This window comes from Pongo abelii, chromosome 6 (genome assembly GCF_028885655.2).
Source record: "Pongo abelii isolate AG06213 chromosome 6, NHGRI_mPonAbe1-v2.0_pri, whole genome shotgun sequence".
In the NCBI taxonomy this organism is placed as follows: domain Eukaryota; kingdom Metazoa; phylum Chordata; class Mammalia; order Primates; family Hominidae; genus Pongo; species Pongo abelii.
Window position 1 is genome coordinate 148,220,126 of NC_071991.2, and position 72,089 is coordinate 148,292,214.

Below are 72,089 nucleotides of genomic sequence, written 5' to 3' on the forward strand. Positions count from 1 at the left end.
GTAATGAACCTGCACATGTACCTCCTGTATCTAAAATAAAAGTTGAAAAAATTAATAAACCTCAAAGAAAAGGTTTATCAAGATAAACATCTCTCCAAAGAAGATATTTAAATGACCAATAAGCACATGAAAGATATTCAATATCACTAGCTATTAACAAAATGCAAATCAAAACCACAATGAAATATCACTTCACACCAATTAGGTTGGCTATTATCAACACACATGCACACACACAAAAAATAACAAGTGTCGGCAAGGATGTGAGAGAAACTGGAGCTCTTGTGCATTGCTGGTGGGAGTATAAAATGGTGCAGCTGCTGTGGAAATGGTATGATGGTTCCTCAAAAAAATTAAACATAATTACCTGTGATCCATCACTTCCACTTCTAGGTATACACCCAAAAGAAGTGAAAGCAGAGACTTGAACATATATTTGTACACTGTGTCCATAGCTGCATTATTCACAACAGCCAAAAGGTGGGAGCAACCCAAGTGACCATTGACATATGAGTGAATAAACAAACATGATATATGCATACAATGGAATATTATTCAGCCTTTAAAAATAAGGAAATTCTGACTCATGCTATCACTTTCAATGGCAAAAACCCTGATTACTTTTGCACCAAAAATACACTTCTTTAAGGAGTCCTGGTTCCTTTCATGGGGGAATGGCAGTATAGCAGTTTCTTATACATAGAAAACAGTTTTGCAATTTCTTATAAAGTTAAATATGCACTTACCATGTGACCCAACAATCCCACTCCAAGGTATTGACCTAAGTTAACTGAAACTTTACGCTGACAGAAAAACCCGTACCTGATTTTTTTTTTTTTTTTTTTGAGATGGAGTCTCACAGGCTGGAGTGCAGTGATGCTATTTCAGCTCACTGCAACCTCTGCCTCCTGGGTTCAAGTGATTCTCCTGCCTCAGCCTACTGAGTAGCTGAGATTACAGGAATGCACCACCACGCCAGGCTAATTTTTGTATGTTTAGTGGAGAAAGGATTTTGCCATGTTTGCCAGGCTGGTCTCGAATCCCTGACCTCAGTTGATCCTCCTGCCTCAGCCTCCCAAAGTACTGGGATTACAGGCGTGAGCCACCGTGCCTGGCCCTGAATATTTATAGCAGCTTCATCCATAATCAAAAGCTAGAAATAGTTCAGCTGTCTTTCACAGATGAAAGGGTAAGTAAGTCTGTGTATATCCAGACAATGGGATACCATTCAGCAATAAAAAGTATCAACCCACAACACATGAATGAATCTGAAATTCTTTTTGCTAAATGAGAGAAAATCCAAAATGTTACATACTGAATGATTCTATTTATATGGCATTCTGGAAAAGGCAAAATTTTAAAAATAGAAAACAAATCCGTGGTTGCCTGGAGCTGGGGGAGTCCTATGAAATGATGCCCCACTAAAGGGCCTCATTAGGAAACTTTTGGGCGGTGCAATTGTTCTGAGTTAAACTGTCTTGTTGTACACGTGACTCTATGCCTTTCTCAATCCCATAAACCTATACACCACAAAGGGTAACCTTTGCTGTATACAAATTTTTAAAAAATCAACTGAGATCTTGGGGAAATCCAAGATGAAAAGCAGACTGCTAAAATGAATCTAACTGTATTACAAATAAAAAAACATAACCATACAGAAGTTAGGGGGGAAGAAAGGAGCTGACCTAAGTGACTTTGTAAAGCAATGTTTTGACTGGACAGTGTCAGGCCAAAGACAAAAAGAACAGTACAGAAGCAACAAACTCTCATTGGTAAATTGGTTTTTCACAAACAACCCTAAACCTATGGTATACTTGGGCTCAAAAATAATTAAATATATTGTAAGCTATGGGATCCGCTTTTCTCATTGTCAGAAAGAAGTTACAAATAAGCAGAGATGATGCTAGAATAAATCCTGGTGCTGGACTGGAGTTAGAAATATCAGTATGAACTCATGGTTGATTTATTTTTAGTAGATACAAAAATATAATATGTGTGCATATATGGGTCAGTTATACATATATGAATTACCTAGCTCTGCCCACTGAGAGAGAGGAAACTATGAGCAGTGACAGCAGTAGCAATGAGCACAGCCAGCACTCAGATCTTGATTTTGAAATGCCATTCCCCAATGAAAGGAACCAGGACTCCTTGAAGAAGTGTAGAAGTGGCTGATTCCAGGGCTAGGACGAGAAAATAAATACAAGATGGGCCTGGAACACCTTATAGTGCCAGAAAGTAAAGAAGTGAAAACAGGATAGAGCATGTGAAAAATACAGAAGAGGAGGCAAAAATTTGCCCCTCCTCTCTTACGGTTTTGTTGTTGTTGTTGGGGATTTTTTGTTTTTGTTTTGTTTTCTTGTTTGTTTGCTTGTTTGTTGCCTGGGCCTGGAGAATTAAACAGACATAAGACAAATCAACAGGAGAAAAGCATATAAATTATTTAATGCAAGTTTTTTAATGGCAGGAGAGCCTTCATAAGGAAATGAAGACACAAAGCAGCAGCTAGAGTCAAACATTTATGCCCTGAATTGTGAAAATGTAACAAGGCAAAGGGGCTTATGCTAGAGTAAATAACTGGGTAAATAAGTAATTAGGAAGATAAGGGATGCTTGTATAGATTCCTATCAGCCTCAACTTCCTATCCTTCGTGATAAGAATGTCACTTTCTTCTTGGTTTAGGGAGGACACCTTTCACATGGGAATTTCATCTCTGGCTTTTAAAGAACAGTGAAGGTCAGAGTGATCTTCTTGCATCTCCTGTTTTTATGTGCCTTTAGTTTAAAATAATTCTGATGCCAAAGTGGCATATTTGGAGATGATGTGTTCTGAGTGACATGTTTTGGGGTAGTGTATTCTGAGCCTCTTCAGTCCCCATTTGAAACTTTACTTTTAGAAAGTTTCATATGTTAAAAGCCAAGTTAGTAGCTGTGAGCAGATTTGGATTGGAAGTTGTGAAACAAGAGATCAACGAAGGGAAAGAAAAACACGGATTGGAACACACAGAAGAACAAATATTCCCCGTATCTTATTGACACAGCCTTTTAGTCCTGAGAATAGTTCAGTTCAGTTGAACAGTTGCGTCTCATTTTAGGAGGCCGTGTTGCAGTTGGGCTTCCATCCAAGTTGAGACTTCACAGTGTAAACAATAAGAGGCATTTCTATGGAAACAAAAGAAAAATAAAGGTTAATGTTTAGGGCAAGTTATAAGCCCAGCTTTTGAGTCCAGAAGTCAGTCAGTTGGTAAGGGTACTATAGGTTGGGCTCAAAGCATCTTTAGATAGAGAGTGAAGATAAGCAGTGGTAATTCTGATCAGTTTCCTGATTTGCAGTTTGAATGTCTCTGGTGAGGTCACTGTGTGTTCCAGTGGACTTTCGGAGTGGCCTACACAGCAAGAGGCACAAAGGTTGCTTATATATTAGCTGTGGTGGTGAGTTCTCTGAAGTTTATATCAAGTCATCCAGTTTCAGCTTGCAAAGTTTCAGGAAAAGGGCAGCTTCAGTTTTCAGTGATGTCAAGTCAAGAGAGTAGGAGAAAAACCTGAAACATTAACTTGAAGATTTGATGCCGGATATGGGAGGAAATTAGAGTTTAATATCTAATCCATTCTACATATAGATAGCAAAACCTCAAAGACAATGAACAGTACTAGAATCCAATAACGGGCACGCTATAGTTTTTTTTAATATAATTTTTCTCTCCACAGTCACTCCCATTTTTACCAAACATAATCACAGTAAGACTAATTTTTTCATAAAATAAGTCTAGTCACATTAAACTTCTCTTGATTATTTACATAATGCAGCAAGAATAGTGATTGATCATATAGGCTGTTTTTAAGTCTGCTTTGCTGGAACTGCTAATAAGGAATCTAAAAGCCTCTCAAGTCTAGGAAGCCAAGCCAAGAGCTTGTCATTAGATTTCGCCTGTAACACCTCTAATTTGGGTGAGTTCCTCTCTTCTCGAGGTCTCCAAAATATTTTTAAGGCTCCTGGGCCTGCGAGAAAGTTACCTTCTTTACTCAACTGTAAGACTAGGAACTCTGTGAGCAAGGTACCAGGCTGGGGGTTTTTTAAGGGGCCTTATTCACCCCACAAAGTCGACCTTAGTTTCTTAAAACTGTGTAGTCATATCTGATTCTATGACATTCTAAAAATTACATTCCAAAGCTTTGGTAATATAACCAAAGTTTTCCATCGTGTCCTGTTACAAACAGATAGATTCTTATTGGACCTATACAAACAACTATTGTCATGAATATAAGAATACTCACTCATCATTTTCAAATTCTGGAGGCATTAGGTAGGGAGAAAACTAAATGCTTTATTTCTGTTTACAAATGCATAATCTACCAGATTGTGGTCAACTACAGATAGCTTAGGATAAAAGAGAAAACATTTCCACAGATCTGGAAAACAAAATATTAAAGAACGAGCAACGTTTTGAAAAAACGTAATTTTTTAAAGCATCATTTTTCTTCATCAATTCATTTAGTCCCACCCAATTAATTTTTGTTTTGCCCAACATTGGGTTAACAGTTTTACAAACCAATCAGTTTCTTCATTAGAGTTCTGGAAATTCTTACCCAGGCCAATGGTGTGATCTTAAAGTTATCAAAAACCTGTACTTGTTGGAGTCTTTTCCATGAATCTCTTTGAAGACAAATTTTGGCCATAGTTGCTTGCAAAAGCTTTTAGGAAAATATCAAAGTAAAATAACATGTAAATGATAAAAGATTTTTAAGTAGTCACATTTAAATATCTAATGAGAGTTTCTTACAATCTAATTGATGAGGAAATTTGGTTATTTCTGTGACATACAACATTGTAAAATAAGATGTAGAATTCTGATTGATAACATTATATCAGACATATCATGCATAGCTAAGGGTATTGACAAATTTTAATGAATTTTATTTCTGAAACACTCTTATTAGTAACATGTGCCCATATAAATATAAAGAAAGCTAAACATCACTTTTACTTGACAATGCTTCCCACATAATTTAACATATCAAATAAACCAATTAATGTCCCTCTTTTACAAGGTGAGAGATAAACTCTTTCACATTTTCCAGGAGCCCATCTCAAAAATCCCAAAGTTAGTTCAAGATCAATTAAAAAAAGGCTTAATTTAGAAATTAATCTTGGGAAGTTTGTCAGAAACGTCAAAAGGGGCTGAGTATGGTGGCTCACACCTTTAATCTCCACATTTTGGGAGGCCAAGGCAGGAGGATGGCTTCAGCCTGGGAGTTAAGACCAGCCTGGGCAACACAGACCTATCTCTACAAAATATTTTTTAAAACATTAGCGGAAGGTGATAGCATGCACCACTAGTCCCAGCTACTCAGGAGGCTGAAGTAGGAAGATCCATTGAGACCAGGGGTCAAGGCCACAGTGAGCTGTGATCATGCCACTGCATCGTAACCTGGGTAACAGAATAAGACCCTATTTCAAAAAATAAAAACAATGATAAAAACTAGGAGTAGAAAGGATAGGGGTTTAGATGAAACAAGATTGCCCATGTATAACTGTTGATGCCTAATGATAGATACATTCAGTTCAGTACACTATTTTTTCTACTTCTATGTATTTAGAATTTTCCACTTAAAAAGCTTTTTAACTTGGCGATGCGGGCTCTTTTTTGGTTCCATATGAACTTTAAAGTAGTTTTTTCCAATTCTGTGAAGAAAGTCATTGGTAACTTGATGGGGATGGCATTGAATCTGTAAATTACCTTGGGAAGGATGGCCATTTTCATGATATTGATTATTCCTACCCATGAGCATGGAATGTTCTTCCATTTGTTTGTATCCTCTTTTATTTCCTTGAGCAGTGGTTTGTAGTTCTCCTTGAAGAGGTCCTTCACATCCCTTGTAAGTTGGATTCCTAGGTATTTTATTCTCTTTGAAGCAATTGTGACTGGGAGTTCACTCATGATTTGGCTCTCTGTTTGTCTGTTATTGATGTATAAGAATGCTTGTGATTTTTGTACATTGATTTTGTATCCTGAGACTTTGCTGAAGTTGCTTATCAGCTTAAGGAGATTTTGGGCTGAGACAATGGGGTTTTCTAGATATACTATCATGTCATCTGCAAACAGGGACAATTTGACTTCCTCTTTTCATCACACTACCTGACTTCAAACTATACTACAAGGCTACAGTAACCAAAACAGCATGGTACTGGTACCAAAACAGAGATATAGATCAATGGAACAGAACAGAGCCGTCAGAAATAATGCCACATATCTACAACTATCTGATCTTTGACAAACCTGACAAAAACAAGAAATGGGGAAAGGATTCCCTATTTAATAAATGGTGCTGGGAAAACTGGCTAGCCATATGTAGAAAGCTGAAACTGGATCCCTTCCTTACACCTTACACAAAAATCAATTCAAGATGGATTAAAGACTTAAATGTTAGACCTAAAACCATAAAAACCCTAGAAGAAAACCTAGGCATTACCATTCAGGACATAGGCATGGGCAAGGACTTCATGTCAAAAACACCAAAAGCAATGGCAACAAAAGCCAAAATTGACAAATGGGATCTAATTAAGCTCAAGAGCTTCTGCACAGCAAAGGAAACTACCATCAGAGTGAACAGGCAACCTACAGAATGGGAGAAAATTTTCGCAACCTACTCATCTGACAAAGGGCTAATATCCAGAATCTACAATGAACTCCAACAAATTTACAAGAAAAAAACAAACAACCCCATCAAAAAGTGGGCGAAGGACATGAACAGACACTTCTCAAAAGAAGACATTTATGCAGCCAAAAAACACATGAAAAAATGCTCACCATCACTGGCCATCAGAGAAATGCAAATCAAAACCACAATGAGATACCATCTCACACCAGTTAGAATGGCAATCATTAAAAAGTCAGGAAACAACAGGTGCTGGAGAGGATGTGGAGAAATAGGAACACTTTTACACTGTTGGTGGGACTGTAAACTAGTTCAACCATTGTGGAAGTCAGTGTGGCGATTCCTCAGGGATCTAGAACTAGAAATTCCATTTGACCCAGCCATCCCATTACTGGGTATATACCCAAAGGACTATAAATCATGCTGCTATAAAGACACATGCACACGTATGTTTATTGCAGCATTATTCACAATAGCAAAGACTTGGAACCAACCCAAATGTCCAACAATGATAGACTGGATTAAGAAAATGTGGCCCATATACACCATGGAATACTATGCAGCCATAAAAAATGATGAGTTCATGTCCTTTGTAGGGACATGGATGAAATTGGAAATCATCATTCTCAGTAAACTATCGCAAGAACAAAAAACCAAACACCGCATATTCTCACTCATAGGTGGGAATTGAACAATGAGATCACATGGACACAGGAAGGGGAACATCACACTTCGGGGACTGTTGTGGGGTGGGGGGAGGGGGGAGGGATAGCATTGGGAGATATACCTAATGCTAGATGACGAGTTGGTGGGTGCAGCGCACCAGCATGGCACATGTATACATATGTAACTTACCTGCACGTTGCACACATGTACCATAGAGCCTAAAGTATAATAATAATCATCATCATCATCATCATAATTTTAAAAAGTCAAAAAAAAGCTTTTTAAATAGATTGACAAAGGTTTATCAAAGTTCATAATATTTCAATTTTTCCAAATATTTTAGATATAATAGGTTAAATGGGATACTTTTCAACCTTTCTGTGAAAGAGTAAGACATACAATTTATAGTCATTTGACATGTCTTGATAAAGCTTTTTTGGTATACTTCCCAGATATTGAGAAATCAAGTGATTCTAATGACTGGCCATTAAATCCTTTTGCAAGTCAAGAAGTTTCCACTATTTTGTTTTCAACAAAAAGGAAGACAGATATATCCATCAATAGACAATTAAAAATTAATGAGGAACCACTATGTGGTTTTGGCATCTATTTTGGAAGGAGTACAAAGAATTGAGTGGCATTATCATAACAGAATGATTACATTTCTATTGATTCATTTATATGAACAAGGCTTCTCAATTTTTGCACTGATGAAAACAAAAAATAGGGAAAGAATTGATGCTGAACATTGTCTCATTCTGGCAAAGAATGATGTCATAGTGCATGCATGAAATAAATTAAAAGAAGCCTCATTCATCCCACTGAGAGATGCATTTTCAAAATTAAAAAGGTAGTGATAAATTATTTTACTAATGTTGTGATGTATTTATGTACTTTGATCAATTGTGTACTGATAATTTATTTTATTTTTTACTGACCCCCCAAATGCTTTAATAATAACTAAACATGAAAGAAAATGTTCACACTAAATATCTGTGGCCACAGAATTTTTTTCAAATTCTATATTTATTTTTGTGATAGAAAAAGATGCCAAGGTGACCAAGATTTTTCAAGCATAAAAATTGATCACAAGATACAATTCTGTGGGGAAATAAATGGACAGCCAAGGAGAAAAAGCAACAGGTAAAATTTCTGACTGTTAGAAAAAGGCTTGCTCATGTATTTTTTAAATAGCTGAAGACTGGTGTCCAATTGCTTTGTTATTTGTATTATATTGAAAATAATTTTAAAAGAAGAAGTAATTTCATTTAAAAATGTTGATATCTACAATGTGCTAGAAATTACATCCTTTGCAAATATTCATGATGAAAAAATTTTAGAAGTTCAGCTTAAAATCCTCAAGAGAAGACCTAGATTTTTAAAAATCCCTTTAGTGAATACAGAAGTAAAAAAGTTTGAAGACCATTGCCTTAAAGAAAACCTTACATCAATGCATAAGGATATTTTGTAAGAAGACTCATGATAGTAAAAAGCTAGAAACAACCCAAATATTCATCAATAGTGCATTGGATAAGCAAATTATAGAATACCCACACAGTGGAATGATATTCAGCAGGAAAAATGAACAAAATACAATTACCTGCATCAACATGAATAAATATCATATACATAACGTTTAATCAAAGAAGAACCGTTCTTTTCCCAGAAGAATACAGAATCTGATTCCATTTTTGACAAGGTTAGTCGTGGAAAAAAACTAAAAATATATATTGTTTAGAGCAACAGACACAGGTGATACAAAACTATAAAGAAAAGCAAGGAAAGGCTGGGCACAGTGACTCACGCCTGTAATCTCAACCCTTTGGGAGGCCAGAGCAGAAGGATTCCTGAGGACAGGAGTTCAAGACCAGCCTGGGCAAAACAGTGAGGCCCTGTCTCTACAAAAAAAAAAAAAAAAAAAAAGCCAGGTGAGGTGGTGCACAAGGTGATCTTGCTACTCAACAGTCCAAAGTGGGAGGATCGTTTGAGCCCAGGAAGTTAAGGCCGCAGTGAGCTATGATTGCACCACTGCACTCCAGCCTAGGCAATGGAGCAACACCCTATCTCAAAAAAAAGAAAAAGAAAGAAACTGAATGATTAACACAAAGGAGAGGATAGTAATAATACCCTAGTGAGAGGGAGAGGAACTCATGGAGGTGGGATGGGAAGCTTCAAAGGGCAATGCTCTACTTCTTAAACTGGGTATGGTTATATTGAGCTTTATGCTGTACATATACTCTTATATATATATTCATGATATACTTAACTATAAATATAACTCAACCATATTGAAAAACGTGAAACAAGATCTGAACAAACAGAAAAACAGGCCGTGTTCTTGTATGAAAATACTTACCACTATGAAAATATACATTCTTCCAAAATGGATACATACATAATTAAATTCCAATTGAAATCTGTTCTTGTTGTGTGTGGAATTAGATATGCTTTCTTAAGGCTCCCTTGTGGGGAAAAAAAAAATGCCTGAACATAAGGTAGTCTGGCATCAGCATAAAACACACAAATAAATCAGTAGGACAATATACATAGTACATAATGAACCCTAGTTAATAATGGGAATAAATGTATGACAAAGCAGAGGAAAATTGGTTATTTAGTTGAGTGGTGAGGAAAAAACAGCTTTCCAATTAGAAGAAAGTAAAGCTGGGCTGCTACCTCACACTACGTAAAAATCCAAGAGGCCAGGCACGGTGACTCACACTGTAATCCCAACACTTTGGGAAGCCGAGGCAGGTGGATCACGAAGTCAAGAGATCGAGACCATCCTGGCCAACATGGTCAGAGGTGAGTCGGGGGCGGTCGGAGAAACCCCATCTCTACTAAAAACACAAAAATTAGCTGACCGTGGTGGTGCCCGCCTGTAGTCCCAGCTACTTGGGAGGCTGAGTCAGGAGAATCACTTTAACCCGGGAGACAGATGTTGTAGTGAGCCGAGATCGCGCCACTGCACTCCAGCCTGGCAACAGAACGAGACTCCATCTAAAAAAATAAAAAATAAAATAAAATCCAAGAAGGATTGAATTTGTGTCTGTAAAAAAATAAGAACATGAAAATCTTAAGATAAAATACAGGAGATTATATGTACAAGCCAAGAGTTGAATGTACTTTCTTAACCAAGATATGAAGCCAGAAGTTATAAAAGAAAAGATGGCTTTAAAGTGTTTAATATGGCAAAGATGCCATAAACAAATTTAAAGATAAAAAAATAAATTTTTCTCTTGAGCCCAGGAGTTGTAGGCTGCAGTGAGATCTGATTGCACCACTGAAATCCAGCTTGGGCAACAGAGTGAGTCCTCATCTCTAAGGAAAAAAAAAAAAATTTAAGATGAAATTTTAAAATCTATGTTACCAAAAAAACTCACAAAAATAAAAATGTGCAACATCCTTAGACTGTTCACAGATGAACAATCAATGGCCAATACACATGTGAAAAAATATTCAACTTCATAATGAAGGAAATGAAAATCAAAACAACTTGAAAACATTGTAAAAAGTTATGTACTATTGACAAAAATTAGTGGTGAGCTGAGGTCTGGAGTTCGAGATCAGCCTGACCAACATGGAGAAACCCCATCTCTACTAAAAATACAAAATGCTGGGCGTGGTGGCACGTGCCTGTAATCCCAGCTACCCTGGAGGCTGAGGCAGGAGAATCGCTTGAATCCGGGAGGCAGAGGTTGCGGTGAGCCGAGATGGCGCCATTGCACTCCAGCCTGGGCAACAAGAGCAAAACTCCATCTCAAAAAAAAAAAAAAAAAAAAAAAGAATTAGTGGTGAGGTTGGGAAGAAACGCAGAAGATGCTTTAATGCATTGCCGGTAAATGTAAATTATTACAGCCTTTTAAGAAAGCTCTCAATAGGATTTATTTTATTTTAAAATATTTATACACTTCAATGCATCAACCCTATTCCAAAGACTCCATCTCATGGCAATAAAAGCTCCAGTTAGTATAGTCTGGTTTTGCAGAATTGTTTCTAGAGGCAAAAACATAGGAAGAGAGGTAAAAGTGCATCAGTAGGGATACTCATATTGGTATGCTCATATCATGGAAATATTATGCAGCACTAAAAAGGATTATTAGAATGGCTAAAATTAAATACACTGACCACACTGAGTGTTGGTGAAGATGTGGAGGGACTGGTGGTATATAAAATGGTGCAATTGGCCGGGCTCAATGGCTCACACCTGTAATCCCAGCACTTTGGGAGGCCAAGACAGGCAGATCACCTGAGGCCAGGAGTTCAAGACCAGCCTGGCCAACATGGCGAAACCCTGTCTCCACTAAAAATACAAAAAAAAAAATTAGCCAGGTGTGGTGGCAGGCGCCTATAATCCCAGCTTCTCAGGAGACGGAGGCAGGAGAATCGCTTGAACCCGGGAGGCGGAGGTTGCAGTGAGCTGAGATCGCCCCATTGCACTCCAGCCTAGGCAACAAGAGCGAAACTGCGTCTCAAAAAAAAAAAAAAAAAAAAAGTGGTGCAATGACTTTGGAAAACAATTGGTCAGTTTCTTAAAAAGTAATCTTACACACCCATAATATGACTCAAGCATTCCACTCCTAGGTATATTCCTAAGAGAAAAGAAATCATGTGTTCATAAATGACTTATATCTGATCATTCATAAAAGCTTTATCTGCAATAGGCAAAATTTGGGAATAAACAAAATATATATCAAAAGGTGAATGGATAAACTAACTATAGCATATCTATACAATGAAATATGACTTCTCAATAAAAAGAAATGAGCTACTGATTCACACAACATAGGTGAACCTCAAAATTATTATGCTCAGTGGAAAAAGTCAAACAAACAAAAGGAGTGCATATAGTATATATGGTGTGATTCCACTTACTCTAGAAAATGCTCACTATTCTATAGTGACAAAAAGCAAGTCAGTGGCTGCCCGGGGATGGGGGTGAGAAGTCTTGGGAGGAAGGACTGACAAGGGTCATGAAGATATTTTGGGGGGGGCCAATGGATATGTGTCAAAACTTATTAAATTGTACACTTTAAATACATGTATATAGTTCATTGTATGTCAATTATACCTCAATAAAGACACATACACACATGAAGTATAATTAAATTAGTACAGAGAAGACTCTAAACAGACATAAGTTGTTAAGACAAATTACTTGAAAATTGGGAGGTGAGTGTGGGGTGAGGTTGGTGGAAGGAAAGACAAAGTTAGAAAGGATGAAGAGAAGTGGGTTAAACGGTACAAATATGCACTTAGGCAGAGGAATAAATTCAATGTTTAATAGCAGAGTAAAGTGATTATAGTGAAACAAAAATATATCGTAGTCATGAGATGGACACCCTAGATGCCCTGACTTGATCATTGCATGTTATATACATGTAACAAAATTTCACATGTACTCCATAAATTTGTACAAATTTTAAAAGTAAAAAATAAATTTAAAAAAGAAAGAAAAAGAGGGAAAATACTGCACTAAAAATAAAAACAAATATTAAAATTCCACAATAAAAATATGAAAAAATGTTAAAATCACTCATTTCTGTCATTGGTTTTACACGTTTTTACAATTTGTGCATCATGACTGCTGTTCTAAGAAGTTTTATGCACGTTTAAGCAATTATGTCCAATCCCAGAATTGGGAAGGGATATCTTTGGATAACTTTCTGAACCCCGGAATGCTTTTATAAATGTTATGTAGGTTTTGGTCCACTTGCCACAGTTATAGTCAGCGTTGCTGGTTCTGACTGCTTGGCAACATTTTTGTAACTTTTACCATTTTGTCTCTAGTTCTAGGTAAGCTATTGAATCAGTCAGGATGCCTTCTGTTTCAGATAAGAGAAGCTCAACTTCTACTGAGCCTAAGCCAAAAAGGCAATTCCTCACATGACCAAAGTCCAAAGATTTTACCTAGATTTTAGTCATGGCTCAGATTCTCTCTCTCTTCCCCTTCCCTCCTTCCCTCTCCTCCTTCCTGCCTCTCCTTCCCTTCTCTCCTCTCCTTCCCTCTCCCTACTCTTTTTCTCCTCCCCTCATCATTTCCTCCTCTCCTTCTCCTCTCTGCTCCCTCTCCTCATCCTTCCCATCTCCCTCTCTTCCTTCCTTCCTGTCCTCCTCTCCTCTCTCCCCTTTCTCTCCCTCTCTCTCCCTCTGAAAACTGGAATAAGACAAGGATGCCCACTCTCACCACTCCTGTTCAATATGGTACTGGAAGTACTAGCCAGAGCAATCAGTCAAGAGAAAGAAATAAAAAGCATTCAAATAGGAAGAGAGGAAGTCAAACTATCTCTGTTTTCAGACAATATGATTTTATATGTAGAAAACCTCATAGTCTCTGCCCAAAAGCTCTTACAGATTCAAGACAAACAACTTTAAGAAAGTTTCAGGATAAAAACTCAATGTACAAAAATTAGCAGCATTTCTATACACAAACAACGTCCAAGCTGAGAGTCAAATCAAGAATGCAAGCCCATTCATAATAGCGACACACACAGAAAAAAATAAAATACCTAGGCATTTTCAAATACCTTTCAATAAAATATCTTTCACCTCCCTAACCAAGGAGAGTTTTGTAATTCTCAACCCCAGTGAGGCGAAAGATCTCTACAATGAGAATTACAAAACAATGCTCAAAGAATTTAGAGATGACACAAACAAATGAAAAAACATTTCATGCTCATAGATAGGAAGAATCAATATTGTTAAAATGGCCATACTGCCCAAATCAATTTACAGATTCAATGCTATTCCTATCACAGTACAAATTACCTTTTTAAAGAATTAGAAGAAACTATTCTAAAATTCATATGGATCCAAAAAAGAGCCCAAATAGTCAAAGCAATCCTAAGCAAAAAGAACAAAGCTGGAGGCATTACATTACCTGACTTCAAACTTTCCTAGAGAGCTACAGTAACAAGAAACATCACGGTGTGGTACAAAAACAGACATATAGACCAATGGAACATAATAGAGAGCCCAGAAATAAAGCCACACACCTACAACCATCTGATCTTCAACAAAGTCAACAGAAACAAGCAATGGGAAAAGACATCCTAGTCAATAAATGGTGCTGGGATAACTGGCTACCCATATGCAGAAGATTGAAACCGGACCTCTTCCTTTCACCATATACAGAAATCAACTCAAGGTGGATTGAAGACTTAAATGTAAAACTAAAACTACAAAATCCTAAAAGAAAACCTAGGGACTACCATTCTAGACATAGTCCCTGGCAAAGATTTCATGACAAAGATAACAAAAGCAATTGCAACAAAAACAAAAATTGACAAATGGGACCTAATTAAAGAGCCTCTGCACAGCAAAAGAAACTACCAACACAGTAAACAAACAACCTACAGAATGAGAGAAAATATTTGAAACTATGCATCCAACAAAGGTCTAATATCCAGAACCTATAAGGAACTTAAACAAATTAACAAGCAAAAACCCATTTAAAAATTGGCAAAGGACATGAACAGACACTTCTCAAAAGAAGTCATATACATGGCCAACAAGCTTATGAAAAAAGGAACATTAGAGAAATGCAAATCAAACCCACAATGAGATACCATGTCACACCAGTCAGAATGGTTATCATTAAAAGTCAAAAAGTTTGGGAGGCCGAGGCGGGTAGATCATGAGGTCAGGAGTTTGAGACCAGCCTGGCCAACATAGTGAAACCCCATCTCTACTAAAGATACAAAAAATTAGCTAGGCATGGTGGTGAATGCCTATAATCCCAGCTACTTGGGAGGCTGAGGCAGGAGAATCGCTTGAACCTGGGAGGTGAAGGTTGCAGTGAGCCAAGATCATGCCACTGCACTCCACCCCGGGCGACAGTGGGAGACTCCATCTCAAAAAAAAGAAAAAAAAAAGTCAAAAAGTAACAGATGCTTGAGGTTGTTAAGAAAAGGGAATGCTTATACACTGCTGATGGGAATGTAAATTAGCTCGCCACTGTGGAAAGCAGTTTGGTGATTTCTGAAAGAACTTATAACAGAACTACAATTTGAACCAGCGATCCCATTACTGAGTATATACCCAAAGGAATATAAATCATCCTACCATAAAGACACACACATGCATACATTCATCGCAGCAATATCTGTGATAGCAAAGACCTGGGATCTACCTAGATGGCCATCAATGGTAGACCGAATAAAGAAAATTGCTACATATATACCTGTATATGGAATACTATGCAGTCATAGAAATGAGATCATGTCTTTTGTGGCAACATGGATGGAGCTTCAGGCCATTATCCTAAGCAAACTAACACGGGAACAGAAAACCAAACACCACATGTTCTCACTTACAAGTGGAAGCTAAACACTGAGCACACATGAACACAAAGAAGGGAACAAGAGACGCTGGGGCCTACTTGAGGGAGAAGGGTGGGAAGAGGGTGAGGATCAAAGAACTACCTATTGAGTACTATGCTTATTGCATGGGTGATAAAATAATCTGTACACCAAATCCCCATGACACACAATTTACCTGTACGACAAACCTGCAGACATACCCCTAATCCTAAAATAAAAGTTGGGGGAAAAAAAACAATAGATGTTGGCATGGATGTGGTAAAAAGGGAAATTCGTGTAATCTCTATGGAAAACAGTGTGGAAATTTCTCAGAGAACTAAAAGTAGATCTACCATTCAATCTAGCAATCCCACTACTGGGTATCTATCCAAAGGAAAAGAAGTCATTATATCAAAACGACACTTTCACATATATGTTTATTGCAGCACAATTCATAATTGCAAAGATATTAAACAAACATAAGGGCCAATTAACTGATGAGTAGATAAAGAAAATGTTTTATGTGTGTGTGTGTATATATGCATGTTATATATACACACACGTGTATGTGTATGTATAACATATATATACCATAAGATTTTATATATACACATATATACATATACATATTATATATATATACATATACATATTATATATATATACATATACATATATATATAGTCACCTTAAATGAGGTAAGCCAGGCACAAAAAGACAAACGTCACATGTTCTTTTTTTGAGACAGAATCTCGCTCTGTCACCCAGGCTGGAGTGTAGTGGCATGATCTTCGTTCACTGCAACCTCCGCCTCCCAGTTTCAAGTGATTCTTTTGCCTCAGCCACCTAAGTTGCTGGGATTACAGGTGCGCGCCACCACGCCCAGCTTATTTTTGCATTTTTAGTAGAGATGGGATTTCACCATGTTGGCCAGGCTGGTCCCGAACTCCTAGCCTCTAGTGATCCACCCACCTCGCCTCCGAAAGTGCTGAGTTTACGGGCGTGAGCCACCGCACCTGGCCCATATGTTCTCACTTATATGTGGGAGTTCAAAAAATTTGATCACGTGGAAGCAGGGGGCAGAATGACGGATACCAGAGGCTGAGAAGGATGTGGAGGGCAGGAAGGTGAAGAAAGGTTGGTCAGTGGGCACGAAAATACAGTTAGATAGAAGAATAAGTTCTAATGTTCGATAGCAGAGCAAGGTGACTATAGTTAACAATAATGTATTGTATGTTTCAAAATAGCTAGGAAAGAGGCCTTGAAATGTTTTCAACACATGGAAATGATAAATACTGCAAGTAATGGATACCCCTAATGGCCTGATTTGACATTACACATTCTATACATTTAATAAAATATTACATATATTCCATAAATACGTATTTTATGTATCGATAAAAACTTTTTTAATTTACAAAAAAAAAAAAATCCCAGGACTGAGTCTTATGGGACAGCCTTGGATTACAAACCCATATCTGAACCCATCACTGTAGCCCTAGGGATAGAGCATACCAAGTCCCTGTGGTGCAAAGAGGATTAAGTTAGAGTCACTTAAAACCCAAGGACGGAGGAGGGAGGAATAATGTTTTCAAAGAAAAATCGGGGGCCTGTTCCAGGAAGGAGCAGAACAGATGCAAAGCTGCGACAACAACCAATGTTTACTAAAGTCATTCAAGAAAGATTAATCATTTATTTATTGATAATCTTGGTGCACACTAGAGCAATGTAATTTAGAAACTTATTTATGCATAATTTAAGTAAATGTGTCCAATTTCTAAGTTATTTGGGGTTTTCTTTACAATTTATAAGTTTTTAATTTTTTTCTACCCCTTCATGCAGTAATACCTGGAGTGAGTGAATTTTAAAATTCAAGTCCAAAATTATTTTTTCTCAAAATCCTAAGGACATTGCTCTGTTTGTTATCCAGCTTCTGTTAGGTCTGATGCCAATCTGATTCTTACACCTTGGTAAGTGACCTAGCTGCTGTTGTTATTATTGCTGCTGTTGTTGTTTAAGTTTTGGAGTCCTCTTATCCTTGGGGCTCTGGAACTTCATATATATGAGTCTAAGTGAGTATTTTTTTCCTACTTATTGTGCTTGCATTAGGCGATCCTTTTTGCTCTGCAAACCAAAGTCTTCCTTAACTCTGTGCAGCTCTCTTCCCGTGCCTTCATATTTCTCTTTCTTCTGTTCTCACTCAGAGATGCCTGCCAGTGGATGTCCAATCTCAGATTGCCCTCTTGAATTGTTAACTTTTTGCTAATATTTTATGCCACTTTCTCTTTTTCATCATTTTCTAAGTAAAGAGTTTTTGGGAGGAGTTTAGTTTGGGTGGTTTTTGTTTGTTTTGTTTTTCTCTGTTTGTTTGTTTTGTTTTTTGAGACAGAATCTCACTCTGTTGCCCAGGCTGGAGTGCAGTGGTGCAATCACAGCTCACTGCAGCCTCACACTCCCTGGGCCCAGGTGATCCTCCCATCTATGCCTCCCACGTAGCTAGGATGTAGTCCCAAGCTACATGCGCATGCCACCATGCTCGGCTAATTTTTGCAATTTTTTTGTAGAGACAGGGTCTCCCTGTGTTGCCCAGGCTGGTCTTGAACTCCTGGGCTCAAGTGACCTGCCTGCCTCAGCCTCCCAAAGTGCTAGGATTACAGCACTTTGAGGATTGAGCCACTGCGCCAGGCCAATAAAGGGTTTTTTAACTTCAGCAATTATATTTTCAATCTCTAGGTAACTCTTGTCTTCTAATTGTCTCTCTATATAGCATGTTCTTATTGTTGATAGATGCATGAGACTGCCATAAACTATAGTCTTAATCTCACTGAAGATGTTATTTGGACTTTCTCCTCTTCTGCTGCTCTTAGGGTCTGTTTTTCCATCAGCATATGCAGTCTTCTACTGTTCGCCTGTGTGGTGAGCCCTGGCTTTCCATTCGTCCTTGCAAATGGAGTAGGTAGTCAGACACCTGCTGCCTCTGCCCTCGTGGAAACCCTCCCGGTACCCTTCTCCCTGCTGGGGCAGTCTGGTTAAGGACTCTGAGTCTGTCAGGCAGGGTTTTCAACCCCCATAATGTCCAAAAAATGGGACTTTGTTGTGCGGTGTCACAGCCCTATTTAAACTTATCTCTCACCAGATAGATTGCCCAATTCTTCCAGCAAAGGGCTGTTTGCCTTGTCCTGACTGCACTCCAGCTTCTCTTGTGAACCAGGTCATTCGGTGGATCCTAGGATGTCACATGGTTGTCTCGTTTTAAAGAAGTAAAATGACCAAGGCAGATAGGTTTAGTCATAAAGCCAGAATGGTTCTAGTTAAAGATGATAGAAACGATCTAGGGGAAGTCTTCAGTTTTAAAAAATGTTAATGATTTTATTTAAATTTTTTTTTTTATTAGAGAATATTCAAAACATACAGGTGGGCAACACCTCAAAAGTACCCCCCCACACACCTCACCTTCTAGATGCTCGGTTTCCCTCCCTAGAGGCAGTCAGTGTTGCTACTTTGGGTATTTCCATCTGAAACTATCCTACGCGTATACAAACAAATAAACATATATTTACATATTTGTGTGTATGCATACATTGCAAAGAATATATACAATGTTATGTTACACAAGTTTTTGTAACCCGAATTTACTCATAAGGGAGTGATAAATTAGGGGAATGATGGCAGTATAACGTAGAGGCAGCGTTAGTGCGTATGTGATTTTTTTTCCCGGTACTGTATATTATACAATGTTTTATCCCAAGAAACACGAAGCTCACTATTCAGCTCTTACCGGCAGGTGGCGCCCTCTGGCTGTACGTGATGCCAACTCCCATCTCCTTTCTCTTGGATCAGGTCTCCTCTGTCTTGGAGGTACTTTTCCATGCTTCCGGCTCCTCTTTGCACATTTTCCGCTTGTGTCCTTGACTCAGCTGACTTCACTCTTCCTTACAGCGCTTTCCTCAAGCTAACTTCACCTTATTTCTAAAAGTAAAGAGGTTTCTTTTTTCTTTTTTAGTACAGTGTTTCTACATTTATAAGAAATTTAACTTGTCTCTCATTGTACTAATATTTGTATTAAGACTGGTTTTTTGCTTTTGTTAGCGCTCTTCACAAAGCACTAATTTTCAACAACGTGATCCAACCATAACTCTCTCATAAGTCTGTTGTTTTTAACATGAAATATTTAAGGAATGCAAGATTTTTCAGCAATATATAAATGTTACAGCAGAAATGTCCATACTGTTCCCCACCACCACTACCCACACTTTTAAAATAAATCATAGCACACTCTACACACTGAGTTGTGTTTAATTTTTTTTTTTTTTTTTTTAGATGGAGTCTTGCCCTGTCGCCCAGGCTAGAGTGCAGTGGCCCAATCTCAGCTCACTACAACCTCCACCTCCCAGGTTTAAGCGATTCTCCTGCCTCAGCCTCCTGGGTAGCTGGGATTACAGGTGTGCGCCACCACACCCGGCTAATTTTTGTATTTTTAGTAGAGACAGGTTTCACCATGTTGGTCAGGCTGGTCTCAAACTCCTGACCTCATGATCCACCCGTCTCAGCCTCCCAAAGTGCTGGGATTACAGGCGTGAGCCACCGCTCCCAGCCTCGCTTTTATTTTTTAATGAGATGAGTACATAAATAGCCTCTTCATGCTTTTTTCAGCTGCAGAGTGCAGGTATTAAGAGGTAAATGGGATCTAGAATTCTGATTTGATTCTGTTTCTCTAGCACCGACATTAATATAGACTCTTGGGGATTCAGCGTTCACAGGCACTAAGTTACTCCACCTGGATTTTGTCTACAGAGTGAATTATCTAAGACAAATAAACTATACATTTTATGTATATGTATATGTAAATGTACATATACACTTGCAAAACTTGAGTTTATATGCAGCTTTTTAAGGAACAGAACACTTGCTTGAAGTGGGTTTCCCCAAAGTATCTGAATGCCTGCCACACTCACCTCTCCCCCATTACATGGTATTTCCTCATAGTTCAGATTGGCAAGTGCGCTTGGGGTCACCCCAGACACATACCTTGCTCAGGAGCCTCTGAGGGCAGCTCCTAAATATCTGGGGCCTAGAGCCTAGACAACCCACTTAAGTGCTAATTACTATACCTAGTCTCTCAGCCTATTATAAATTGGGACTCTTTCAACTGCATGTGTCATAAGCAAAAGATTGCTTAATGATCGTATACTAAAATGGTCAAGACTCAATCTGGCTTCAAGCACTGCTGAATTCAGAATTCAAGCAATACAATCAGGTGTGAGTTGTTTGTTGTTTTTCACCTGTCAGCTCTGACTTCCAGGTTGTCTTCATTCTGAAGCTCCTGGGGTGGTCTTTAGCAGCTCCAAGTGGACTTTTCACAGGGCAATGATGGCTGCCACAGCTCCAGCTTACATCCGTCTAGGTTCAAGTTCAGTGAGAAAAGCAAGAGCCAGTGCTGGTGGCATAACCCAGAAGCCCTAAGATTTACTCTGATACAACCCATTCAGGCCATGTGCCCACATTTGAAACAATCTCCATGACCTGGGGAAAATGATCTGCGTTGATTTAAGTTTGGGTCACAGGCTTTATCCCTGGAACTAAGGACAGAGCACCATGAACACTTAGCCTGGTAAAAAGGAAAAGGTAGATCCAAAAATGGAAATCTGGGGCTGTTATTAGAAGAAAAGAGAATGGATGCAGGGCCATTTCTTGTTAGATTCTATGCTAGCACCAACTCGATGGTTCTCAAAAAAAATTTCCCCACCACAAAAATTTCAACCAAGAATGGTGGTGTAACTTGAGAAAGTCCCTAGATGATTTCACAATATCTCCAGGTGCAAAAGTTCTCCCAGTCACACCAAGAAGCACTGGCCTACTCGATTATTCCCCAAATATGTCCTGTTGATCACATTGCAAACTGTTCAATACAAATGGCTTAAACAAACTCCGTGTACAGCTGGAAAAAATAATTCATTCCATTTATTGATTCATCCAACAAATATTTAGAAGCTGTCCTCCCTACTCCCTCTAATATCTCTCTTGTATATACAAGGCAGGAGGATTTGTTTGCCATTACAATTTATTGCTGACTTCCAAGTTTATATATACCAAATGCTCCTAAACTCCAGGCTAACATGTCCAAATGCCTTCTCAACATCTCAACCTGATCTCTAAAAATCCTCTCATATTTAACATGCCCCAAATTGAACTCCTGTTTTCTGTCATTTAAAAATGTTCCCTCCATAGTCTTCCATGTCTTGGTAATTAACAATACTTTGAGCCAAAAACTTGGAAGCTGTCCTTTGCTCCCCTTCTTTTCTTACAACTCACATTCATCCTGTTTAGGAATCCTGTTAAGTTCTGCTGCCCAAATATATTGAGAATCCAATCACTTCTTGCTACTTCCCGTGCCACCATCATGGTCCCAAGCACATCAGTGCTTGCCTGGATTATCACAAGAGCCTGCTCAGTGTCCTTTGCCCTTTATCCCTAGCTCAGTATTCAGGATTAATCCTTCTCACCCACCCACCCACCCCCAATTCCACACATTCCCAGTTACAAAAGGCTCTAGAAGGAACCGTAACAAGAGGCATCTAGCCCTACCTTTGCTGAAGAAGGGCAAGGCCCAGCTCCTGGGGTTCCTGGCTCCTGCAGCCTCAGCATGGCCACATGTCCCTGCATCTGACTCCTAGGACCACAAACACTGACATACAACTGATGCAGGGTTAGGATGTGGGAGGCCCCCTGGACATCTCAAGTAGCCCCACGTCAGTGACCATACAGACCCTTCTCTGACTCACTAACCCATTGAAGCCACTCATGCACCCTCCCATCCTCATCTCCACAACCACCAGCCAGTGTGCATGTCATCTTTTCTGAATGCAGCCTCCCAGATTTTGTTAACTTCACAAGGAAATTTTCTGGGCTGCAGAAGAGATCAGCAAATGAGTGAAACAAAATCATAAGATGCTGCTCCCCAGGCTCACGAACCTGATCCAGAGTAACTTCTCTCTGTTCCTGGGCTGGCTTCAGGAACAGGCATGTGATGAGGGCACAAAAGACTAGACAGTAGGATAAAGTTCCAGAAGAGCCAGGCTTGGCAGTTATCTGTCCTGACTGAGAAGACGTTTGGTGAAGAAGAAAACAGCCAGCCACCAGCCGCTGTTACTTTCAAGACAGACTTGTGCTTTCATATCTAAAAATATGGAGGTTTGGAGGCCTAAATCATCTAAACATAATAATGTCATTAAATTAGAAATCAATAAGATCTATCGTAACTCAAGTATTCATTTTTTAGCAATGCAGTAGCCCAAAAGCCTTAAAAAATACTCACTACAAAAAAGCAGAAAATTCTGGACACAAATAGTTATTTCAAATTTTTGTAAATTCATTAAGAGCAACTGTCAATTTCTGTTAACTTGTTAAAAACTTGAGTTTTCATGGCTACATAGAGGACAGAAGAAAAACTGAGTGCCAACACAGGTGGAAAACAGATTTAGGTGCTTATATGAAACCGGGATGTTCAAATTAGTCTATTTTCTGGCCCGGGCAGGGTGGCTCACGCCTGTAATCCCAGCACTTTGGGAGGCTAAGGCGGGCGGATCACTTGAGGTCAGGAGTTCGAGATCAGCCTGGCCAAGATGGTGAAACCCCGTCTTTACTAAAAATACAAAAATTAGCCGGGTGTGGTAGTGGGCACCTGTAATCCCAGCTGCTCGGGAGGCTGAGGCAGAAGAATCACTTGAACCTGGGAGGTGAGATTGCAGTGGGCCGTACTCCAGCCTGGGTGACAGAGTGAGACTCTGTCTCAAAAATATATATATATATTTTTTTTTTTTCAAGAGAAAAATAAACCCCAAAAAAATTTTGCCCATAACAAACCGTGGCAAGGACACTACCTTGGTTCTGGATAGAAAGGAAAGACTCCTGAGAAACTGTGGGTATTATAGCTCACATGTAGATTTGGGGCCTGCCTTAGTTTAGATTTCCCCAAAGCAGACTATGGCAAGGATGTGGATACAGGTAATTTATTTTGGAGATGATCCTGGAGATCACAAGTGAGGGAGTTAGGAGAGTGAGAAAGAAAAGGAGAAAAAAAGAGCATGTGCACTGTGGGCTTAATCCACTAGAAATCTTTTGAAAAATATGTAGAATTTATAGGCTAAACTTATGATACCAAAAAATCTCAATCTGGGAATTTTTTAAATCCTAAACTTATAGTGATCCCAGGTTTCTGGCAGAAACAAACTAAAATCTTCTCTGAAAAAAGTACATTCATCAACCTAGGTTTCAAATATATCCCACAGATAAAGTTCCAACAAACATGAGGTCAAAATTTTTTTTTAAATCACAAAACATATAATTAAATAAAATATTTTTATATAAAAATCCCACAGCTAACATCAATGGTGAAAGACTGAAAGCCTTTTTGCTCATATCTGAAATGAGATGAGGAGGCTTATTCTTACCATTTCTATTCTATATAGTACTGGAAGTTCTAGCCAGAGCAAGTAGGCAAGAAAAATAAATAAAAGGCATCCAAGCTAGAAAGGAAGAAGCAGAAGTAGCTCTGTTCTCAGACAACATGATTTTATATGTAGAAAACCCTAAAGATTTCAAACTCAGACACACACACACACACAAAAATCTGTTTGAACTAATAAGTAAATTCAGCAAAGTTGCAGGATACAAAATCAACATTCAAAAATCAGTTGCAGGGCCAGGTATGATGGCTTATGCCTATAATCCCAGCACTTTGGGAGGTTAAGGTGGAAGGACCACTTCAGTCCAGGAGTTCAAGGATGTGGTGAGCTATGATTACACCACTGCTCTCCAGCCTGGGCAACAGAGTGAGACTCTGTCTCTTTAAAAAAAAAAAAAAAAAGTGGATGAACCTGAGCAGACTTTGCTCATGACCATGCTAAAACCTCCACCCGGGGAAGTTACGGTTTCCTGTTCATTGTACATGACCTATATACTGGCATGAGGACTTGCTGCGTGCAGCTGAGAATCCTCTGCATGTGATGAAGATGACGCACCCTCTCCACCGCCCCATAAGCCCTCCTGTCACTTTCCGTCTGGGAGGCATGGCTTTGGAGAATACCCTCAGTGCTCTCCTCACTTGTACGAAGTACAAGGCCTCCCATTAATCAAAACCTGAGTTCCCGCTAAAAGTCGTTTGTTACTTGGTAAGTGAACAAACCTCGTTTTTAGGGGTGAAACGGGAGGAATAAATTAAACCAATAAGAAAGTGAGGAGTCAGGGGAGGGAGGTAAATGAGATAAATCCTGAAGTTCATAGCAGCACCTAGTGAAAGTGAATTCCTACTTCACGAGGGGATTTTTTTGTACAGTTGGCAGTTTTCCTAATACTTTGTTGCAATTTTTTGTGTGAGTGCTTCTTTGGATCTGAGGCTCCAGGCTTTCTCTGTGGAGTTTGAGACCACAGGGCCTTATGCCATCCGCTAGAAATATCTGTAAAAGCAGACTCTGGGTTTTTGCAGAGGAAAGAGGTGGTCAAAAGAATTTTCCCACTACAAAAAAGTCCTCTCCTTTCTGCCATTTCCTATTCCCCTCCTCTAGAAATACTTTTCCAGGAGGTTTTCCTGGTTGACCCAGGCAGCTAAGGTAGCAGAGGGCAGGTTAATTCCCAAGTGCCTCCCACACTGAGCAACAAAATTAGACACCACCCATCACCCACATCACATGAGCAAAGGCTATAAACGCGAAGCCCAGACACCATTCCCTCTGCAGCTTTCCTGCGGCCAGTCACTCCTGGAAACCTTGCCCTGCATCCCTCTTCCTTGTCTCAGCTGGAGTGGGGCAAGAAGACCAGTGGGAAAGCAGCGGGGAAGAGGAGTCAGCCCTGACCACACTTCCCTCCCCAGCTCCTCCCTGTCCATGCAATCTGAGTCTCCTCTGGGAGAGAGGCAAACCAGTATCCGATAACTGCGGTTGTTTTGTTTTGTTTTGTTTTTCAGATGGAGTCTCGCTCTGTCGCCCAGGCTAGAGTACAGTGGCGTGATCTCAGCTCACTGCAACCTCCACCTCCCGGGTTCAAACCATTCTCCTGCCTCAGCCTCCCAAGGATCTGGGACTACAGGCATATGCCGCCACGCCCGGCTAATTTTTTTGTATTTTTAGTAGAGACGGGGTTTCACCATGTTAGCCAGGATGGTCTCGATCTCCTGACCTCGTGATCCGTCCGCCTTGGCCTCCCAAAGTGCTGGGATTACAGGCTTGAGCCACTGCACCCAGCCGATAGCTGCAGTTTTTAACACGAAAAGGATTGGGCCTAGAACACTGAATGTGAGACCATTGTAATGACGGAATTGTGAAATCTAGAATCTGGTCCTGATGTTAAAGAACCCAAGATCCGATGGGGAATTAGTGAGTTGACAAAATACAGTTAAAAGAAATGACTAGAAAATAAAAAAAGAAGAAGAAGAATCATTTCCTGTTTATACTCTGAATGGTTTTAAATCCTTCAATAAATATGTTGCACACAAATAGGCTTGAGATTATCTGCATGCCCTCGTGCCAGGGCCATGAAGTCATGCCCATCTGTGTCTGTGCAGTTTTACCACCAAGACTGAGCTGTGCAAAGAGACAAATAGCTGTCAGCTTTTCCAAGTAAACAGAAGCAGAAAGGAAGAGTGTCACATCTGACTTTCTACAGAGCACAAAAATTCAGACTTCTAAGGCTATTCACAGGAGGGGAGAGGGGAAAGGATGGGAAGGGGAGACAGGAATAGACGAAGTGGGGCCGGGAGAGGGATCAGATAGAGGGGAGACCATCTTCACTCAGAGGCTGGGAAACTCCAGGGGAAAAATACAGAAGTTGCCAGGCAGAAAGGGGCCATTTTGTGCAACAACAACCCAGGGGGAACAAAGAAAAAGAAAAAAGAAAACCACGAAGTTGACATTTGTCTACCAGAATAAAAAAAGGAAAAGAATTGCTACTGGATCTAGCCATGAAAGGACTAACTTAGAGACACTGAAGTACAGGAATTAATACTATCTTCAGCTAAGGAAAGTAAGGAAAGAGGCCACTTTTTACTTTTAATTTCAGTATTTCAAAACCACTAGAGTTTTTTTGTTTTTTTGTGTTTTTGTGGTTTTTTTTTTGGCAGGGGGTGTAGGGGACGGAGTCTCACTCTGTCACCCAGGCTGGAGTGCAATGGCATGATCTCAGCTCACTGCAACCTCTGCCTCCCAGGTTCAAGCGATTCTCCTGTCTCAGCCTCCCGAGTAGCTGGGACTACAGGTGAGCGCCACCATGCCCAGCTAATTTTTGTATTTTTAGTAGAGACGGGGTTTCACCATGTTAGCCAGGATGGTCTCTATATCTTGACCTCATGATCCGCTCGCCTCGGCCTCCCAAAGTGCTGGGATTACAGGTGTGAACCACCGTGTCCGGCCACCACTAGAATTATTTTGTAAAACTCCAAGGTTAACAAGTTCATGAAAAGAATGAAAACAAAGAGGTTAAATTCAAAGAGCCCTGTTCTGTATCTGAATTCTTTCCTGCAAACCCCCTAACTGTAGTATTCATACCAGTGCCCCTCGAAATGTACGAAGCACATATAGTGCCTGGGACCTTGTGAAAATGCAGGTTCTGACTTGGCTGGTCTGGGGTGGAGGAGATTTTGCATCTCTAGAGAGTTCCCAGGGTTGCCCATGCAGGCCAGTGGATCACACCTTCAGCAGCAAGAATTGAGACCACCCACTGGCTGCCAAAATTTTTCTTTTACAGAATATAGAAGTGAAAAAAAATCAACCTTTACCCCCTAGTCTCTAAAAAAAAATTTTTTTGTTGCTTATTGACTGAATATTTATTAATAACCCCTAGAAGGCTGAATACAAGAAAAACATCGCTCTCATCTTCCTCCAGCCCATGGAGAAGCTCAGGATTATGAGCCCAGAAACTGTGACATCTTCCCTCCCCTCCAGTCTGGACCAGGCGTGTCCACATGCCACCTGCTCTGCTAGTGCCAACAGGTCAGCACTGTGCCATCCCGTGGGGAGTGTGACCTGCACAGAGAATCCCGTGCTCTGCCCCCAAAGCCCTCAGGATTATAGAGAACAGAGTAGAGTTTCTACTGCTCCTTCATTATCCCTGGCCAGGCTCTCCCTCCTTCACCTCACCTGCTCCAGTGACACATCCCAAGGAACAGACATGCCCAGTTTGAGACAGGGCAGCTCCTGCAAAGCCCCACTCTGGGGTAGCAGAGTCATCTGCCTTACATGGAAACAGAAAGAAAAGATCCCAGAACAGAGTGGCAGGGCCTTTGCTTCAGGGCAGAGAGGACATTCAGCAGGAGCTGCAAATGTCAGCACCCCAAGGTCATCAGGACAAGATAACCAACAGACTTAAGTGGCCCCAGATTTCCAAGTATTTCTACTTCCTCTTTTTGACCATATAGCTGGGCCCTTGATAGAAAGACATTTCAGAAGCCTCTCTCGGTCTCAGACAGTTTTGGCTGATATCCAAAGCAGAAAGCAGAAGCTGCTCTTTCTGGCTTGTTAACGTCTGAGCTCCCGGAAGAGATTATACCAGAAAAGCCTGGGAGATTTACTGGAAATTATACTAGAGGAGACTGTGCTAGAAATGCCTGTGATTATAGAGATTATGCTAGAAGAGATGTTGTGGAGACAAAGGGGGTGGGGTGCCCCTCAGGCAGCACTTAGGGAGTGGGGAGGTGTCCTGGAGACCCTGAGGAGTCAGATGTGGAGGGAGAGGAGAGGCTGGCGGGACCAGGCAACACAGGGCGACGGTGGCCTAAGGATGTGATGAGACCTCAGGGTGATGTGCCAGGAACACCAGCTCCTGGGAACTTTGCCACACTGTGGCAAAGGCACGTGTGGTCCCACACCATGAGAGGCACCCCTTTATGGGGAACCCGGGGGGCTGCACAAAGGGCTCCTCAACAGTAAATAAGGAAGGGATTTTGAAAACGCAGTGCTGGGGCACACCTGATCCCCCTCCCAGGCTGTCTCAAGCTGTTTCCCATCTCCCAGTGTCTGAGTGTGCTAGGGCTGCTGTAACAAAACACCGACTGAGGGGCTTAAACAGGAGAAATTTCTTTTCTCTCAGTTCTGGAAGGCCAAAGTCCAAGACTTGGCACCAGCGGAGTTCCTCTGAGGCTCTCCTTGGCTTGTAGATGCCGTCTTCTCCCTGTGTCCTCACGTGGCCTTCCCTCTGGGCCTGTCGGCATTCTAATTGTCTCTGATATGACATCAGACATATTGGATGAGGGCCCACCACAATGACCTCATTTTAACTTAATTACCTCTTTCAAGACACTGTCTCCAAATACAGTCACATCCTGAGCTACTAGGGGTTAGGGCTTCAACATACGAATTTAGAGGGGACAAAAATTCAGCCTCTCACGCCCACCACCTCCCACCCTACCCCAGAAGCAAAAAAGGTTTCCTTCCTGCCCCAAGGACTCTGGTACTCTCCAGGCTTGAGGACCAGCCTTCTGTCCATGCTGCAGTATAGATTGAGATCTTTGTAGATGGATTTCTGAATGTCAACGTCTGTGACAACTAAAAGACAACCCCCCCGCCCAACTTTGGCCACAGTTCCTTGGAGTCAGGGTGGTGAGTGGGCAAGTAACTCAGTCCTATCAAATGTGCCCATGGACACTGAGGTCTGAGCAACTCTGCCCACTCTGCGTTCTCATGGCTGTTCGTGACATGAGCAACAGCAAGCTCAGGGTGCTCTGCCCCTGAGTGTCTGCTACTTTGCATTCTCCTTTCTCATGTTCCTTGTCTTCCTACAGTTCTTCAGCAAGCACACTACCTTCCTGCCTGATGCATCGCTAACTTGGCAGTCAAGTAACATTCGTTCTTTGTAGTAAAGGGTTTATGCCTCACCTCTTAAGCAGACTGTAAACTTCTTGGTGTCAGAAGCTCTGTCTTAAGTCTGTGTGTATCATAACCCTGCACACAGCAGGACACAGTAGTCAGGAACAGTGAAGGGTCTGAGATCTAACTGTACATGCAGGTCAACAAGTCAGTCTGCCACAGTTTCGTGGATGCTGGTAGAAGCCACAAAACCCTGAGTTGTGACGAAGAACAATTTATTACACTCGGCAATAGCAGTGGCCACAGTAGCAGCATTTTTGCATGGGTTCTAGGACCCCAGTTCCCACAGACAATGCAAAGGGGCATTGCAGGTGACACCAGCACAGCCAGTGGGTTGGGTTCTAGAAAAGGAACCCTGAGCTTAAGGAATCAGATTCTTTTATAACAGGCGATCATGCCTGTCCTTTGGTCCAGAAGAAGACACTATTTTCCAAGGCTGCCCACTAGGAGGTGAGAACATCCTTGAAAAGGCAGTCAGTGCCACTGCTCACAAGATGTGTGGAAACATGAGACCTGGGGAAAGGCAGCCACCCACGTTTTTTGATGTGTTAAGCATTCCCTGAAACCTGGCTAAGTAGGCCCCATAGGTTCTTGCCCTGCTAATGGGTCTCTTTCCACATTATCCACTTCAACCCAGCTTGGCTTCTGGGCTCAGCTACTTTACATTTGCCTGTTTAGCAAAGAATTGGGGGCTTCCATTACTCCATCACTGGGGGTAAAATAAATGTTGAGGTTCAAGAGATTCTAAATTCCTCTGAGATTCTAATGTCTTCTTTATTGGGGACTGAGGGAGGGATGGGGACTGCAATGGTTCTGAGTCCAAGTTTTTCCGCCTGATGATTTGTGGGCTCTGGACCCTGGGAAGTGAGGAAACCAGCTGGCTACACACCTGCTGCTCATCCAAGGCTGGCTCCCCTGGGAAGGGATTCTTGAGCACTCCACACCCCTCAACAGCGAAACAGAACGTAACAGTCTACACTGCAAGCTCCTACATCGGGGCCAGCAAGCTCTGTGTGTACAAAGCCTAATAGTAAATATATTATGCTTTGTGGGCCATTCAGTCTCTGTTAAGACTCCTCAACTCTGCCCTTGTAGCACAAAAACAGGTACAATGTGTAAAGAAATGGGTGTGGTTGTGTTTAGATAAATTTTTATTTACAAAATTCAATGGCGGGCTGGATTTACCCCTCAGGCTGTAATCGGCTGACCCTGTCCATATTCTGAACACACTCCTGTCTCGCAGGCTTCTTTACAAGCCTCTATGTAAAGCGCAGGCTGGTGAGGGCCCCAGGGAGAGCAGCACCACCCTCGGCACAGGCCCCCACTCCAAGTCCTGTGCGGGAGCAGGTCTCGCCCAGCACAGCAGCTCTGCACCTCTGTGGCACCGCTCTGCCAAGAGGGAAGGTGCAGGCCCTGCAGCCCATCGGCTTGGATCTGAAGACCAGCCCTGTGGGGCTGCTAAGTCATGAAACTGACCTCATGGAGATTTCATAAAGCCCCTACCAGCTTTCCTGCCCTTCAGAAATGCTTACATCTATATATTTATGTTATCTCTTCATATATAAAGAAAATGGAAAAAGTCAAAATCAATTCGCTATCATTTACAATGAAAGGAAAGAAGACTAAGGATGTGTTTATGTGTGTGTGGAGAGAGGAAAAGAGACAGAAGCAACACTAATTACTGCAAAACGAAAAAAGAGACAGGAAGGAAGATAGGGAGGGGGCAAAAATCTCGTTCCATGCTCCACACAGTTCTCTTAAGTCTACAGGCAGGCTGAGGTTGTAGGAGCCTAGACAGTCTCAGCAGGTGAGAAGATTCTAGGCCCACTAGACTTACACTTTACACTGAATTTAAGAAAATCATAAAAAGGGGTTTTGCCACCTGGATGTAGAGCAGAACATAATTAAATTTAATCTTCTTGGGACAGTGTTTCAATGGGATAAATCAGCTCCCATTTAACCTCATACATAGCGACACAAAGAAAGGCCTTTCACGGCGCACGAGGTGTATAAACAAAGGGAAACCATATCTTTCTGGGCAAAATTGCTTTTCTGGATTGTTTATTATGTTTAATCAGCATTGTGGAAAATCCAATCATATTTGTTCACGGACTTGAGAACCCCGGAGTGGGAACAGCAGGTGCCGATGTGGGGAGAAGAAATGAGTAGGGTCTGGACAGCGGCCATAGTGGAGGCAAGTGTGAGGAGCCAGGAGTGGGGGCCCTGGGCTGCCCTAGACAGGGACATGCGGGCACCCCGTGGGGTCTTTGGCGGCTCACAGGACAATGGCAGTGGAGGTCTGCTCCCTAGAGGGCGAAGGGGGCACTGAATTCTCCCCCAGTAGCCTCTTCTCTGATCCTTCCTCGTTCTGGAAAAAAAAGAAAAAAGAAACCCTTAGGGGAAAAGGATGAAGGCAGAGTTAGCATCATAGAACTCAGAAAGCAGAAAGAGGAAAGGAGGAGGGAAAGGAAAAGGTGACAGGAAACGCAGATCAGGCAAAAAAAAAACAAGGTGGCAGAAGAAGGGGAGTCAGACGAACACCTGGGAGAGGGCAGAGGGGAGAGTGGGGAGATCAGAGCAGGGGAGGGCACAGAGAGGCACAGGGTGGCGAGAGTTGGCCCAGGACCGTGGTGATGGCCACATTCCCCAGACAGCAAAGGGGAGAGCTGCATATGGAAAGAAGCTGAGGGGCACCAGGCCCAGACTCAGGTTCGGATGCCCCTGGCCCCGCACTCCTACCTGTCCCACACACTCACCACCCAGACTCACACTGCCCAGCGGCCCCTCCCCGACAACTCACCAGGGGCTGGGAGCTCTGGCCACACAAGTTTCGAAGACCTACTCCCAAGGAAGCCAAGGACACAATGACCTTCAAGACACAGACAGCCAGGAACAGGGCACGGATTGCTGTGAACAACTTCTGGAGAAAAGGGAAGAACAAAGGTAGTCAGGTGTCAGCTACTCCAATGCTGCCCATATCACCACCCTCTCCACCCACCCAGGCACTGACTCTATCCAGCTTGCTGCTCCCACCACAGCTGACTGTGTTTCCAGCCACAGCTTCCATCCCACTGGCTTGTCTGCAGAGTGACCTTATCACTCCCTGTCAAGAAGTGGAGACTATTCCTTCAACCCATGGAATCTGGAAGGGCCTAGGACTGCTTTGGCCACAGTCAAAGTGACACTATACAGTGACAGGGAAGCCCTTAGCTGGTCTGGCAGCTTCTACTTTCTGTCTCCTGAAATGCTTGCAACTAGGGTACTCCCCACTGGAATCCAGTTTCTGTGCTATGAGAAGCCCAAGCCAAGTGGAGAAGCCATTGCCGGCTCTTGCTGACAGGCCCCGCTGAGCTCCGGACCATGCAACTGCATCATCTCAGACTTCCAGCCTCGGCGAGCTCTTGGATAACTTCACCCCCATCTGACTGTAACTGCATGAGAAAACCCGTGAGTGAGGATGGCTCATCTGAATCCAGCCAACTCACAGCACCATGAGAAATAATAAGTTGTAATTTTAAGCCACTACATTTTGGTGTGGTTTTTAATTCAGTAATGGAAAACTGGGATACCAACACACCAGAAAAGCCAGAAGGGTGGCCCGCTATCTCCTCTCTGAAATGTCTCCTCTTTGTTCCTCATCCTCCTTGATTCAGAGAATCTTCTTGTCATGAGGTCTGAGAAATGTCTGTAGCTTACATTAAAACCTCCTGAATGAAAAACCCAGCATGAGGTCCAAGCTCAAAAAGCCTACATCTCTGTCCTCCAGGGCCCCCAGCTCCCTGGGAACAAAGAGCTGTGATGGGTCCCCGAAGACTGGACTCTTCCTGCTCACCCTCAGCATCTGCATGTAAGCTCTACACTCCTCCTTCTGCCGTTGGATCTCTTCACTTCGCCACATCCATCCGTACCCAGTGGTAGGGATGACAGGGTCTGAGCGATCACACACAGTGTCGATGTATAAAAAGGGTTCAGTTTGCCAGATGAAGCTATTCACACAGAGGACAACAGCAGCCATAACTGTAGCAAAGCCTGCCAGGGTGAGCAGGCTGGATACATATCCCTGGAAGAGAAAGAGGGTCAAGACACAGGCTCCTTCAATCGGTGGAAGAGTCATGAGGTCCCCGCCTCAAACCCATCTCCTCCTCCCCAGCCCCTGTCCAGGAAACCCTCTCCTCCCCTCCAAGAAAGACCCCAAGATATTGACAACCAAAGGGTAGAAGACAGATAATGGAGCAGAATTCAGGAGGGGGTCAGTGAACAAGGTGGAGAAAGGGTGTCCAAGACTCACAGCAAGTTTGCCCGGGTACTTCTCATGGACAATGGCCCCAGCTCCTGCTGCGATCGCCTGAAAAGAGACACCAGAAAAAGACATCCAGTTTACTCTTCTGAATTGGTCTATCATCACCCTCCCACCAGCAGTTCCCAGAATAGCCAATGTGAAGCAGGATCCCAGGGACAGACAAAGAACTCTGACACACAGACAGGATTCCACCTATACCTGCCCCACCCCTCCCATCTGTCTTCAAGAGAAAAATGGAAGTGACAGGGTTTCAGCTATACCCCAGAGCAGCCTCCTCATGGCCAAAGGCCATTTGGCCCCAGAGACTTTGGTCGCTTCCCCAAAGCCCCAACCGAGATCCATAAGCGCCTTCTTGCCCATCACCACTTGCCTCCCTCCAGGCTCACAGCCTGTTCCTTACTCACCACAGACCCCGCCCAGAAGGCACAGCCTGAGGCACGCAGCACAGTCCAGGGCCCCAAGCTGAGACACACTCCAAGGGCACAACTCAAAACCCCCAGCAATATCTGAGTCACCTGCAAGACAGGAGGAGAAACCAGACCCCTTCCCGTGAGCCCACATGCCCCGGCTGCCCTGGGAGCAGCTGCCTGGCTCCTACCTAGGTGGCTCTCCTCTCCTTTTCCTCTGCCTTGACCTCTCTGCAGCTCTGATTCTGGAAGGTTCCATCCCCTTAAAATCCATGAAGCAGCACCGGCCTGGGTCTCCCCTCACCCTTCTCTAGGCTTGGCTATTTATCCTTCATCAATTTTTCCCAACTTCAACACTTTCTCATCCCACCTGAAGATTCACACTTTTTCCCCCCATTCTCCTTCAGAGGTCCCATTGTCCCATCCAAACCCCCAGCCTGACCTGAGCTTCTGGCCTATCCTTTCTCTTCAGATCCAAACACACACTCTTGAGGGCTCTGTGGCAGACACAAAGATGTGCCGCTAAGACCCCCTTCAAGAAAGGGCTTGTTTGATTGCTGACAGCCTGCAGTTGTCAGCTCCTTCAGGGTCACTCTAATTTTTCAAGCTGAAGACACACACTGAGGAGGGCCACCAGCCAATGATTAAGCAAGACAGTGGCTCGAGGGCCATCTCCACCCAGTGTGGAACTCCTGCAGTGGGCAACCTTTGCCTGGGAGCTCCCCACTGGCCTGGCAGAGTCTGCATTGCAGCCTGATGGTTCCTCCTGCCCAGTCCTGCTCCCCCTCTTTTCATTTCATAGGTGTCATACCCCAATAAGCCGTTCACACACCCAACTCCAACTCAGAAGAGAATTCCTCTTCTTCCTGGAAAATCCAACTGTCACCACCTCCACATCCTACCGGCATCTCGGATTTGTCACATCCAAATCCCCTACTACCACACACACACACACACACACACACACACCTCGAATGTCTGCTCCTCCTGACTTTCAGGGCTCTGATCTCCTGGTCACCCACACTTCAACCCTCTGCATGCTGTGGATGCCTCTCTTTCCTTATGCCACAAACCTCTTCACTCCCATGCCATGGAGGTCTGCGAAGGACAGGGACTCCTTTGTCTCCTCACCATTCCTGCTATGATTATGTGAGTGCAGACCCTTGATCCTTCTCACCTGGATGCCTCCTGACTCTGAGGCAGGTTCCTGCTCAGAATCCATCGACAGCCTTCTCACTGTCAAAGCTGATTCAGGACGGACTCCTCACCTGGTCTTTCAAGGTTCTCAGCAATATGGCCCCAAATCACCCATTCCTGAAGCCCATTCCCTTTACTCTTAACCATTATAGAACTTGCCCTATGCCTTCTGGCCTCTTTGCCTTTGCTCCTGCCATTCTTTAACCTGGAATTCTTTTTTGTCCATCTTCCACCTTTGTCTATACCTATTCCTTCTCCATTCAGGGTTCTCCTGCCCTCAAGGATGTCAGATGTGCTTCTCCCTCACCTGGTCTACCTTTAGTTCCAGTCATTAGTGTAGCTGCTGTTCCTTCTGATGGTCACTGAGCACTTTTAGACATAGCCCAGGGATTCTCTCTGTAGCTTGGCCTGAAGTGCTGAACACATTGCCTTGCACCTGTAGGCTTTCAGTCCATGTGGGGTCAATGAAACTGAATTAACAGCCTCTAGACTCTTCTTCCTGTTGCCCTACCTCTGGCTGGGACCGACTCCTCTGCGCCAAAGAGGAGGTCGATTCTTCCTTTTCATCCAAATTTCTGTGGGGATACTTACAACTTTTTCCTACACAGGATGAGATATAAATAGTGATTTCTCATGTGCCTCTCATGGGAATTCAACCCACTTTTCTCTTTTGCATCCTATTGAAGAAGGAGAGTTTCCATTGTGAAAGCTGAGCCTACAAATGGGGTCATTCTTGTCACACTCAACTAAAACAGAGTCGAGAGGCCAGGGGCAAAAAGCACTCGGGGCACAAAATGTTGCTCCCAAAATGTAATTCTCTACAAATCAGGCTGCTGAAGCTGCCTGCTGCAACCTGAAACCAGCTTTATCTACAGCTTCTGACCTTGCTACAACTCTAGGATTAGTTTTACCCACACCATCGCTCACCCATCAGAGCTCACCAGCTCCCCAAAACCTGTGATCTTTCATGAAGGGCAATATGTAACATTTCTCCTTTTTATAAGCCTCTAATCTTCTCTTTGTTCTAAAGATGTACTGGAGACCACCTGGTCTGTGTGTATGCCCCAAATTGCAATTCTCTCCTCCCAAATAAAACGTTTTAATTTTGAAGATCTGACTCTATATTTTAATTGACCTCATCACCTCGTTAACATGCCCCCCAACCCCACACCAGCCCAGTCTTACCCCTAGAGCCAGCTGCTCATAACCAATCCTGGCTGTGGAAGGCACAGTGTCCCCAGGGTGAAAAAGAAACTTCTTCAGAGAACCTCCAGCTTTCAGCAGTTGGGTCAAAGCTGACTCCTGGTGGATGTGGACGTTGATGTGGGTGGGCTGGGATGGCCTAGAGTCCATAGCAACTCCATTCACAATCACCGTGTTTTGGGTCATCCTGCCTGCCAGGGAGAAGACATATAGAAGTGAGGTCTGGGAACTAGGTGAGGGAAAAATACACAGCACAGGTGAAAGGAGAGAAATAGTGTCTTTGTCAAGATCCCAGTTGGGCACAATGGCTCACGCCTGTAATCCCAGTGCTTTGGGAGGCTGAGGCGGGTGGATTACCTGAGGTCAGGAGTTCAAGACCAGCCTGGCCAATGTGGCAAAACCCCTTCTCTACCAAAAATACAAAAATTCGCACGGTGGTGCGCACCTGTAGTCCCAGCTACTCAGGAGGCTGAGACAGGAGAATCACTTCAACCCGGGAGGCTGAGGTGGCAGTGAGCTGAGATCTTGCCACTGCACTCCAGCCTGCGCAACAGAGTGAGACTCCATCTCAAAAAAACACAAAAACAAACAAACAAACAAAAAAAGTGTCTTTGTCAAGATCCAAAGGGTCTTCCCAGTGCAGATATCAATGTCACTGTGACCTTAGTGATTTTACACATAAAAAAGTTAAGAGATACAAAAGGGTATATATACCTTTAAAACCTTATCTCTCATCTTTTTCCCTCAACCACCTATTTGCCTTGCAGATGGAAAGTAATATTATCTGTTTCTTATAAATCCTACCGTGACATTTTCGCATACGAAAGTGTGAAAAAGTATTTCTCCCCCCTTTTCCCACAAAGAGCAGCATACTATACCCACTGATTTGCATGATGCTGTGATCACATGATCATATGTTTTTAGAATAATCCTACATGAGTCCATAAAAAGTGTCAACCTAAATAACACAGAGAGGCTCTCCAAAAGAAAATGAGATTCATTCTGGAATAGGGCATTGCAATGAGAATATGCTTACCACAGTAAATCACGTGCACATTCAGTGAGGTAAAGGAAGACAAAGGTTTTTACAGGAAAAATGGGGAGACTTACATAATCTCTTTGAGATGATCATCCTTGGCTACAAGGATCAATAACAAGGGTGATACCAGTCCAGGGTTAGACAGGCAGTTGCTGGTGGATGTCCTCACAGAAGTATTTTTTGTGTAAGGTTGTCATTTTACAGAGTCCTTTGTGATGACTTTTGTTACCAGGTTATTTACACATGAGAACCCTGCCTTGTGGGCTTTCCATTTTCAGATTTTTTTTTCACTCAAGTGACTCGATTATGATTCTGACAACTTTCACAAAAGCTTCTTCACTCATTTGTGTAACTGCATATATTTTGAGAGTATGAATTCCTCATAATTCATTTAAGCGGTTCCCTATTGGCAGACATTTAGGTTATTTCCAATCCTTTTCCATTACAGACAATGTGGAATTGGCAAGGCAACAGGAATGTGCATTTGCAATTTTAGTAGATATCGTCAGTTACCCTCCATGGAGTTGGTAGCAATTCACATGCAGGAGGCAAACTCTTTCATCTTTTTCCTTTTATATGGGGAAAAATGCATTGATTTTAATCAATTTTATGTAATAAAATGTCCCATTTTAAATGTATATCTCAACGAGTTTTGACAAATTTATACATCTGTGCAATTACAGCTACAATCAAGATAAAGGACATTCCTACACAGCAATACATTCCCTAAAGCCCCTCCCCAGGAAATACCCCCAACCACTGGCCATGAGCAACCACTGACCTGCTTTCTGTAACGATTTCCATATATTTTTAATCCATGGTTCTCTTTTATTTTATTTTTTTTTTTATTATGTATTTATTTGTTTATTTATTTTTTGAGACGGAGTCTCGCTCTGTCGCCCAGGCTACAGTGCAGTGGCGCGATCTCGGCTCACTGCCAGCTCCACCTCCCGGGTTCACGCCATTCTCCTGCCTCAGCCTCCCGAGTAACTGGGACTACAGGCGCCCGCCATCAAGCCCAGCTAATTTTTTGTATTTTTAGTAGAGACGGGGTTTCACCCTGTTAGCCAGGATGGTCTCGATCTCCTGACCTCATGATCCACCCGCCTTGGCCTCTCAAAGTGCTGAGATTACGGGCGTGAGCCACTGCGCCCGGCCAGTTCTCTTTTTTTAGAGAGAGAGATGGGGTATTGCTTTGTTGCCCAGGGTGGTCTCAAACTCCTGTACTCAAGCAATCCTCCCACCTCAACCTCCCAAAGTGCTGCAATTACAGGTGTGAGCCACCACGCCTGGCCCATAGTTCTCTTATTATGAGTGAGGTTGATTGTCTTTTCATATGTTAAGGGCCATTTTTATTTCCTCTTTTGTGAGCTCTCCGTTCACATCCTATGTCCTTGTTTCGTTTTGTTTTGTTTTGCTTTTTTCTATGGAAGTTCTTTATCTATTCACAAAATTACCAATTGTGATATGAGTTTCAAATGTTTCTGTACAATTTGAAGTTTATTTTTTGACCTTGCTTGTATTTTCATACAATCCATATTCTATTTCATTCTATTTATGGTGTCTAGCTCTTATACTTTTAAACGACTTCCCCATTTCAAGATTATAAAATAATCTTCAATATTTTCTTCTAAGTGCCTTTATGCTTTCAGTTTTCACTTTTAAATGTTGACCATCTGGAATTTGGGAGCTGGGTGACCAGCCTTGGCCGTTGGGAGACACGGATCCAAGTTCTGTTGCTGTCATTCAGATGTTTAACTTCTGAAAGATACGTTCCATTTGTGGAAAATACATCCTCTTTTTCTCAGTGATTTAAAATTCTCTCCTGAGCAGAAATGAAGTTCCCCTAGGAATGTAGACCTATTCTAGTCCTTATATTCTGCCCATTGGCATGTCTCATGGGCTAGGCATCATTACCACAATTTTAACATGGAGCTTAATGCTAATTGGGCTGTTTCATGATCCCCTCGTGTGGTTTTTCTTTCAGAATTGTCATGGCCATTTCTGCTAGATTACTTCTTCACGTGCACTTTAGAATCAGCTTGCCTGGCTCTAAAATAAATCCTACAGAGGCAATTCTAATGGACATCCTGGCTAAGTATCACAGTTTAAATCAAATATTATTAACAATTCTAATAACACCTCCCATTCGTACTCTACCTACTTTTCAAAGCAGTTTCACTCTTTCACCCACCTGGCCTCCTTGGGGTTAGAAAGGACAGGAGTTAGACAATTCCGCACACGCACAAAGGAGCTTCAGACTGCTTCCCAAAAAAGGAAGCCCAGCCCCAGATTCCAGCCAGACCTTCCCTCGAGGGCCCAGGCCTCGCCCTGAAGGCACCTCAGGTTCCAGCTACCTCCGGGCCCCCAGGACCACCGCTTCCCCCGCCCCACGCCAACCCCTAGATCTGCCTCGGCCCCGCCTTGAAGAGTCGGATCTGAACCAGGCGGGCACCACGGAGATTCCCCTGCGGGCCGCCCGACGCCTGGTAGATGGTGGGCTCTTCCCGGCTGCCCCGAACACTTTCCTCTGTCTAGCTCCTCCCGTGCCCCGGGGCTGGGGAAAGCGTCGGCAGCCCCGCAGCGCCCTGGCCCCGTCCCAGGAGCCACCCCACCGTAGGGCTCCAGCCAGGGTCCACGCGTGCAGGCGGCGGAAGGTGGACGGCACGCGCCAGGCCCAGGCCTCTCCTCCCGCTCTCCAGCCGTCTTTCTGGGGAGAAACACCTGCACCCAGCTGTCCCTCCCTCCTACGCGAGTCCTCCTGGAAACCAGGATGGAGGAAGAAAGACGTCCTGTGGACAGGACAGGGTGGGGGCATGGCCCTGGGGACTCCTCGTGACAGAGGGTTCTGCGGCAAGAGGGTCTCCCGGGCCACGGAGGCCCTGCCTCACCTGCCGTCCTCCGGGAGCCAGCGGCCGAGCAGAGCGGACAGGAGCTGACCCCGAGCAGAGGAGCGACGGGAGGGCGGAGACGGCAGATGCACGGGTGGGGGCTGCGGCCCCGCCCAGGCTGCGAGGTTTCCCGAAACCAGCTGCGGCCCGGGGGCCCGGCAGGGGGGTTCCGCCCAGAGGAGCGGACCGGGCGGGAGAAGACCGAGCCCCTGCGCTCCCACTCGCGCACACTTGCACGCCGGCCCTGGCCGGGCGACCCCACGGGCTTTCCCAGGGCCGTCCGCCCGCGCACCTTCTCAGCTCCCCAGAGCCCAGTGACCCTCGCGCAGCAGGAGAACCCCAGACGGACCCCAGGCCCTGCAGCCTGCCAGGAACCCGAGGGGCTGAAGTTCATCTCCAACCCCGCCTCCCCTCCCCGCCTCCCCTCCCCGCCTCCCCCTCCAACTCTCAATCCACTTCTCCAGCCGGCGCCCCAGCCCTCCCGCCGCCCGCTCGCAGGTCCCGAGGAGCGCAGGTGAGGCGGCGCCCCACTCCCGGCGGCCCCCGGGCCTCCTTCCGCACGCGCCCCGAGCTGCCTCCGCACAGTTGGAGGAGCGTAGGAGGGACCCCCACCCAGGGATGAGACTGCAGGAAGGGGACTGCGGAGGAAGCCAGGTGCGGCCCCGGCTTTTGACCTCCCTCCGCACCGCAGCGCGGTCCTTCACGGGGCAGGGGCGGCGTGAACCCGTCGGGCGTGAGCAGCAGTCGGTGGAGCGGGAGGTCGGCGGTGGCGGGGATGGAGGGTATCCGGAGCGCAGCCGGGGCGCAGCTGCTGCCACAGGAGCTCCACAGGCAGCCAAGGACTCGGTCCTGTCCCAGAGCCTGCGGACTGTGGAGGGGAGGCCGCAGAAAGAGCCTGGGAGGAGGGGGTGAGGGGTCGGGGTGTGGGGCGCTGCTTGACCCAGACACCACGGCCCTGGGAGGAGGATGAGGCGGACAGAGCAGATCTTGGGCGAAAGGGGAGGTTCCCGCAGGCTCAGTAGTCGCCGCAGCTCCAGCATGGTCAGCAGCCCCCTCTGCTACACACATTCCCCTCGTGAGGGGGCCCGGGGTGCGGCCCTGTGACCAGGACAGCCATTCATTGGGTGACTTTGAGCCACCACTGGCCCCTGACCTCCCCAACTCCAATGAAATCTGCGAAAATCTTCTGACAGCCCTTCCTCTCCGGTGCTCCCTTCCTCATAGACTGTGTCCCTGACAATGGGAACAGCCGACAGTGATGAGATGGCCCCGGAGGCCCCACAGCGCACCCACATCGATGTGCACATCCACCAGGAGTCTGCCCTGGCCAAGCTCCTGCTGACCTGCTGCTCTGCGCTGCGGCCCCGGGCCACCCAGTCCAGGGGCAGCAGCCGGCTGCTGGTGGCCTCATGGGTGAGTGTGACGGCCTGCCTCGTGGGGCGGCGGGAGGGACTCCCCACCTCCGGCCGCAGCAGCACTCTCTGCCAGCCTCCCTCTGAACAGGACACCGAGCCAGTTATGTCTTCTTACTTAGTGATGTGATTCTCTGGCCTTCTCAGTAAGAGCCTGGGGAGGGGAGGCTCTGGGCTGAAGGGGTGTGGAGGAGCCATTGACCATGCAGAGTCCCAATCAGTGGAGCCCTGAGTCCATCCTTTCCTCTGGGCCAAACTCAGGATGGGCCGGCTCTCCTCTCCTTCCTTTCCCTTCTCTTTTCTCCTCCTCCTCCCTCTTCTTCTTTCTCTTCCTCCTCCTCTTCCTTCTCCTTTCTCTTCTCTTCTCTTCTTTCTTTCTCTCTCTCTACCTCTCCCTCTCTTTTTGGGGTTTTAGCGGTTAATCCCTGCAGTGGCAGGTCCACCTAGGAGCCGGGATCTTGGGTCCTTTGTCTTTCAGGTGATGCAGATCGTGCTGGGGATCTTGAGTGCAGTCCTGGGAGGATTTTTCTACATCTGCGACTACACCCTCCTGGTCACCTCGGGAGCTGCCATCTGGACAGGGGCTGTGGTGAGTAGAGCAGGACAGTGCTTGACTGCCTGTGAGAGGGGTGGGGCATTGCTCTCCTGATTGCCTTCCACCAACATGGTGCCACAGAATGCTGGCAGTCGAAGAGATCTGATTATCTAGGCCCATTCCCTGCCTGTTCAGATGAGCAAACAGCTGAGGGCAGCGGTGACATGTCCTATTCACAGTCTGCTCTCCCATACCCTGCCCAGTGCTGCTCCCACCAGGCTGGCCGCCTCTCCCTGCCTTCAACAGTTAATGTCAACCAAGGATCTAAGGACCTGCTCATCTCCAGATACTTGCGTTGAGATGGGGGAGGCAGAGCGTTCCAGATAGTATGTGATTCCCCCAGGAAGCATCACCCCGTGGTTATTCCCATTGTCCTCCACAGGCCCTGCACACAATGGGAACCCAGGAATTGTTGTCAATAGATGGGTGTGTGCAGTTTGCACAGGAGCTGGGTAGGCTGGTCATGGTACCTACACCCTCAGAATAACACTAAAACACTCATATTTACTGACAGAAGCCAAGAGTAATTACCTTCACTCAGCCTGTGGCAAAATACCCAGCTTAGTTACAGAATTAGCCAAACAGGATTCAGGTCCACCTGTCCATTGGGATATACTAGATTCCCTGTTCTTCAAGCCCAGCTGAGTGAATCATTGGGCACTGTTAGGACAGGCTTCTAGACCTAACAGTGCCCACTCTGTATAGACTCACCCTTCATCAAGATCTTCTCCAGCACCCCATGACTTTTATCCATGGAACTTTCATAAAGCACTTGGTGTTGTTTAAAAAGGAAGGTTTAGAAGGGAAGAGGGGCTCACACCTGGCTTGACCACAAGCTCTTAGTTGTCACTAAAGCAGGGCCTTTTGCAGCCTCAGGAGTTGGATCCAGGTTCCACCCTCTCAGCAATTATCTTACCATGGATAATAAAGCTTAGCATGAAACCTCCGGCCCAAGCTGTGTGCTGGGGAAGGGCCTGCATGGAGGCTCTCTCGTGGGAGAGGACTTGCATTTCCTGTGCTAAGCCTGCTCCTGGCTCAATCTCTCCCCAGGCTGTGCTGGCTGGAACTGCTGCCTTCATTTATGAGAAACGGGGTGGTACATACTGGGTAAGTTCAGGGAAGGGTGTGGGAGGGGACCAGGTTCAGGCTGGAGGTCACCCCGATCTCCTGCCCTGTTGCAGGCTTCTCTGGGCCTTGCCCTTTTTTCCCCCGACTGGACTCTGAGAGAGACTGAAACATGAAGATTTCTCTCTGCCTCGTCCCTCCCCAGGCCCTGCTGAGGACTCTGCTAGCGCTGGCAGCTTTCTCCACAGCCATTGCTGCCCTCAAACTTTGGAATGAAGATTTCCGATACGGCTACTTTTATTACAACAGTGCCTGCCACATCTCCAGCTCGAGTAACTGGAACACCCCAGCCCCCACTCAGAGTCCAGAAGAAGTCAGAAGGCTACACCTGTGTACCTCCTTCATGGACATGCTGAAGGTAGGTGGCCAAGGGGAAGGGGCAGCAGCAGATGGGGCAGGGATGGCCAGGCCAGGCCGGGGGCAAGAGTCAGGTTCTCCACCAGAAGTAGGTGTTACCTATTCTGCACCAAGCTTGAGTATTGTCACCAAAGACAAAGCATCAGACAAAATAGAAATGGCTCCTGTAGAGTGTTACAGACTAGTGGGAAATACAAGCATTAAAATAATAATAAATGAACCAATATAGCAAGTGTGCACAGTGCTGCAAAGGTGTTAAGTGCATATTTTCCCTTGATCCTCTGAAGTCTTGGAGGTTATCAGGGAATCAAATCATAGCCCAAACCTGTCACTGTACAAATGAGGACACAGGCCCAATGTGAGGAGTTTCCAGCTGCATTCTGCACACTGAATGCATTGACTTCCCCTCCAGAAGCCACAAACTTGGAGATAAAGGGGTAAAGATTTTCCCAGGTCAATAAGGAGCATGGGGACAGAGCAGGAAGGCAGCTGTCATCCTGGTGCTTATGGCCTTGGTCCTCTGTCCCCAGGCCTTGTTCATTACCCTTCAGGCCATGCTCTTGGGTGTCTGGATTCTGCTGCTTCTGGCATCTCTGGCCCCTCTGTGGCTGTACTGCTGGAGAAGGTTCCCAACCAAAGGGGTGAGTCCCTAAAGTGTGTGCCTGTGTGTTTGGGGCAGTGGAACTGCTCAAAGGAGACAGGAATGGACAGTGGACAGTTTGGGGAGGAGAAAGGGGCCCATGACCCAAGTACCACCTATTATCATGCCTGTCTTTCTACCCAGTGTTGGCCCAGCCCAGAAAGCCCCTATCCCCAACCAAGTGGCCCCCAAGTCAAAGAGCCCAGGAATCCAGGGAAGTCCATATCCACGCTATGCCTTTGCATTAGGTACCATGCTGCTGATTCTGGTAGCTCCAGAGCTAAGCTGCCCTGGAGGAGAGACTCCGCCCTTTCTCTCCCACTCACGATTGTCTTGCCTTTCCTCTTCCCTTAGAAAAGAAACCAGAAGGAGATGTTGGAAGTGAGTGGAATCTAGCCATGCCTCTCCTGATTATTAGTACCTGGTGCTTCTTCACCGGGCGTCCCTGCATCTGACTGCTGGAAGAAGAACCAGACTGAGGAAAAGAGACTCTTCAACAGCCCCAGTTATCCTGCCCCCCATGACCCCAGTTATCCTGCCCCATGACCCCCATGCCCCAGTTATCATGCCCCCCATGACAGCCGTGCTCCAGCAGCACTTGCCCATTCTTTACACCCCTTCCCCATCCTGCTCTGCTTCATGTCCCCTCCTGAGTAGTCATGTGATAATAAACTCTCATGTTATTGTTCCCAGGTTCTCGCTTAGTTATTCCAGGGAATTTCTCTTGGCTGGAGGAGGAAGTGGAGAAGGAGCCAATGGCAAACCTCCCACAGCTCCCCAACCTCCTGCCTCAGGCTAGAGTTGCTGGCCCTGGAGCTAGAACCTCTTTGAGGCTGATCCTGTGGCTGTAGGTTCAAAGGCCTAGGAATAAAGGATGAACGAGGCTGAGACTCTGAGCCCACTCCCTACCACTAACATTTAAGAAGGTGAATGCTTGGCAATTTAAGAATTAGATTTTTTTTTATTGTGACTGTTTGAAAAAATTAAGTAGACAACATAACACCGATAGGACATCCAACAATATAGAAAGGACATCTAACAATATGGCAAAATAGAAACCCTTACAAATTGTCCCATAAAAAATCCTAAAACTTCTTGATAAAATATGAATCATGTATTTTTAAATTCATGACTATGAACCAAGAAAAAGATGGAGGCCATCAAAGCCTATAGTAGAAGTAGGGGCAAGAATTCAGAGAGTGGAAGCCAGTATCTGCCTGTGTCAGTCCCACAACCACCCACATACTCAGTGTTCCACTTGAAGGACCCACAGGGCTCAGCATGTAGTTGTATTAATGGCTAAGTTATATTATAGTAAAAGGATACACAAGGTGGGGAAAGAACACATTAGGTGGACTCTGGAAGAATCCGGCACAGGCTTCCTATATCTTCCCACAGTGAGAGGCCACACAGTAACACAGCAGCGTTTCTGCCCAGGGAAACCCACCGAAGACTCAAAGACCAGGGTTTTTATTGAGAGCTGGCCACATAGGCACTCCCTCCACCTGCACAGCTACTGCAATTCCAGACTCCCAGAGGAAAAGCAGGTGTCCACCTGAAATCACATTGTACAGTCTAGGCAAGCTGATAGACTGGAATTTAGTATGCAGGCATACAAAACCACCTTATCAGCCAAGGAACATTCCAGAAGCCCAATTCCTAGAAGACAGCCAAGGGTAGCAAAACCTTGTAAAGGGCGACCCTCTGTGTTAAGTCTTTCTTGCACACTGCCCTAAGGGCATCTGCCAACCTCTTGCAACCCAAAACTACACTTAATAACTATGTGAAAGACAGTAAATGAAGCCTAGAGCCACTTAAGCTGGAGAGTTACAGTGAAGGACCCAGTATAAATCTTCAGTTTCAGAGAACAATTGGGAAAAAATCCATTCCATCAAGGGAGATGACAAGTAAACTCTTGGTGAAAGGAGTCAGATGAAGATTCATGAATACAAGCAAGCCCTAACATGGACTTATGGATGGAATTCCCACTCCTTGGATAAACCCCCAAACGCTGAGAAAATAATTTAAAGGTTCTCAAGATGGTAGTGACCCCTGACACCTGTCAGAAACAAATGCAAATTCTGCTGGAGAAATTTACCTTCAACTAAGCCCTTAAATGATCTGCATGACTATATTTTTTAAAGTGAGACAAATAAATACAAAGCAAAAAAAAAAAAGATGATGATTATAAATTAAGTTTATGAGTAACTGCAATAAATATAAATGGATAAAATAGTCCATTTGAACCAGATAGACAGACTGTATTTTTATAAAACTCATCCACATGCTAGTTACACAAAACACAACTAAAGCAAAGATACAGAAAGACAGTAAAAGGATGGGGAAAAAAGACATAACAACCAAATTAGTATGGCTGTATTCAAGAGCATTGCCACAGACAAAGAGGCCTCTCACAGTCAATCCAATCATCATTCTCTTTTCCTTACTAACAGAAATCCAGTTTTGTTTTGTTTTTGAGTCACTACTACCAGCCTTCCTTGCAACTGAGGATTGCAATGACCCACACTCTCAGCCAATGAGAAGTCGAGAGAATTCACTGGGAACAGAAAGAATTAGTTGGTTTCCCTACTTTCTGCCCCCTGCTTCCTCCCCTTCTCCCAGGAATCAGGACCCCATACCTGGCACTGGAGGAGCCATCTTGTGGCTAAGTGGGTAATAGTCACAGGTTGGAAATGATACGAAAGACTAAGGAGGCTGGACCCTCAACAACATTAATTGAATATGCCCAACCAATTCTGGGTACTTACCTTTGAACAGCTCTATATGACAAAAAATAAATGCCTTGCTGGCTTTTTTTAAGGAAAATTTTTTTTTAATTTACAGTAGCAACAAAACTATAAGATACTTAGAAATAAATCTAGATACTCAAGACCGGTAAAGAAAATCATAAAACTTTATTGAAAAACATTAATGAATACCTAAATTAAATAAAAAAGACATATACTATGTTCATGGATGAGAGGACTCCATTTTGTAAAGATGGCATCTCCCTCCAAATTGATGCATAAATTCAGTGCAATCCAAATCAAAATCTCACCAGAGTTTTCTTAGTATGTGATTGGCCAATTCTCAACTTGATACAGAAGATCAAAAAATCAAGAATGTTGGTGTGTTCCAAGATAGCCAAATAGGAACAGCTCCGGTCTGCAGTTCCCAGCGTGATCATTGCAGAAGACGGGTGATTTCTCATTTCCAACTGAGGTACCTGCCTCATCTCATTGGGACTGGTTGGACAGTGGGTGCAGCCCACAGAGGGCAAGCCGAAGCAGGGCAAGGCATTGCCTCACCAGGGAAGCGCAAGGGGTCGGGGGATTTTCCTTTCCTAGCCAAGGGAAGCCATGACAGACTATGCCTGGAAAAACAGGACATTCCTGCCTAAATACTGTGCTTTTCCAACAGTCTTAGCAAACAGCACAGCAGGAGATTATATCCCATGCCTGGCTTGGAGGGTCCCAAGCCCACAGAGCCTTGCTCACTGCTAGCACAGCAGTCTGAGATCAACCTGCGAGGCAGCAGCCTGGCAGGGGGAGGGACATCCGCCATTGCTGAGGTTTGAGTAGGTAAACAAAGCAGCTGGGGAAGCTTGAACTGGGAAGAGTCCACCGCAGCTCAGCAAGGCCTGCTTTCTCTGTTCACTCCACCTCTGGGGGCAGGGCATAGCTGAACGAAGAAGAAACTTCTGCAGACTTAAACCTTCCTGTGTGACAGCTGTGAAGAGAGCAGTGGTTCTCCCAGCACAGCGTTTGAGCTCTGAGAACTGACAGACTGCTTCCTCAAGTGGGTCCCTGACCCCTGTGTGGCCTAACTGGGAGACGCCTCCCAGTAGGGGCCGACTGACACCTCGTACAGGCAGGTGCCCCTCTGGGACAAAGCTACCAGAGGAAGGATCAGGCAGCAATATTTGCTGTTCTGCAATATTTCCTGTTCTGCAGCCTCCGCTGGTGATACCCAGGCAAACAGGGTCTGGAGTGGACCTCCAGCAAACTCCAACAGACCTGCAGCTGAGAGACCTGACTGTTAGAAGGAAAACTAACAAACAGAAAGGAATATCATCAACATTAACAAAAAGGACATCCACACCAGAACCCCATCTGTAGGTCACCAACATCAAAGACCAAAGGTAGATAAAACCAGAAAAATGGAGAGAAACCAGAGCAGAAAAGCTGAAAATTCTAAATACCAGAGCGCCTTTCTCCTCCAAAGGATCGCAGCTCCTCGCCAGCAACGGAACAAAGCTGGATGGAGAATGACTTTGACGAGATAACAGATTGGCTTCAGAAGGTCGGTAATAACAAACTTCTCTGAGCTAAAGGAGGATGTTCGAATCCATTGCAAGGAAGCTAAAAACCTTGAAAAAAGATTAGACAAATGGCTAACTAGAATAAACAGAGTAGAGAAGACCTTAAATGACATAACGGAGCTGAAAACCATGGCATGAGAACTACATGAAGCATGCACAAGCTTCAGTAGCCAATTTGATCAAGTGGAAGACAGGGTATCAGTGATTGAAGATCAAATTAATGAAATAAAGCAAGAAGAGAACTTTAGAGGGAAAAGAGTAAAAAGAAACAAAGCCTCCAAGAAATATGGGACTATGTGAAAAGACCAAATCTACGTTTGATTGGCATACCTGAAAGTGACGGGGAGAATGGAACCACATTGGAAAACACTCTTCAGGATATTATCCAGGAGAACTTCCCCAACCTAGCAAAGCAGGCCAACATTCAAATTCAGGAAATACAGAGAACACCACAAAGATACTCCTTGGGAAGAGCAACCCCCAAGACACATAACTGTCAGATTCACCAGGGTTGAAATGAAGGAAAAAATGTTGAGGGCAGCCAAAGAGAAAGGTCAGGTTACCCACAAAGGGAAGCCCATCAGACTAACAGTGGATCTCTCAGCAGAAACTCTACAGGCCAGAAGAGAGTGGGGGACTATATTCAACATTCTTAAAGAAAAGAATTTTCAACCCAGAATTTCATATCTTGCCAAACTAAGCTTTATCAGTCAAGGAGAAATAAAATCCTTTACAGACAAGCAAATGCTGAGAGATTTTGTCACCACCAGTCCTGCCTTACAAGAGCTCCTGAAGGAAGCACGAAACACGGAAAGGAACAACCAGTACCAGCCACTGCAAAAACATGCCAAATTGTAAAGACCATCGATGCTACGAAGAAACTGCATCAACTAACTGGCAAAATAACCAGATAACATCATAATGTCAGGATCAAATTCATACATAACAATATTAACCTTAAATGTAAATGAGCTTAATGCCCCAATTAAAAGATACAGACTGGCAAATTGGATAAAGAGTCAAGACCCATCAGTGTGCTATATTCAGGAGACCCATCTCACATGCAGAGACACACATAGGCTCAAAATAAAGAGATGGAGGAAGATCTACCAAGCAAAGGGAAAGCAAAAAAAAAAAAAAAGCAGAGGTTGCAATCCTAGTCTCTGATAAAACAGACTTTAAACCAACAAAGATCAAAAGAGACAAAGAAGGCCATTACATAATGGTAAAGGGATCAACTCAACAAGAAGAGCTAACTATCCTAAATATATATGCACCCGATACAGGAGCACCCAGATTCATAAAGCAAGTCCTTAGAGACCTACAAAGAGACTTAGACTCCTACACAATAATAATGGGAGACTTTAACACCCTACTGTCAATATTAGACAGATCAACAAGACAGAAGGTTAACAAGGATATCCAGGACTTGAACTCAGCTCTGCACCAAGCAGACCCAATAGACATCTACAGAACCCTCCACCCCAAATCAACAGAATATACATTCTTCTCAGCACCACATCGCACTTATTCCGAAATTGACCACATAGTTGGAAGTAAAGCACTCCTCAGCAAATGTAAAAGAACAGAAATCACAACCAACTGTCTCTCAGACCACAGTGCAATCAAATTAGAACTCAGGATTAAGAAACTCACTCAAAACCACACAATTACATGGAAACTGAACAACCTGCTCCTGAAACTACTGGGTAAATAACAAAATGAAGGCTGAAATAAAGATGTTCTTTGAAACCAAAGAGAACAAAGACACAATGTACCAGCATCTCTGGGACACATTTAAAGCAGTGTGTAGAGGGAAATTTATAACACTAAATGCCCACAAGAGAAAGCAAGAAAGATATAAAATTGACACCCTAACATCACAATTAAAAGAACTAGAGAAGCAAGAGCAAACGAATTCAAAAGCTAGCAGAAGGCAAGAAATAACTAAGATCAGAGCAGAACTGAAGGAGATATAGACACAAAAAAACCCTTCAAAAAATCAATGAATCCAGGAGCTGGTTCTTTGAAAAGATCAACAAAATTGATAGACAACTAGTAAGACTAATAAAGAATAAAAGAGAGAAGAATCAAATAGACGCAATAAAAAATGATAAAGGGGATATCATCACTGATCCCACAGAAATACAAACTACCATCAGAGAATACTATAAATACCTCTATGCAAATAAACTAGAAAATCTAGAAGAAATGGATAAATTCCTGGACACATACACTCTCCCAAGATTAAACCAGGAAGAAGTTGAATCTCTGAATAGACCAATAACAGGCTCTGAAATTGAGGCAATAATCAATAGCCTACCAACCAAAAAAAGTCCACAGCCAGAAGGATTCACAGCCGAATTCTACCAGAGGTACAAAGAGGAGCTGGTACCATTTCTTCTGAAACTATTCCAATCAATAGAAAAAGAGGGAATCCTCCCTAACTCATTTTATGAGGCCAGCGTCACCCTGATACCAAAGCCTGACAGAGACACAACAAAAAGAGAATTTGAGACCAATATCCCTGATAAACATTGATGCAAAAATCCTCAATAAAATACTGGCAAACTGAATCCAGCAGCACATCGCAAAGCTTATCCACCACAATCAAGTCGGCTTCATCCCTGGGATGCAAGGCTGGTTCAACATATGCAAATCAATAAACATAATCCATCACATAAACAGAACCAATGACAAAAACCTCATGATTATCTCAATAGATGCAGAAAAGGCCTTCAACAAAATTCAACAGCCCCTCATGCTAAAGACTCTCAATAAACTAGGTGTTGATGGAATGTATCTCAAAATAATAAGAGCTATTTATGACAAACCCACTGCCAATATCATACTGAATGGGCAAAAACTGGAAGCATTCCCTTTGAAAACTAGCACAAGATAGGGATGCCCTCTCTCGCCACTCCTATTCAACATAGTGTTGGAAATTCTGGCCAGGGCAATCAGGCAAGAGAAAGAAATAAAGGTATTCAATTAGGAAAAGAGGAAGTCAAATTATCCCTGTTTGCAGATGACATGATTGTATATTTAGAAAACCCCATCGTCTCAGCCCAAAATCTCCTTAAGCTGATAAGAAACTTCAGCAAAGTCTCAGGATACAAAATCAGTGTGCAAAAATCACAAGCATTCCTATACACAAATAACAGAAAAACAGAGAGCCAAATCATGAGTGAACTCCCATTCACAATTGCTTCAAAAAGAATAAAATACCTAGGAATGCAACTTACAAGGGACGTGAAGGACCTCTTCAAGGAGAACTACAAACCACTGCTCAGCAAAATAAAGGAGGTCACAAACAATTGGAAGAACATTCCATGCTCATGGATAGGAAGAATCAATATCATGAAAATGGCCATACTGCCCAAGATAATTTACAGATTCAATGCCGTTCGCATCAAGCTACCAATGACTTTCTTCATAGAATTGGAAAAAACTACTTTAAAGTTCATATGGAACCAAAAAAGAGCCCACATAACCAAGACAGTCCTAAGCAAAAAGAGCAAAGCTGGAGGCATCATGCTACCTCACTTCAAACTATACTGCAAGGCTACAGCAACCAAAACAGCATGGTACTGGTACCAAAACAGAGATATAGATCAATGGAACAGAACAGAGGCCTCAGAAATAACACCACACATCTACAACCATCTGATCCTTGACAAACCTGACAAAAACAAGAAATAGGGAAAGGATTCTCTATTTAATAAATGGTGCTGGGAAAACTGGCTAGCCATATGTAGAAAGCTGAAACTGGATCCGTTCCTTACACCTTATACAAAAATTAATTCAAGATGGATTAAAAACTTAAATGATAGACCTAAAACCATAAAAACCCTAGAAGAAAACCTAGGCAATACCATTCAGGACATAGGCATGGGCAAGGACTTCAAGACTAAAACACCAAAAGCAATGGCAACGAAAGCCAAAATTGACAAATGGGATCCAATTAAACAAAAGAACTTCTGCACAGCAAAAGAAACTACCATCAGAGTGAACAGGCAACCTACAGAATGGGAGAAAAATTTTGCAATCTACCCATCTGACAAAAGGCTAATATCCAGAATATTTAAAGAACTTAAACAAATTTACATGAAAAAAACAAACAACCCCATCAAAAAGTGGGCAAAGGATATGAACAGACCCTTCTCAAAAGAAGACATTTATGCAGCCAACAGACACATGAAAAAATGCTCATCATCACTGGTCATCAGAGAAATGCAAATCAAAACCACAGTGAGATACCATCTCACACCAGATAGAATGGTCATCATTAAAAAGTCAGGAAACAACAGATGCTGGAGAGGGTGTGGAGAAATAGGAACGCTTTTACACTGTTGGTGGGAGTGTAAACTAGTTCAACCATTGTGGAAGACAGGGTGGCGATTCCTCAAGGATCTAGAACTAGAAATACCATTTGACCTAGCCATCCCATTACTGGGTATATACCCAAAGGATTATAAATCATGCTACTATAAGGACATACGCACACGTATGTTTATTGCAGCACTATTCACAATAGCAAACACTTGGAACCAACCTAAATGTCCATCAATGATAGACTGGATTAAGAAAATGTGGCACATATACACCATGGAATACTATGCAGCCATAAAAAATGATGAGTTCATGTCCTTTGTAGGCACATGGATGAAGCTGGAAACCATCATTCTGAGAAAACCACAAGGACAGAAAACCAAACACCGCATGTTCTCACTCATAGGTGGAAATTTAACAATGAGAACATTTGGACACAGGGCAGGGAACATCACACACCACGGCCTGTCATGAGGTGGGGGGCTGGGGGAGGGATAGCATTAGGAGAAATACCTAATGTAAATGACGAGTTAATTGGTGCAGCAAACCAACATGGCACATGTATACCTATGCAACAAACCTACACATTTTGACATGTACCCTAGAACTTAAAGTATAGTAATAAAAAAAAATTCACCGAACACCACAAAAAAAATCAAGAATGTCAAAGAAAATTTCCATGTCCCCCGAAATCCAAATAAATAGTTAGACAAAGCAGGGAGTCAAACCAGACTATAGCCCCAATTGGCAAAGCTGTCCCAAGGACAACAGGGGGAATAAAGCTGGCATGGTGCTCTGAAAGAGCTCTGAGCTTGCAGTCAGAGACATGAGCACAAATCTGAGCACAGCCACTTCCTAGCTCCTTGACCTACCTACAAAACCTCCTGAGCAACAGTCTTTGTATTTGTAAAATGTGGCTAATTATATCTAAAACCCAAGGCTAATGTGAGGATCAAATGATACATATAAATATAGAAGTGTCTAAAAACTGGACACCCTACAATATGAATTACTCAAATAAATGTGGATTACTAACAAAAAAAATTGGGGAGAACAGAAAGTACTCACCAATCCCCAAATCCTCTCTCCTCCCTACTTCAAAGGAAGTATAACAGAGTCCCCAAATGGGAATATAATCTCCTTTGGTCAAACTTCTAGAATGGGCATGAGGAAAACCAGAGCTACATACATCATCAGTGGGACTGATGACACAGACACCACAGAAGGTGCATGAAGTGGCCTTTGGCAGAGACTAGTGTTGTTCCCCAATTTTCATTCTTTCTTCCTTTATTTCTTGTAATAGGTCCCTCGGAAAAAAAACTGGGCATATAGCTTCTTGGAATGGAGACTAGATTTCCCAGCCTCCTTTGGTGACTTAATTCTAAGCAATAAGATTTAAGAGGAAATAGTGCATGTGTGTCCTGGGAACATCCGTTAGGAGAGATGCCCTTTGCCCCCATGATCTCTTTTGACGCTTGTAGTGCAGGTGTGATAGCAGCAGTATAATGAATGCTTATAATTTTATTTGTCTCAGCATTAATTTTCAATATTGACTGGACTTTCCCATACCAGCAGCAGAGCTCAGTTACCCTCGATACAGTTTCCAGTTCTATACTTCATCCCAGTTCTCCCGTGTGGCCAATCCAGATAGCTGCCTTATACAACTGCCTCCTGGTGACCAGCTCACTATGGGTCAACTGGATACACCCTGTTCCACTGGCCCTGCTGACTCTATCGACTGTGCAGACATGCTGCAGTGACCACCTCTGCATGCTCCTGGAACTCAGGCCTGCTTGCTCTAAATCCACCAACTAAAACTCCCTGTGGGAAACCTATTTAAATAATGCCCTGGACCCAGTAAAGGGATCCTTTTCTCTCTGTCCCTGCCTGTGCTGCCTGACCTCCAGGCATGCTGTGTAGCCCCCAGGGTCTGCAAGTACTAAAATCTCTTAAACTTTCACACTGTGGTTATGTCATTGAAGCCATGCCTGAAATCTGACCCCTATGGCAAGGCTTCCCCAAAGGGACCCATGCAGGTGGATGTCCTGCTGCTCTTTTGTCCAGACCTCTGTTAGCTGCTGTGGACAGTAGCTACCAGCCAAGCTGATGGAAAAAAACTATTTTGAATGAAGAGTTTCACTTAAAACACGGACCAGACCAGCACGGTGGCTCACACCTGTAATCACAGCACTTTGGGAGGCGGAGGAAGGTGGATCACGAGGTCAGGAGATCGAGACCATCCTGGCTAATACGGTGAAACCCCGTCTCTACTAAAAATTACAAAAAAATTAGCCGGGCGTGGTGGCGGGCGCCTGTAGTTCCAGCTACTCTGGAGGCTGAGGCAAGAGAATGGCGTGAACCCGGGAGGCGGAGCTTGCAGTGAGCCAAGATCGCGCCATTGCTCTCCCGCCTGGGTGACAGAGCGAGACTCCATCTCAAAAAAAAAAAAAAGAAAAAAAAAAACATACAAAATTAGCCAGGCATGGTGGCTCATGCCTGCAATCCCAGCTACTAGGGAGGCTGAGGCAGCAGAATCGCTTGAACTCGGGAGGTGGAGGTTGCAGTGAGCCGAGATCACACCATTGCACTCCAGCTTAGGCAACAAGAGCGAAACTCCGTCTAAGAAAAAAAAAAAAAAAAAAAAAAAAAACATGGATCTAGAGCAAGCTATCTTGGGCCATGACGTGATTTAGGAATAGTATCCATTCATTGAAGAGCAACAGGACAGAGCGTGACCTATGCACAACATACTAATCCTGGGCTGCCTGCCTAGATGTTGATGTGTGAAAAAAGCTTGGGTTCGTGTACATATTCTGGCACTCGCTGCCAGACATAACTCTAATTAATAAATTTTCACCTCAAAAAGAATCATCCTAAATGTGCATGCACTTAGCAACAGAGCTTCCAAGTGCATGGAACAACTGTGGATAGAACTGAAAGGAGAAGTTGTCAAATCCACAATTATAGCTGGAGACACAACATTCCTCGCTCAGTAATAGATAGAATGAGTGGACAGAAATTAGCAAGGATATAGAAGAGCTGAACCACACCATCAACAACTGGATCTCATTACATTTATAATACAATCCACAACAATATCAGAATACACATTCTTTTCAAGTGCTCATGGAACATTCACCAAGATAGACCATATCTTCGGTCATAAAACAAACCTTAACAAATTTAAAAGAATTAAAATCACCCAGGGTATATTCCCTTAACCATAATGCACTATAAATCAACAAATGAAAAGTAATGGGAAAATCTCCAAACACTTGAAAATTAAACAACATATTTCTAAATCACTCATGGATCAAAGAAGTCTCAAGGGAATTAGAAAACATGTTGAACAGAACAAAAATGAAAATTTTTCCTAACAAAATTTGTAGAATACAGCTAAAGTAGTGCTTAGAGACAAATTCATAGCATTAAGTATTTGTATGAGGAAAGAATAAGAAAGTTCTTAGCTCAATAATCTAAAATATTATCTTAAGAAACTAAAAAAAGAGCAAAATGAACTCAAAATTGACTCAAAGCAAAATAGAAGAAGGAAAATTATAAAGAAGATAAATTGATTAAACGGAAAAATTAGGGAAATCAATGAAACTAAATGCAGGTTTGTTGAAAAGATTGATACACCTCTAGTAAGAGTGTCAAAAATTATAATAATAAGAGAAACTGACCAGGCATGGTGGCTCGTGCCTGTAATCCGAGGACTTTGGGAAGCCAAGGTGGGTGGATCACTTGAGCCCAGGAGTTTGAGACCAGCCTGGGTAACATGGCAAAACCCCACCTCTACAAAAAATACAAAAATTAGCCAGGCATGGTGGTGCACACCTATAGTCCCAATTACTCTGGAGGCTGAGGTGGTAGGATCACCTGAGCCCAGGAGGCTGAGGCTGCAGTGAGTCCCACAATCGCACCACTGCACTCCAGCCTGGGCAACAGAGTGAGACTCTGTCCAAAAAGAGAAAAAAAAAGAAAAAGAAAATAAGAAAAACTACACAAATTACCAATATCCAGAATGAAATGGGGGGATATCACTAAAAGCCCCACATACACTAAAAGGATAATAAGGGAATATTACGAACAACTCTATACATGGAAAGTCAACCACTTAGATGAAATAAACTCATTCCTCAAAACCCATGAAATACCAACTTATCCAATATGAATTAGCTGACATGAATGGTGCTACATCTGTTAAAGAACTTGAATTTATAGCAAAAAATCTTCTGAAAAAGAAATCTCCTGGCCTGGATGGTTTTACTGGATAATTCTACCAAATAGTTAAAGAAGAAATAACACTAATTCTACATAATCTCTTCCAGAAAATAGAAGAGGAAAACTTCCAAACTTATTTTATGGGCTCAACATCACCCTGAGATCAAAATCAGACAGTAAAAATAAGAAAAACTACAGACCATCCCCCATGAAAAGTATAAAGAAGAAAGACCATATGATCATATCAATTGATGCAGAAAAATCATTTGACAAAATTCTACATCAAAATACGATTTTTTTAAAAAAGTCTCAGTAAACTAGACATAGAAAGAATCTTCCTCGAGTTGATAAACAGCATCTACCAAAACCCTGCAGTCGACATTATACTTAATGGTGAAAAACAGAATGCTTTGTCCCTAAGATAGAGAAAAAGAAAAAAAGAGTCCTCCCACCACTTCCAACCAATATCATATTGGAAGTCCTAGCCAGTACAGTAAGACAAGAAACGAAAAAGGCATATAGATTAAACAGGAAAAAGAAAAACTGTCCCTATTTTAGGTGACAATAATAGCCTATATAAAAAAATCCCAAGGAATTTGCACACACACACACACGCAAAGCCCTATGGCTAATAAGTGACTTTATCAGGTTCACAGGATACAAGTCAACACACAAAAAACAACTGTACTTGAATATATTCACAATGTACAATTGGTAAGCAACATTAAAATATATTTACCACAGCTCCAAAAAATTAAATACTTAGATGTAAGTCTAACAAAATATTACAGGATCTGTATAATGAAAATGACAAAATGTTAAGGAAAGGTATCAAATAAGACCTTACTAAATGAGATACATACTGTGTTCATGGGTTGGGAGACTAAGCATAGTAAAGATGTCAATTCTCCCCAAAGTTTTCTATAAATTTAGCACAATTCAAACCAAAATCCCAGCAGAAATTTTATGTATATGTAAATATACATATAAACATATAGAGAGAGAGATAGAAAGAGAGAGAGAGGGGAGCTGATTTTGAAATGAATATGAAAAAGCAAATAAACCACAACAGCTGAAACAATTTTGAAGACAAAGAATAAAATTGGATATTTTAGGAGTTGCTATAAAGCTACAGCAATCAACACATTGTGGTACTGGTGGAGAGAGACACACATCCATCAGTAGAACAGGATAGAAAGAAAGTCTTGAAATCGTCACACAAACATGGCCAAGTGATTTTTGATAAAGGTACCAAAGCAATTCAATGGAGAAAGGATAGTCTTTTCAACTAATGTGAACAGGGGTTGACTCCAGCTCAGAGCTGGAAAACCTGTTTCCCAAATTGTGTGTCCTGGAGTTGATAAGGAAAGACAACAACACTAATGGTGTTGGAACAACTGGACATCTATATGTAAAAAATTAACCTTGACATCAATCTCACAGCTTACAGAAAAATTAACATAGAAGGCATAATAGACCTAAATGTAGAACATGAATCCATAAAACTTGTAGAAGAAAACACAGGAAAAATATCTTCCTGAACTGAGGTTAGGCAAAAAGTTCTCAGACATGACACTAAAATACAGTTCAAAAAATTAAAAAAGTGATAAATTTGACTTCATCAAAATTAATAATTGTTGGTCTACAAAATACTTTATTAAAAGACAAACTACATGCAAGGAAAAAAATATTTGCAAACCATATATCTGGTTAAGAACTTAACCAGAATATGTAAAGCACTCTCAAAACTCAACAGAAAGCAAGCAACCCAGGTTTTAGAAATGAGCAAGACTTAGACACTTCACCGAAGAAGATACACGGATGACAAATAACTACATGAAAAAAATGATCAACACTACTAGGCATTAAGTAAATACAAATTAAGACCATGATCAGATGCCACTACCCACAAATTAGAGCAGGTCAAATAGAAAACACAGACAATACCAGATGTTGGCCAGAATGCAAAATAGTACAGTCACTCTAGAAAATGCTTTGGCAGCTTCTTCCAAATTTAACCCTACATCATATGATCCAGTGATCACACTCCATGATATTTACCCTAAAAAATTAAAGCTCATGTTTACACAAAAATCTGTATGTGAATGTTTATAGCAGTTCCATTTATAATTACCAAAAAACTGGAAGCAACACAAATGTCCTTGCATGGGTGAATGGATAAACTGTAGGAATATCCATACACTGGAATACTACTAGCAATAAAAGGAATAAACTATTGATACACACGATCACATGAATGATGTGGGGATTGGGGGTGTTTCTGGGGCAATGAGCTACTCCTTGATTTGGTGATACATTAAGTTTGTTTTATAATTATTCATACAACTATATATGCTTAATGTTCATTTGTATGTATATTTTATAATTAAAAAGAAAACTGAAGAACCCAAAATTCTGTCACAGTCAAATATCTTTAGACAAATCTTGAGGACGAAGGGAATGGAAATTCCATCAAAGTGGTGCAGTGACCTGAGTAGGAGTTTACAGATTATAATCTTAACATCATTACGCTGAGGTAAAGAGGCCAGTCCCCAAAGGTTACGTACTGCATGATTCCACTGATATGATACTCTCAAAACGGTAAAATTATAGTGATGGAAAACAACTCGATGGTTCCCCGTGGTTAGGGCTGGGAAGAGCATGTGACTGAAAAAGGGACCGCCCAAGGAAGATTTGCGGGGTGACAATACTGTTCTTTATCCTGATCATGATGTTGATTACATGAATCTGTACATATGTTAAAATTCACAAATTGTACACAGAAAAAATGGTCAGTTTTGCTATAATGATAACTGATAATGATAAGAATCTAAAATAATGATGAGTTTGAGATGAATTTGCCTGTCTCTATCTCAACATCCCAAAGTTATCACCAGATGCGAATATTCATTTTCCCCATCAAAACAGGAACTTCAAGCCTGTGGTTTTAGATGTGTTTTCAAATACACAAATTGCTTTTGAATTTTTATTTTGAATGAAAAGTTGCGGTGGCATGACATCTGATTTCCTGCAGAAGAGAAAACTGGAGACATGGGACTTTCCGAGGCAGTTTGGGAGGGGGCAGGGTGGCTGCAGGGAGAGAAGCCGGGTGGCTGCAGAGAGAGAAACAGGGAAGCTGGGAGAAGGCCTGAGAAGTGGGGTGGAGGGGAGCTGCTTTCCCAGACTCTGATCCTCCAGACACGAGACACAAAGGAGGTTGCCAGATTCTGAGAGTAAAAGACCATTTTCCAGCAGAAGAAAAACTGGGTTGACATTCATTTATCTGAGTGAAGAATGGTAAGAATTTACATCCAACCTAACCATTAAAGGACTGATTTAGAAGCACTTAGAAGAAAAATTCATACCATCTTTAGCCTAAGAAAGTAATTTACCAGGTCTTTATTTCAGTTTTACTCTGCCAATGTTTCTTAGGACCTTAATGATTAACAAGTTCAAAAACAGAATTAGAACAAGATTAATTTTAAATGCAAAAGCCTGGTTCAGTATCTGCATTATCTCTTACAAGCCAGCTAGATGTGATTAACTCTGCCACCTAGGGGCTACAGAAAGTTTTCCCCAGGGAAAGAAATAAAAGAAAACATTAACTCTTTCATGCAATTCTTTGAAAAATATTAATTCATTGATTGAACAAATGTGTATTAATACCTCTCATGTGGCAGGCACTGTCAGCACTGGAAAGGGAACTGTGAACAGGTTGGACAGTCCCCTGCCTCCCCCAACCCACAGTGACGTTGAGGAGCAAGGGCCAAAAAGCCATGACATTTTCCAGTCTTCCGTCTGGCGCGCCCCAGGCTACCTGCTCTGCTCCAGCCAACTGGTCAGAATCACACCATTACGTCCCCCAGGCCCCAGAGTTACAGGGCAGGCAGGGTTTTTCCTACTGTTTCACTGTCTTCAGCCAGTTTCTCCTTCTCCCACCTCATCGGCTCTAGGACACACAATTCAGGAAATAGGATTTCCAGTTCTGAGCTGGAGCCAACCCCCGTCACAGTCCACCCTAGCTGAGCATCCACCATGATGCTGGCCTACTCCTGCCCTAACCCTGGCCCAGTGAGATGCAGGACTGCCGATTCATTAGGAAGACCCTCTGCATTTGAAAGAACAGTGTGGAAACAATCTACAGGAAAGGATCTTCTTGGAAACATGAGTGCTACTCTACAAAGAGCCTAGGAGTGGCCTCTCCTCCCTCCCCCACCCAGTCAAGGCTAGGGGCACGGAGAAACCTGCCTCCTCCCCAGCAGAGGCAATGTGACCCAGGGCCCAAAGTAGAATGCCCTGAGAATGCAGCCCAAATCCCCCAGCACAATCTGGTCACCTTTAGCCCCAAAGACAAGGATTTCTCAAACAAGACATAAAAAGCACCAGCCATAAAGAAAAGGACTGATAAGTCCAAATCCACTAATGTTAAAACTTTCCGATTCTCAAAAAATGAAAGAAGGAAATGAAAAGATAAGCCACATAATCTGATAAAATATTAGTCAACACATAATTAACAAAGGACCAATATCCAGAAGGTGTTAAATTGAATCATATGAAACTTCCATTTTTTGTAGGTCAAAAATGGTCAAATGCCAGCAATTTCACATGAAGAATTCTTAAAAATCATTAAGGCAGACAATCCAACAGAAAAAATTGCCAAAGATCTGACACTGTACATAAGAGGAAGCCCAAATGGCCAATAAATAATGGAAATGTGTTCAACCTCATCAATAAACCAGGTAGTCAAATTAAAACCTCAGTAAGATAACATGAACTAAATCCACAATATTCCACAAAAATTAAAGTCTGGCAATACCAAGTGTTGGTTAGGATGTGGAGCAATGGGAACTCTTGTACACTGCTGGCAGAAATGTAAACCGGTACAACCACTTTGAAAAACAGGCATGAACTAGCAAAGTTGAAATATATGACTTATGACTCCACCATTGCATTTCAAGGTATATACCCAGATACACAAATTACCAAGGTCATGTGTGCAGAAAGGATTATAAACACATTGTTCATAATATCCCCAAACTAGAAACAAGACTAATATCCATCATCATTAGAATGGATACACCCATTGTTGCAAATTCCTAGAGTAGAAAATTACACACTAATGAACAACCTACAACTACATAAAATTGAGAAAAATATATAAGACAAAAAAATTATCTTCAGTAAGACCCTGTTTATAGAAAGTTCAAAACAGAAAAAAACAACTTATATCCTTCAGGAATGCCTACAAAAAAGGAAAAAAATCTAGAGAAAAGCAAAAAGGTAATTTGACAAGAGTTATTATATGGCTCGTTTCTGGAGAGAGGGAGAAAGGGAGGGGTTGTTATTAGGGGGTTGGGGGTGTTTCTGGGGCAATGAGCTACTCCTTGATTTGGTGATACATTAAGTTTGTTTTATAATTATTCACACAACTATATATGCTTAATGTTCATTTGTATGTATATTTTATAATTAAAAAGAAAACTGAAGAACCCAAAATTCTGTGAAAGTCAAATATCTTTAGACAAATCTTGAGGACGAAGGGAATGGAAATTCCATCAAAGTGGTGCAGTGACCTGAGTAGGAGTTTACAGATTATAATCTGACATGAAAATCAGGAATTATATGAACCAAATCTAAGAGGGACAGCTAAATGGCCACCGCCTTTAAGTAACAGTGTCTCTCTTTTAGACTCTAAACAGGATTCAAGGGGTCCCAGTAGTGTCACATAGATGTAGACACATCCCAACAGTATTCTCTAGTTAAGAAGTTCAGCAAGATGGAAATTCATTTCCCAAAATCAAGAACCACAACTTACGAAGAGAAATTATATGCTGAGCAGCACTTTTGAGGCAGGAGATGGTAGAGAGGGAACCAGAGACTGGATACAGGAAGAATGAGTAAGAGCATGAGAGCAGAAGAAAGGTGAAGGGGCGAGTGAGCAAGAAGTGAGATAAGAAGCAGAGGCTGAGCAGCCAAAACAAAAGTGAGATTTTTAAAAAGTGAGTAAGGAGCCCACATGGCCGGCTAGATCCGGACCAAACCTGTCAGGGGCAGCTCCTCAGAGATGAGCATATACATTAGACAGAAAACGTATCCTTAAAATGTTCCCGTATGGTAATTAGCTACTTAAGGTTCATGCATATGGACTGCATATTATGCATGTACTTAAAATTATGGGATGGAGGTGACTCGCAAGAAGTGGCAAGCGCACATGGGCCAAAGTATTAAATAACTAAGCAGCCCACCTGTCCATCAAAAGGCAGACACTGGCTAGAGATCAAGCAGTCTTGGCCACAGAAGAGAAAAAATATATAAAAGAATTCAAAGTACACCAAATTGACGTTGATCTCATTTCGCAGAGGTCAGTCCACTCTCCCCTCTCCGAGAGTGTAATACTATGCGTCATACACTTTTGCTGCTTTGCTATCTGTGTGTATCTCGTCCAATTCTTTGTTCAGGACACCAAGAGCCTGGAGCTGCACAGCACCATCTGGTAACACTTTCAAGGAGAACAAAATAAAACCAACATCAGGGATGCCGCTAGTTCCAGAAATGTCTGCGAAAGTTGATCAAATGAATTGGGTCATTTTTGTCATACCCAACTAAAACAAAGTCAAAAAGCCAGGGGGAAAAGCACTCAGGAAAGATAGCATTGCTCCAAGAATGTAATTCTCCGCATGTCTAACTGCTGAAACCAACTGTTGTAACCTGAGACCAGTTTTATCTATCCTGCTGAGATAACTTGCTGCAACTCTAGGACTAATTTTGCCCAATGCCATTGCCCACCAGTTGGAACTTGCCAGCTCCCCAGAACCTTATTAGTGCCAATGAACTTTCTCAAAGAGCAATGGGTAACATGCAGTAAAACCTCCAGCCTTCTCTTTGTTCTTATGGTGTGCATGTGTGTCCCAAGTGGCAATCCTTTCTTCCCAAATAAACTGTTAAATTTAGAACTCAGTCTCTACGTTTTTATTTTGACTTCAACAACCTGAAGCCAGAAAGAGTAGGAAACGCAGTAAAGGAAGCTGAGAGTATGAACTCCCATGCCACAGCTGAAATAATAAAGGACCACCGGGTTTGGAGGCCGGGCAACAGATGAGAGGAACTTTAGAAAGGTGGTGCTATCCCCAGTGAGCTTGAGGAACACATGTCTGTCCCTGCCATGTAGAGGAAGATAGTACCTGGCATTTTACCTGGCCACAGCACACACACATTAAATATTTGCTGAGTGAATCCCAAACCAGGAGTTTCCAAACTCCCCAAAGCTGCGCTACTGGGACATGAGGTGGCGCTGTGCGCATTCATGGGGTGGGGAGGCGGGGCTTGGCACACAGCTCTCTCATCATTGGCTGTTAGAGAGTGAGTGGCAGGCAGGTTGTCCATTGGATACCAAGATATGGCGGCTCCCTGACTGGGAGGACATGACCTTACACACCTTGGTTCTTTAACTTGACCTTGGGAAGACAGGGCCAGCCAGCGAGGTGGCTGGGGAGAAGGCCGAGGTCCCCGGGCCGCAGATGGGAATTGAGGGTCGGGAGCTGAAGTGGAACTGGAGCCGGCACCATGAGATGCAGCCCTGAAGGGCGCCTCCACCCGGTGGCCCTCCCCCACCCCACTCCCGGGGCCCTCCTGGCCCAGCGTCACCCTGCTGTGCTAGGACCTACAAGGGCAGCCTCTGGGAGCCCTCTGCTTCACCTCCTCTCTTGGGTCAGGCTGCAGAAAGAACAAGCTCCTCCACCCTGCCTAGTGGGCATGGAAGGAGGGCAAGTGTTGGCAGCCGTGGTAACTCGGGGTAGCCATGTTTTTGTGCAGTCACTCTGACCCCATCTCGATGGACAAGGATTGTCTCATCTGTTTCTACAACTGTCTCCCAAATAGGCAGTGCTGTCCTAAGGAAGCACCCACCTGGCCCGAACATGCTGTGCTTTCTTTGTGCTGCCTTGCCTACCCAACCAATTGTAACCCCTTGGAATCAGGACTGTCTCCCATGCATTTTCTTCTCCCTGCAGCCTCGCCTGCAAAGGCTTCTGTGCCTTCCCTGAGATGCCCTAGCAAATGGGTCTTTTCGAACATTACCCACCTCAACCTAAGTCCTGGGCCAAGCCGGTTCTCTGCCTATTCAGAACACAATGCATCTTTACTGTCATGCCATTACCTGGCAAAGGGAATTGCCGGACAGCAGGTGGCACAGAATTCCTTTGGAACTCCAAATTCTTTTTTCAGCTTAGTCTTCCCTATGATTCTGACATTTTCTGCCTGAAGGCAGAACACATGGGTTGAGCTTGGGTTCTCAGAATAGAGGGGTGGAAACCAAAGCGGGTCTGCTTGACAGGATTTATTTTTGAGCCTTCTTCCCAACAGAGTATGTGGCCAGCCCTGAAGACAAAAACAAAAGAAAGGAATGAGATCAAAGTGTCTGTTCCCCTGGCTTCCTCTGTGCCAGATCACAGCGTGGCTTGGCACCGTTCTGCCAAAAGCCACCGATTTGGTCGGGTGACTGTGTCCTGCAAGTCTCCCCCGATCTATTAGCCATGCCCTCTCCTTGTCTCTTCTCACCTACCTAGGGGTGAAAATGGCTTCCAACTGCGCTTAGCCTCAAGGTGCTTCACCTCTCCTGGTGATGTCCTTGCCCCTGCCTCATCTTTGTAAATAGTCCCTTCTTTAAACTCGATATTCCTCCTTCTGAGAATGCTGTTTCCTAGCAGAACCCTAACTGACTTTTCTGACTTTTCTTTTTCTTCAACTTTACTCTCCTTTGATCCTGGAATCAACTGCATTCACAATAGAGTACCTACAATTGCCAGCTACTGTGCTAAGCACTGGCCATGCAGAGTTAAGAGGCAAAGGTTACAGTCTGTGGATATCTTGGGAGGCCAGGGCTATGATGGAGGTCAGCTCCAGGTGGGGGCACGGCGGAGAGAGGAAGATGATCAAGGGAGGCATCAGAGAGTCAGCAGCAGCCAGGCAAAGGTCGGAAGGGGCAGAGTGTTCCAGGCAAGGGGTGTGTGCCGAGATACGAGCCTAGGTAGGCTGGCATTGCTGAGACTGATGAGAGGTCAGAACCTAGAGGTACACAGAAGCCAACATATCCCAGTAGGCGGCCTCTGGAGGACTTGGGCAGGGTAGCAAATGGCCAGATTCCCACTGTGGAAAGGTCATTCTAGCAGAGGCAGATAGGCTATATTTGGAGGAGACAAGTTTGGGAGCAGGAAAGCCAGTAGGAGTCTACTGCAGGAATTTAGGTAAAACATAGCAAAAGCACAATCCAAAACAATACAGGAGGAAATGGAATGCAGGAGATAGGTGAAGGAATTCTCAGGAAATAGAACTTGCTGGGGCATTGGGTGTGACTGGGAGGGGAAGAAATATGAGTCTGGCAGGACTCTCAGATGCCTGGCTGGAGCATTTGGGGGTTTATGGTGGCATTCCCATGATAAGGGAGGGGCAATATGTTCTGCTTGGAATTTGTTGAGTTTGAGGTACCTGTGGGCTAGGCAAAGAAAAATGCCCATGAGGAAAATGGGGATATGGGTCTGAAGCTCAGAATTGTCTAGACTAAAGGCATGCAGTTGATCATCATTTTCATGATAGGGGAGGAATGGTATAAGCGAGGAGTATGCTAAGCTTCTGCTTTCCGTGCTTTCTATTGAGAAGTAGGTCAGTGAACAATAATGAAAATGCTGAACATTTCTTGAGTACTGACTACATGGCAGGGAATATACCAGGTACTTCATGGTGAATACTTTGACCTCATTTATTAGAATCCTCACAGCAACCCTATGAGGCCCTGACTAGTGTTTTCCCCATTTTTGAACTAGGAAACTAAGGCTCAGAGAAGTTCAGAATTTGTCCAAGGCCACACAGCTAGAAAATGTCATAACTGAGATTTGAATCCAGACTTTCTGACTCCTGGTTCACCTCAGTTACTTGTTCTATAAAAAGATTTTATATTTTTGTCCTTCATGTAGTTTACCCCCAAGAGCAGGTAAGCCTTAAAGATGAGACTAGAATTAACTGCCCTTTTCCTACAAACTCTCTGCTTTCAAATCTGTACCTGTTGATGAGAGAATCTCCAGGTTTGTCCCCCACTACCACTGATGAGGCAAACACAGAGGGAGGAACCCCTTTGACTAAAGTTGAATTCTAAAGGACTAAAGCCCTAACTTCTCTTCGAATGACCCACATTCAAGTAAAATAAGCAGCTGTTCAAAGAATTCAGTCGGGGGTATGACTTGTGCAGTGAGAGTTGAAAACGCAAATCCTGTTCTGTACCTCCCTGTTTAAAGCATTTCACTGGCTCCTCGTTACCTTCAGGATAAAGTCTAAATTCCCTCCACATCTCCTTCCCTACTCCTCCAGCATTCTGACTGGCTGAGCCAACTACTCTTACCCCAGTACAGACAACCTAACTGTGCAGAGCTACTCACAATTCCTAAACACCATCGAGGATCAAGCCTCTGCCTTTTTCCCTTCAACATTTTACTATGAAAATTTTCAAAAATAAAATTTTAAAAATTTACAAGTGAATACGTATCTAAACACTAAAATTAATATTTTCCTGTATTTGCTTTATCATGTATCAATTCATTTATCCATCCCATTTTTATGCATTTCAAAGTAAGTAGTAGATATCTGCATACTTACCCCTAAATGCTTCAGCATACAAATTATTAACTAGAGTTCCAAATTTGTTTCCAGTTCTTTTTTTCTTTTGTATGTAAAATTAACATACAATGAAATTTTTTCCATTGTATGTAAAATTAACATACAATGAAATTTTTCCCATTGTATGTAAAATTAACATACAATGAAATGTACAAATATTAGAGGCAGTGTATTAGCATTCTTGCTATGGTAACAAATCACCACATACTTAGTGTCTTTAAATGACATATATTTATTCTCTTGGAAGTTCAAAATCAGTCTGGCTGGGCCAAAGTCAAGGTGTAATCAGGGCTGGCTTCTTCTGGTATCTCTGAAGGGACAATCTGTTTCCTTGCCTTTTTCATCTTCTAAAGCATTCGTTGGCTCATGACCCCTTCCTCACATCACCGACCTCTTGCTTTCATAGTTACCTCTCCTACCCACTCTTATCCCCTGTCTTCTTCTTATAAAGACTGTGATTACATCAGTTCCACATGGATAATGCAGGATAATCTCCCATCTCAAGATTCTTAGTTTAATCGCATCTGCAGAGTCCTTTTTGCCATGTGAAACAACATATTCACAGCTTCCAGGAATCAGGATGTGACCCTCTTGGAGAGCAATTATTCAGCCTACCACATGCACATCTAATGAGATTTTACAAATGCATACATTTGTGTGACCCAAACTCCCAGCAAGATAGCGTTACCATCGCCCCCAGAACATTCTCATGCCCCTTCCCAGTCTGTCCCACTCTCACCCTCACCCCCTAGAGCCAGCCACTGTTCTTTTTGCCTCTTCAGAACTTCCTATAGATGGCGTTATCTTGCAAATACCTGGTATAGTGTCTGGCATGTAGTAAGTGCTCAGGAAAGGACTTCATCTTTTGAATCTGACTTCTCTTACTTGACACAATGTCATGAAGACTCATCCATGCTGCATGTATCAGTCTCAGTCTGTTCCTTTTTATTGCAGAGTAATATTCCATCAAATAGGCCACAGTCAGATACTTCCCTTATTCATCCATTCTCCTGTTGACAGACTCCAGACTGCTTCCAGTTTTTGTACTTTTTTGTTTTTGTACAAATCTATGGGGTACATGAGAAAACTTGTTACTTATGTATAATGTATAGTGATCAAGCCAGGATATTGCAGGTGTCCATCACCCAAGTACAATACATTTTGTTAAGTATGGTCACCCTCCTCTGCTATCAAACATTGAATTTACTCCTTCTATCTAACTGTATATTTATATGCTTTAACCCACTTCTCTTTGTTGATGGCTGCTGTGAAACCTCAGTTCTTGTCTTCTTAGTTTAAAGGAATTTAAACAGGAGACACACAGCAAAGGAGAAGCATCATAGAGCAATTTATTGCAAAGAAGGAAGAATACCCTGAAAGTTAGGTGCAGAATAGACAGGATGCCCCAAGAGGGATTCAGGGTGGGCTGCCCATGAGGATGAGATAGCAAAGACCCACTTGAGGGAGACTCCCTTTATCGAAGGCTTACTTGATTATTCATGAGGGGGTGGGAAACTGTGTTGCTAGGAAGCATGTTCTGGGTGGTCTTCTGGGTGCACATGTGCAGTACCTGTACATGTTTGTTCATACATTGCATGTCTCATTAGCACCCTAAATCTCCAGCCAGGGGTGTTTTTTATTATTATAATGAGCAAAAGGTCAGTCTGAGGACAGGTAAAATCAAAATGTGCATGCTCTCTATAGGGGAAATTCCCTACTGGAGACAGCTTTGCTTGAATGAGCTTGACTGCAGTGCGAATGCTGGGGCTTATTGTGGTGACTTGAGGTCACCAAGGTTGCCAAATCCCAAGGACATAGTAATAACTTCCTTGACTACCTATCCTGCCTCATCTTCATCCTCCCCCTTTCCCCAGACTCACACTTCCCAGTCTCTGTTCTTTATCTTTCCACTCTCTACCTCCATCTCTGTTTTCTATCTTTCCACTCTCTACCTCCATATGATCAAATTTTTCAGCTCCCACATATAAGTGAGAACGTGTGATATTTGTGCCTGACTTATTTCACTTAAGATAATGGCCTCCAGTTCCATCCATGTTGCTGCAAATGACATGTTTCATTCATATAGGCTTGTCATATATGGTCTTTGTTATTTTAAGTATGTTCCTTTTATACCTAGTTTGTTGAGAGTTTTTATATAAATTTTATCAATTTTTATCCAAAATTTTTTATCAGAAATTTTATCAAATACTGTTTCTGCATTTATTGAGATGATCGTATGGTTTTGTCCTTCATTCTGTTGATGTGATGTATCACATTTATTGATTTTATTGATTTGTATATGTTGAACCATCTTTCCATCCCTGGCATAAATCTCACTTGATCATGGTGTATTATCTTTTTTTTTCTTTTTTTTGAGACAGAGTCTTGCTCTGTCTCCCAGGCTGGAGTGCAGTGGCACCATCTTGGCTCACTGCAACTTCCATCTCCGTGGTTCAAGCAATTCCCCTGCCTCAGCCTCCAGAGTAGCTGGGATTACAGGCACCCGCCACCACACCCAGCTAATCTCACTTTTGTTTTGGCTGCTCAACCTCTACTTCTTATCTCACTTCTTGCTCACTTGCCCCTTCACCTTGCATTGTTAGATTGTTAATTTTAATGTTTCTACTTTTTGATGGAACCATTTATTGCTATTAATTTCCCTCTTAGCACTGCTTTTACTTTTCTCACAGTTTTGGTATGTTGTGTTTCCATTTTCATTTCTTTCACGGAATTGTTTTTATTTCCATCTTAATTCCTTATTGACCCAATGGTCATTCAGGAACATGTTGTCTAATTTCCATGTATTTGTATAGTTTCCAATGTTCCCTCTTTGTATTGATTTCTAATTTTATTCCATTGTGCTCTAAGAAGATAATTGATATGATTTGGGGAAATTTGTTGAGGCTTATTTTGAAGCCTAACATATGGTCTATCCTGGAGAATGTACCATGTGCTGATGAGAAGAATGTATATTCTGCAGTTGTTGGATAGAATGTTCTGCAAATTGTTAGGTCCCTTTGTCTATAGTGCAGTTTAAATCTAATGTCTCTTTGTTGACTTTCTGCCTAGATGATATATGTCCAATGCTGAGAGTGGAGGTCAATCTTTGTGCTTCCGAACCTGCTGCTGAGGTTGCTCCTTTGGCCTGTAATAACCTCACCACTAGCATCTGTTCCCCTCACAAAGAATCAGTCACCCTTGTCAGCCTCATTAGACCTAGTACAAAGGCCACCTGCTCTGGGAAACATTTCCCAAACCACTGCCCCACCCTGGGTGACTGGACCACTCCCTCCTCCATGCCCTGTACATACCTTGCTCTCTGCACCTGGCCCTTTTATGACACTTACTTGTTTACTTGACCCTTACTTGAGGACATCTGACTCTACTCACTCTAGTTCATGCCCCTCAGGGCACAGCCAGGGCTTTTCATATCTGTGTCTCCACAGCAAGGGCAGTGTAGTGTGGTAGGGCTGTGCAGCTCTGAAAGCACTGACAGGGTGGGTTGAGATCTTGGTTCTCATTTCTTTTTTTTTTTTTTTTTCTTTTTGAGATGGATTCTCACTCTGTTGCCCAGGATGGAGTGCAGTGGCACAATCTCGGCTCACTGCAGGCTCCACCCCCGGGTTCACACCATTCTCCTGCCTCAGCCTCCCGAGTAGCTGGGACTACAGGCATCTGCCACCACGCTCGGCTAATTTTTTTGTGTTTTTAGTAGAGACAGGGTTTCACCATATTAGCCAGGATGGTCTTGATCTCCTGACCTCGTGATCTGCCCGCCTCGGCCTCCCAAAGTGCTGGGATTACAGGCGTGAGCCACCGTGCCCAGCCGGTTCTCACTTCTTCATATGTAATCTGATGACCCTCACAGGGTCATTGTGAGGAGTGAATAAAATATACACGTGAAGC

At 43.1% G+C, this 72,089-nt stretch overlaps 2 protein-coding genes across 5 annotated transcripts; one reads left to right on the plus strand and one right to left on the minus strand.

The window, feature by feature from the left end:
• Nucleotides 1-31,504: 31,504 nt before the first annotated feature.
• On the minus strand, nt 31,505-40,579 carry TMEM176B (transmembrane protein 176B). Of its 3 annotated transcripts, NM_001134017.1 has the most exon segments (8): nt 31,505-31,843; nt 32,276-32,395; nt 33,308-33,535; nt 33,764-33,820; nt 34,180-34,290; nt 36,565-36,773; nt 40,237-40,382; nt 40,513-40,567. In NM_001134017.1, coding segments are annotated over 6 exon segments (813 nt in total). In that variant the 5' UTR covers nt 36,769-36,773; nt 40,237-40,382; nt 40,513-40,567; the 3' UTR covers nt 31,505-31,750.
• A 262-nt stretch (nt 40,580-40,841) lies between these two features.
• TMEM176A (transmembrane protein 176A) lies at nt 40,842-45,333 on the plus strand. 2 transcript variants are annotated; one of them, XM_002818674.5, is made up of 7 exons: nt 40,842-41,166; nt 41,737-41,925; nt 42,403-42,513; nt 43,570-43,626; nt 43,790-44,002; nt 44,532-44,642; nt 44,996-45,333. In XM_002818674.5, exons 1-7 carry the CDS (start codon nt 41,131-41,133, stop codon nt 45,035-45,037), a joined length of 759 nt encoding a protein of 252 aa, XP_002818720.5. In that variant the 5' UTR covers nt 40,842-41,130; the 3' UTR covers nt 45,038-45,333. The 2 variants fall into 2 exon arrangements, with proteins under 2 accessions (XP_002818720.5, XP_024105246.2); XM_024249478.2 differs by having other exon boundaries at nt 40,989-41,026.
• Nucleotides 45,334-72,089: the final 26,756 nt, after the last annotated feature.

Coding starts and splice junctions, on each gene's coding strand:
- TMEM176B (XM_024249384.3), bottom strand. CDS start 36,768: ATGACCCAAAACACGGTGATTGTGAATGGAGTTGCTATGGACTCTAGG. Junction 34,291..36,564: donor ATGAGCAGCTGGCTCTAGGG/GTAAGACTGGGC, acceptor CCTGTCTTGCAG/GTGACTCAGATATTGCTGGG. Junction 33,821..34,179: donor CCTTCTGGGCGGGGTCTGTG/GTGAGTAAGGAA, acceptor GTCTCTTTTCAG/GCGATCGCAGCAGGAGCTGG.
- TMEM176A (XM_002818674.5), top strand. CDS start 41,131: ATGAGACTGCAGGAAGGGGACTGCGGAGGAAGCCAG. Junction 44,003..44,531: donor CCTTCATGGACATGCTGAAG/GTAGGTGGCCAA, acceptor CTCTGTCCCCAG/GCCTTGTTCATTACCCTTCA. Junction 44,643..44,995: donor GAAGGTTCCCAACCAAAGGG/GTGAGTCCCTAA, acceptor CTCTTCCCTTAG/AAAAGAAACCAGAAGGAGAT.